Source organism: Emydura macquarii, unplaced genomic scaffold, assembly GCF_026122565.2.
Source record: "Emydura macquarii macquarii isolate MOO-44397 ecotype Brisbane River unplaced genomic scaffold, CSIRO-AGI_Emac_v2 contig_383, whole genome shotgun sequence".
Taxonomy (NCBI): Eukaryota; Metazoa; Chordata; order Testudines; family Chelidae; genus Emydura; species Emydura macquarii.
This window is the reverse complement of record NW_027130520.1, coordinates 1475825-1547913: the sequence shown is the minus strand read 5'-3', so window position 1 is coordinate 1547913 and position 72089 is coordinate 1475825. Positions and strand designations below refer to the sequence as shown.

Here is a 72089-nt window from a genome sequence, read left to right as displayed (position 1 = left end):
CCAAGAAAATACCTTAAGTCGCCAAAGCAGAACAGGAGAGCAAACAAACGGTCCAGAAGGAACAAGCGGAGTAGGCAGCAAAGGGAAAAAGGGCAAACTGCTGCAGGGAGGGGCCAGTGGGTGAAACAGGGGAGAGAAATCCACCAGTCAAACACAACTAGGAAAGGAAGGGCAAATCCAAGGAATGGGAAGGGGCAGGTGCACCCACAAGTGCTTGCTCACAAAGACCAGCAGCAGCAGCCAGCAAACAAGCCAGAAAAGGCCCCAGTAGGATGGTAGCGGCACTGAGGATCCCTCACTCTATCCCTAAAGGGTGGGCCAGGGGGGCTACCATCTAGCAACACAGGGGCAGGGGTCTGGCTGAGATGAAGATGTGGGAAACACCATGAGGCTAGTGCTTGCTCCTTGCAACTCCATATCTGCAAGAGAGGGGTGGAGTACAGGGATGTCTCAGCCCTGGAATGGTAAAGGCCCCTTGCCTCATGAGCTGAAAAGAGGTAAGTTACCTCAGGTCAACTAAGGCCATCTAAGTCCAATTAAGGTGTGCCGGTGACCTTTAAAAAAAACACAACCTTTTCTGTGAGAAGGGAAAGAAGCTGCAGCAGGAAGAAAAGGCTTCTCAGTGAAAGGTGGCTTTCCTTTCTCTCTCTCTCTCTCTAATGAGAAGCAACCAAGATGACTTTGGGAAAGGACTGGCACTCCAGAGCCAGCATAACAAGGCATCAGTCCAGAGAGAGGGCAGGGAGAGAAATTCCTTTTTTGTGCTAGGAATTTGTTTCTCTAGTTTGGCTGAAGAAGGCTGTTAGGGCTACTCTGGAGCCACCTTGTAAAATACTGGGAAAAATAACCACCCAAGTGAGGAATAAAAACTCTGGAGTGGTTTACTGATTTACTCTAGGCCCCCCTGCCAGAGAGGAAACACCAAGCCCAGTGAAGTGAAGGAGGTGCCTTTCCACACAAAGCATACTAGAGGTGAGTCAGGGCAGCCCTTCATTGAGGCAATCCTGTAGTGATGAAGGAGCCCAAAAAGTGATTGTCACCATCTCTTGGTGTAGTCTTTGGAAGGCTTTTCTCTGTTTCCCCTGACTGAGCCTCCTTAATTTGTTTCTCAGTCAGGACAGTTCCTGGACCCTCCCCTCCAATTAAGTTTATCAGCCCTTTAATTTTCGGGCTTGCTGAGTTGCCATCTTCTTGCTGTTTTCTTGGAGGCAGCCTGGTACAGGGCTGTCACCCCTTTGCTATGCTAGGCCCTTCTGCTTCCCCGTCCTTCTCTGAACTCTCCCCTTTACAGCAGGCTATGTTTTCTATATTGGTTTGCATCTGTGGCTGCCTTTTTCCATGATTGGCATCTCTGGAAGCTGTATGGGGGTATGATCAAGCTGCCTGCTTGTAAACAGAAAAGATTGCCTCTCCCCTCCTTGCCCCCACCAAAGTTCCCTCCTGATTTATGGCCAAAAGAGAGTTGGCAGGGAGGTGTTATCAAGGCCTTGGTCCCCTCTGGTGGAGTAATATGTGCCCCCTAACCAATGGTAAAGAGTGCACACGTGTGCAGCAAGCAGCCTCAGGGACGGCAGTGCCTTTCAAGACTCCATCACCCATGGAGCTCTCCTTATGTTTATTTAAACATTTAACTTTGCTAAAACTGGGGTTCACTTTATAATTTTAGGCTTTGCTTCTTGACAATCATACGGATATTAAACCTGTTGCCTTATTTCAATGTGCAAGAAAAACTGTAAAATGCTACACCCCAATGTTCTAAGCATACTTGGAAAATGGAAAACTTTGTCAAGGCATCTAGACAGCCACAGGCAAAAGAGAAGACCGAGAAGATGGAGGAAGTGGAAAATAGAAGCTCCTTTTTTGGGAGGACCAGTGGTAGATGAATGATGATCATTGTCAGCTTCAGGCTGGAGTCCTGGCTCTCTGCTTTGGTAGACTGGTTCCCATTAACTGACAAATTCCAGAAGCTTCTGGGCAGGGCCAAAACATAATTTTTTTGGGCCCAGTACAAATTTGTAACACTGGCCCCCTCCTACACACATACTATAATCCCTCATCCTATACATACAATCTCATGAGCCATGAAAAAAGTTTGAATTCTGAAATTACTGTTACATATTCTACATTTCTGAAAAATGCCCCCCCACTTTGCTATTTTCGTTTAACATAACACCCAGCCTAAGAGTCCTACAAGTTTGCTGACTATTTTGTAACTTTTTGGTCATTTTAAAGGTATTATATCCTGTCAATGTCTTGGTTTTGTTCATCTGCTTCCCTAGTTAGTATATTGCCTGACTACAGAAAGGCCTTATCTGATCTGAAAAACTGGAGGATAGATTGGTGTCCTTTAGCATCTTTTAGATCCCTTTCTTTTACCTCCTTACGTTTCTGGCTGCCTGATTTGTATTTATACCCATCACCAGACATGGCAGTATTGGGGAAGGGGGGGGAGACCGTGAGTGAATTAGACACTTACTCACATATATTTTGGGCCTGCAAATCCTACCAGAAGAAGAAGCAGCATTGGCTCCCACTGCCTTATCATGCTTTGCTTTGCTCCTCCCACCAGCTGTCCCTTCCTGTTGCCTATGCACAAGGAACCTTGGGACTGGTAGTTCTTGATCTTGATATGATAGACCATGTCACAGAGAGGAGCACAAATCTCTGTCTCTCAGTCTCAAACTACAAGTCCTAGTTTAACTGCACAAGCACACACACTATATTCTAGAGTAGAGCCTGAGCTGGGCCAGTAGGCCCAGCAACTCTCTGTTCAGAATGTTGCTTGAGACTGCACTAATGCTGTTTCTGATTGGCTCCAGCAAATCTCACAAGATCTGGACAATAAGATACAGAGAAATAAGTTTCTATAAATATCCTCAAGCATGATCTACAATTTAGCCTCAATTTTTTCCTCATGGTAATGGGGGTTGCAGCCTCGGTCGGGCCCCGGTAAAGTGTACCCTTTCCCCCCCATGCGGGGGCCCTGTTTCTGAGTCTCAGAACTCTAGGAATTATGGAAGAGAGCCAGGCACCACCCACTTTAGAGGCAATGTAGAAACAAACTAATCTTTTTGCACCCACATTAGTATGCAAACTCTATGAAGCACACAGAAAGTAGTCAAAGGAAGTCATAGTGGTCTAAAGGACTGAGCTGAGGGATGGGTGTCTTGAGTTCTAATACCCTCTTTCCCCCTGATTTCTCCTGTAACCTTTGACAAACAAATCATTTCACTTTTCCTGCTCAGTTTCTCCATCTGTAAAATGGAGCTAATATCACCCTATCTCATATAGATGTGTGAAGAATACTTAGTTAAGGGGATTAATTCTGTTTTCATTTACACTGGTGTAATTGAGGCATGAAACCCATTGAAGTCAATGGAGTTATGTTGGTATAAAACTGCTGAGGTCTGAATCAAGGCCAGTGCTTGTAAATGACTAAATAAATACCATGTGTAATAAGTGGTCCAGATTCAGCTATCCACTTCATTCCATGTAATTCAGAGTGATCTAAGTAGAGTTCCTCTGGATATACATGAGTGCAATGAAGCTCAGGATTATGCCCATATTATTGTAGCCACCACAGAAATGCAGCCACTTCTAGGATGGATTCTTTATACATTTAACTGTATGTAACAACATTATAAGATTGTTCAGGGAAAAGTGAAGATACTTTTGAAACTGAAACCACTGGGTAATTTTAGGTATTCTAGGCAGGATACAAATGCATAACTAAATTTTGCCATAGTGAGGAGGTAAGAACAGGTGGGCCAACTTCTGTTTAATTATGTCAGTGTAAATTCAGAGTAACTCCACAGAAGTCAATGGAATTATTCTGGCTTTTAACTGGTGTGTAAGAGTGTAGAATTTTTGTCCCAGTAGTTCAACATTAATTTTGCATTGTCTTATTTGAAATCATGGTTGTGACATTAAATTAATCTTGTTTATTTTTTTGTGTTTTAAAGTTAATATAATTCAAATAAATCCCCTCTTAAATCTCCTTTTTTAAATGCCACAGAGATTTAGTTTTTTAACACTGTTTTCAAGCTCATGTTTTTAGTGCTGGTGTCCCTTCCTGTACCAGTTTTATCTTTTAAACTATTATAACTTTATTATCATAACAGTACTGTGGTGACCTGAACTGAATACATAATTCTAAATTCCCTGCCAGATTCTTGCATAATAAAAGAACAATGGGTGAATGTTGTTAATTTTAAATGCAAAATTATAAATCAATTACAGTGATGGCAAAAGCCTTTCATGACATGCCACAATTTACTTTCGAAGACATTTAAACCTATCGCACATGCTCAACAATCTGTAATAAATTATGATTTTTTTCTCCTGAAATGAAACTATAATTATGACAGTTGAATTCTTGTTCTGGGAAATAAGGTGGCATTTAATTCCTTGAGAACAAATGACATTCACAAAGGAACAGTTAATTATTCTCAGCTGCAAAAAAAAAAAAAAAAAAAAAAAGAAAGAAAGAAAAAAAGAAAAAGAGGAAAAAATATGAAAGAGAACATGGTAGTACTTTATGTGAAGTGTCTATTAATGAATCTTTAACTAAGGCTGAACTACAGTTGAACTTTGCTTGGTGTCTATGTGAACAAATGACATCATTTATAAATCTAGGATTTCCCGTAAACTTCAAAACACATTGATAATAGGAGTATAATGAAAGAACGTGTGCCCAGAAAAACTTATATGCTTGAAATGGCAGTGAAAGTTTTCTATAACTATCATTCAGTAGAAAATAAAGCAGCCAGACACCAGTCAGATGGGCCATAACAAGTATTTGAATTAATCCTGCAGTTTAGGGATTGTATTAGAAAGGCAGTATTATACAATTATTCCTAATAGTTCTTAACTCCTTTGGTTATCATTGCAATAAAATTAATCATTTTGAACCCTTTTAGTATTATTTTGAAAACAAAGGTGGATTCTGAGTAATTAGGCCCCAATCCTGGAAACACCTGTGCATATATTGAACTGTAATACCATGTGTAATTCCTTTTGTGCTCAAAGGAACTACTCACAATAAAGCACATGCATAAACATATTGATCATGCCATTTTCTCCTTTTGCTTTGAGGTATTTCATCTGTAACTGACCAATGCAGAGTTGACTCTATTGTCACAGGCTCTGTTGTACCTCCCTCCTAATCTTGACATTTTTCAGATGCAATTTTAGCAGCTTCATATTAAAGATGTCACTCTTTGTGATTTGCCTTTCTTTCTTGGGAGGAATAGATGCTTTAGGGAAGGAGAAATAGAATCCCCCATATTAATTCCAATTATAGGTTGTGACTTAATTGATTTGAGGGCTCTCTGAAATGTAGTAGGATCAACACAATTGCATGTAAAACAAAACATAATATGCTGGGTTAAATTAACATTAAATCAAAAATGATTGGATTAATTGCTGTTACATTTTATCTTCCGTGCCATGTGCTGTTGGCAGAAGTTCAGAGCTTTTTAAAAATTAACTTAGAACTACATGGAAATAGTAGAGGTGCAAATTATTTTTGCAGTGGGCCTTTCTAGAATATATGTCTATATATAGTAAGTCAGTAGGCTGGCATGCTGTATTTCTTATTGTATCACTTTGTTGTTGTTTCCTACAAATATGAATAGGAAATAAAGTCAATAAACATGCTCATTATATGAATTATTGACAGCTGTAATAAACAATGAAAGCTAAGCGTTCCATAAGGTTTCCACCACAACAAAGTGCACAAGGAAAAACTCTGTTGACTTATAATAAGGAAAGGGCTGTGTTAGACTTTAAAATAAAAATATATGCATATATTTTTCATTTGGTCACCTTTATCCAGTTCAATCCCTTGACAGAATGGCATAATAGAACAGTGCTATATCCATCTGGAAAATCATAGGATTGGGTAATTCATTTTATTTGTCCACTTAGTTCAGATAGCAGACAGAAGATTTATTATGTAACGTAAAACATTAGCTGGCAGGTAAAAGTAATCCTGTTAATGAACATGATTAGAACAGCAGCTGGAATAGAGAAAATGCAGTGTTTGCAATATCCATGGAATTAATAGACCTTAAAATATTCAGAGAATCAATTAAAATACATCTTCAGGATTCAAAGGTGAGTGTGCATGTGTTTAATTTGAAAGTGAGTAATAGGAAATTAAAATACAAACTGTCTTCAAGAAGAAAACTGGAGGTTCAAAATGTCTCTTCATGATCCAATGTCAGGTTCAGCCAAGAGCTCTTGCTTAGCACAGCAACCAGGTATTTCTTGGTGCTTTTTAATTGGCAAGGCCATGATATACAATTATAGCTAGACCTTTAGACATTTCTGAAGTTCCTATTCTTTTTTTGCCCTTCCTTACTATATACTCCCATTGCCTAATGAGAGGGAGAACAGTGTACTTTCTATATTTATAAAGTTAGTAGGTCTTACTTATGGGTCTAATCCTGTTTCCATTGAAGTCAATTGCTGTTTCATCATTTATTTCAAATGACGCAGGAATGGGGACCCTTAACTGGAGATGAGACAAAATCAAAACTTTGAATCTGAAACGTTTCAACTTTCTTGAGGAGGGGTTTCAGATTTGAATCCCTGGATATAAACTTGTCCGTGTGGACTTGGTTAAGATTGGATGCAAAAAAACAGAAGGGACCTGCTTTTCAGTTCTGCTTTGAATGTGGCCAGTATCTCCTGAGATCAGTAGGTCTTGCAAAATTTCTGCCTGTCTGATTCAGGAGTTCACGGGAATAGCTTGTAAGATTTTGGTGCTGTTGAATCTACACCTAAACTCCAACCTAAGCTGGATATGGATCCAATCATATCTCCTCAGCTGGCTTCTATTTACATTACCTGATCAGGTTCTAGGAAGGTTTAGGTTATTGAAACCAACATGAATAGTTTAATGCATTAATATGACAACAGTGAGCACAAGTAACCTTACATTGCTACTATCAAGCCCTCTTTAAAACAGATTTAGAACTTTTCCCACACTTGTCTTTCCAAAAAAGAAAGATATTTACATTTGCTTTTAACAGCTTGCAGGCTTTGCTTAGGCTCCAATGAACTCACTGTGCTACGGATGTTGTTCTATTGCCCTAGTAATCCTCTCTTTTAAAAACCAGAGGGATGAGAAAGTTTAGATGCTCAAGCTGGCTCATCATGTTCCTGTGGTGTTAAAGTTATTCCAAATGAGTTATATTTTGGCGTGTCCATAGTGTTTTCCTTTGTTTTCCAGATGGTGGCTGTTGCCCCACAACTATGTGTAATGTTTCCCAGATAGTCAGATACAGTTTCTGACTAGATACAATAGCAGAGATATTTATTCGGATTTCAGTCTACTGACTCTGCTCACTGCATATATTGGTATGTAGCTATATCCCTGGGAAACAGGAAACTGGTCTGTACTGGTTTTTGTCATGCAATGTCTGCAGTTCAAATTATGAATGTGATTTTGTTTTTTACTGTATTTAGAACTGGAACAATCTAGTTAAGCCTAAGCATGACTCTCTTAAAAGTGAATTTAGTGCTTTGGAAAGGTGTCAGCCTGGAAGCCGAAATCCTTTGTGCAGTGACACAGATGTCTAATATGGGCAGCAGCAATATAAGTGTCCCCATGTCAGCCTGCTTCAATCCTCAGACAGAGGCACCTTCTCTAGGGGTGAGAACACAGGGACAAATTGCATGCCCCTTCGCACTTATTCATCTATGGACCTTGGAATATAACCTCCTCAGCTTGAGATGTGCTAGAATTTCTTTTAAAACTTGAAAAGAACATTGTTTTGTGTCAGTGACCAGAAAAGCTGCCATGAATTTAGGGTGATCATCTTCCATGTCAATATCAGCTACGATCTTTTTTATTCACTGAATTTTGGATTTGAGATTTTATGCACATAATATAGACTTCATAAATTAATCCAGACAAGTGTGCGTAAAGGCTAACTGAACAGGTCATGCTGGGGAGGAATATAAAATAAAGCATTAAAAGAAGAGTAAATGTCATCATAAGAAACATATTTACTTATGGTAAGCTCTGCATATTCACAAAAGAAATGATCACTCAGATGAATATTAATTATTCTGTTGTTTCCAGATCCACTAAGTGCTAAATCCATACCGATCACAATACGCTCTAATGGTTATGGTATGGCTCCTTCACATATGAGGTGAAGTTGATATTTAAACTGAAAGTGAGTCTGTGGCATTGATTTGTAACTGAATCCTCTTCAAATGACGGAGTTCTTACAGAAACTTCAAGAAAAAAGCCAATATTCAGGAATTGTGCTTAGTGTCACATACATTTTGTATGTATTTATCTATGGAGATTCTTTTAGAATTTCCTGAAGGATGAGAAAGACAGAACTATACAAATAATAAGGATCATTTCAGCCATAATAAAAACAGACATAGAGCAGCAGACAATTTTAAGGTTTACGTATTATTCAAAGAAAATGCATTAGAGCCAGAAAGATTATGTTTTAAGAATACCTTAGTGGTGTTTGGTATTAAATGGCATAATATCTACCTTCTGCCAAAACTTAATATGTTTAAAAAAAAAAAAGCCAAAAGGTTCTTTGTCATTTAGAAGTAAAAGTGTTATTAATATTTAGAGCATTACTTGCTCCAAAGGACCTAGAAGAATCAAATAGCTAGTTTAACAGAATCTAAAATCTACAGATACTGCTCCAATGACGTGCCAAAAATGTAGTGTTTAAACATAATTTACTCTTCTAGTGAAATCACTGTTTTGTTACCTTTCTGTGAAAGAAACTGCTGGGGCTAAGACCAATTGCAGTCCTTGAATTTCATACAATGTCTCCATCAGACTTTCTTCCAGTAGCACCTGAATTCTTCAAGTGGGTAGGAGGAACCACAGCCATAGCCCACCCCCATGCTCAGAATGGGCTTTTTGATAGGGAAGCAGATACTAAAGTGATGAGCACAATAAAATTACCTATAGAAAATACCTCCTATCAATGGTATTGCATTGGCTGCACTCCAGTTGTACTTTAGGAAGTATTGTGGCTACCTAAGGCAGGATGCCTTCAGGAATTCTGTAAAGGTACAATACAGAAACTTAATTCTCAGCCTGTAGATGCTTGATAAAATATTGTGGCACACATGCATCATCATTTGCCTTTCTGAAGATTCTGCTTTTGGTTTATGATTTCTCTTTTGGTTTATGTTCTGTTAATGTATTGGGTTGTAGATTTGAAAATGCTCAGCTCACACTCTGTTCAGCTTCAAGGCTCTGTCTTACTGTTTTAAAACCTGTATTGTGCAATATGCTAATTGTGTCTTTTTAAAGTGTTTTAACAATTGTAGTTTAGTTATTGGGGTGAGGGGTGTGAAACTGAGCAGAACACCTGTTTTCATGCCGTTAAAGCCCTACAGCATTAAAAGGGTAAATTACAGCTTGAAAACTCTGCTTTGTGGAATTTCAAGTGATTGCAGGACAAAAGGGCCTGCAAGTAGTTAGTCCCTGGGAAATACATTGGTATTGATGGAAACAGAGTGATTTGAACTATTGCCCAGGTGCAATGTATGGTGGATGTTCACTGAGTCTGAAGAAGCATAAGAGGAATTGCAGAGACAGGTGCTGCTTATGCTGAAACTTATCTGTTGTCTATGAATTAAGTAAAGCTGCTGGTGCACTGCAGTGGTTCAAACTGGGGCAATTACATGATATTATTTGTAAAAGTGATATAAATGTCATAGTCCTTCTCTCCTTTCTTGCACTGGGGTCCTTCAATAGCTTTCTGGGTGAAAGTTACTAATTTGGTATAAATCAAATACAACACAATTCTGCCTAAAGTAAACAAGATCTCAATTTATTTCTATAATCTGTCATGACCCACAGGTCTCAAACCCAGACCCAAAAGGTTCATTGGAGCAGATGCACTAATCCTCCACCTGGTAGCCTATTAACAATAACTTACCTGGGACCCACACAACCCAGCCCCAGTGGGAGGCTCCACCCATGAGGTCCAATTGGTAGAGTCCTAGAATGGCTGGCCCTACTTAAGCAGGAACAGGAAGTTCTCAGAGCATTTAGGCTTTATTCTGCTTTGAACTGTGCGCCTTGTGCTTCCTGCTCAATTTCCTGGAATCCAGTTTAGCTTGACTGCTGACATCTGACTTGTGGTTCCTGACCTGGCCAACTCTTGATTCCTGTCTTGTGACTGTAGACTCTGTCTCTGACTGCTAGGTCTGGCTGCCCAGTCAAGGTTGCCAAGAAATTATCTGTATTTTCCTCTAGCAAGCAACTGCAGTTTCCAGAGCTGTACAGCACAGAATGGTGTTTTCTTACAAAAAAAATGTCCTTACAACATGTGGGGAGAATCACCTGTAGGACACGTCATATAGTGAGATACATTCCCATGCACAGTGCTTGCACAAGGCCCAGGGCACTTATATCAGCTCTGACTTAGACACATGTCAGGCTGATGTAGGGCATGTTGCCCCTGTGCGCACTTGGTCCTGGTTTGAATTTTACTGTCAGTCCTCACACATGAAAACTCCCATTAATGTCATTGTGTGACCTGTCTGAAAAGGGAGTGAGGAGGAGCTTTAGGGGTGGGCCTTTGGGAAATAAGTGTTATGTGGGTTTGTGACACAATGTCCTCGTGTGCTGATGACACATTGGACATTGAAGTTTTAGTGACACCTCAGAGTCTTGGCTTTGGCTTCTTGATTGTAGCTACATGACATTACTTCAGGACTCCATGACAGTGATGATCTGGTGGGGATTTTCAGAGGCTCTCAGCAGCCCTTTGTTAAAATTTTGCTACTAAACTGATATTATGCTTAGGATGACTTCCTTGCCTCTTGATAGAGTTCAACCTTTCCTTGCCCACTGTTAATCATTCTTGGCAAAGATGGTTTGTCCTTTGTGACTCATAAAATATTTCTGAAGAGCAAACTTTGTGTCTTTGCATTGGAGTACATTGCACAAAATGTCAGGTGTTTGCAAAAAAATAGTCTTGGGTTGATAATCCTGCATCCCGTAGGTCTTCACTTCCTTTTCAAATGACACAAGTCAAATAGTGTGTTATGGCCTCGCTATGCTCAGCATTTTTTTTTCTGTAACAAAGTACAGTATAAACGCTTGAAGTGAAATACACTCCATATAAATTTACTGACTTGAATGATCTTGTCTCCTTCCTTGGTTATGGTTTTGTTTAAAAAGAAAACAAATAACTATATTCCCCACTCCTTCATTTCTCTCCTCTGTCAGCATATGTTCCTCTGGATCCTCACAGACTTGGTGGAGCCGTTTTTAAAGTGTGAGCAGCACATCAATGCCCCGTGAAGTTGCACTGAATTTCTTATGCTCTTAAATCTGAGGTCATGATGGTATCACTATCCGGCCTTCATTAAATTGTGTTGAACTCAAATTGTTCTGCAGCTTCCTGTAGCACAAATTATGATTGTGATTATTATGTAGTTGTATTAGTGGCTATGCTGAGAAGGTTCAGCCCCATTGTGCTGGGTGTTTTACAAACACATAGCAAAGAGACAGTCCCTGCCCCAAAGAGCTTTCAACCTAAATATAAATCAAGAGACGACAGGAGGCTAAAACAGACGGATGGAGGAGCACAAGTTAACAGAAAGATGATACTGGTCAGCATGATAAGCAGTGGTCACAGCAAAGTGGCTGACTAGCTATTGTTGAGTTGGTGTTTTTGTTGTTGTTTTTTTTTGTAGGCATCAGGGCAGAGGAGAGTTCTAAGCAAAGATCTGGAGGACAATGCTGTAGCTTTATTAACACTCTTCATTTGTCATAGTGTACTAGAGGTCTGGGTATACTACTTGTGGAAGCATTAAGGTGGGGAAAGAGGCACTAACAAGATTTTAAAAGATCTTTCATATTTACTGGCTGAACAGATTAAGAAATCTGTCTTTGATGTGTTGGTTATCTGGACCTTTTTCTACTTTTGCTATTATTTCCCCCCCCCCACTGGTGGTGGTCTCTCCTCACTCGTACTGACCAAACTACCTCTCCTCATGGTTGGCACCACTACAGAACCTACAGGCCTGGTGGTTTTTCATAGAATCTGTATAGAAGTAGCCACTTCAAGCAGTGCTGTGCTAAATGGAGCCTTTTGGGAGCTTCTTGCTACCATTCTTCTACTGCACTGAAAGGAGTGTTGGGATGATTTCCTTGCCCTGAGTGGAGTTTATCCCTGAAACAAATGCTACCTCCACAGATTACTTGTCCCTGGGGCTTAAATCTCTTCTGAAAAAACTAATGTTTTGCTGTTGGAACCAACCACATTGTATCACACATCAAGTATCTTAAAGCATCTCCCAGAGGAGGACATCCCAAATTCTCTACAAGCTTTTCACCGCATTTCTAGTGATGCAAGCTGTGAACCCTGTGTTATACTCTCACTTTCAGAAGCTAACTACAAAGATTGCCTTTAAATGAACTTGTGCGTGAGTGTTTGCCAAGTGCTACTTCTCCTTCCTTGGTTGTGATTATCAGAGAGCTTTTTTGTCTAAATGGGAAAACAATTGTGCCTGTACACCCTGAGTACAGAGATTTTTATCACAGGAGGGAATTGTTTTAGGAATCACTTATTTAGTTAGTATCAAAAATGAGTTCAAGAACTTTGCTAAACCTCTAATTCCACCAAGTTCTCTAATCCTTAGTATTTGCAGAAACAATGTGTCAGCATTAGAAATGTGGGTTGGAGTTTTGGCTAATATGTCTACATAAATATTTTATTAAAAAACACTATTTACATGTAATTGGCTCTCAAAGTGTATGAAATGCTATTCTAGTATTTATATTAAATCTAGTGAGAGCAAACAGCATTTTGAATAAGGTGATAGCACAGAAGAATGGACTGAGGGTTAGCAGCTCAGTTTATTTCAGATCTCATACTGATTCACTTGCTCTGACCTTGGCAGTTCATTTGGCTTCTTATGCTTCAGTTGCCATAGCAGTGGGTAGAGACATAATTAAGATATTGTCTCTCAAATTATAAAGATCATGGGTTGAAAAAGTGTAACGACCCCTCTGTTAAGTGGGGTGGAAGGGTCACTAACTAGATTAAGACAGAGTGAGCTCAATTCATCCCTGATGTAGCTCTGTTGTCTCTGCTGGGGTTACACCTGGGATGAATCTGCCCTAGTGTGTGTTGCTTCCACCACCTTTAATGAAGTAGAGAGATCTGTCAAGGTTTAATCCAATTACTGATGACACTGGAGAAAGCAACAGCAGCAGAAATAGATAGGACAGAAGGAACGTACCAGGAGACAGAAAGCCTCATCTTACACCAAAGAAGCTGACAGCAAACGTGTCAAATGGTCTCTTCCTAAATGGATAATATAATATCTTGATCAATCTTGTGTCTTCATTTGTGGCTAGATCCTGAGAGTCATTGAGTACCTACAGTTTGGGTGCTCAGCACAATTCAGGATGGATCATTCAGGATGGGGTAATGATACTGACTTCCTTTGTAAAGCACTTTTAAATTAAAAAAACTAAAAGCACCATTTGAGTGCTAGGTAGCATTATTATCTGAGATTATTTAAAATATAAAAGTCCAGTAAAAAGTTAATTATAGCCCATGTCAGTAATTGAAAGCAACTACTGTGCAATAAATTTGCATCTAATTTTAAATCATATTTTTGTTTTTTGTTTTTAAAAAATCAAAGTTGGGGGAAAGCAGTTCAGACAATTTAACAACATGGTAATAATGGGCCAAGTTCCCTGCTGGTGTAAATTGGCATGACTATGACTATATTGAACTCAAAAGAACTGCATCATTTTATACCAGCACAGGATTTGGCTGTACACATAGTCATTTCAGAATTTTCAATGGTTATAACGGAACAAGGCATAAATGCAACTTGGTTGGTTTTAATACTGAACACACAAAACAATAATTTTAGTTAGTCTTTTTTTCAGATTATCTTTTGACAAATTTGTTTGAAATTCTAACTTGTTCAATTAATGGTTTATTAATTACATATGAAATGTTTGCTATGTTGATTTGAGCATTTGCTGTTAATAAATTTACTTTTTGCCTTGTGTGATTGGAAGAAATGGGTGGGAAATGGTTTTCCCTTATTGTGAAACTTTGTGAGATTCCAGAAAATTTCCTGCTTTGCTTCAGGACAAAACAAAGACCTTTTTGAAGTTTTTCATGAGAAACCAGAGATAGGCCCCAGGCCAAGTGTTTAGGATACTGAACTGGGACACCAATTTTTAAGACCCTGCTCTTTTACTCTCTCTAATGACCAGGCTACTCTCAAATAGTTATTTTTAATTTGTCCTGTTCCACTTTGTATAAATCATAATTCACTGGCAGAGGGACTTGAACCTCAGTTGCCTAAAGCCCAGCTGAGTGTCCTAACTACTGGGCTATAGAGTCACTTTTTCTTGTTTTGTGGCTCAACTAATATTTAACTAATTATACAAAGTGGAACGACTCCAACAGGAGAGAGTGAGTAAGCTCTATCTTAGAATAGCCAGTTGGCTAGGGCATGCACTTGGGTAAAAGGAAAACCTAGGTTCAAATCCCTGGGCTGAATTAGCCAGAGCAGGAACTAGGATCTGGGTCTGCCCTATCCTGAATGAGTGCCCTAACCACCTGGCTATTCTGGCCTCTTGTGCTGTCATGTGTTTTGACCAGAAATTTCATCCTGGACCTGAGAAATCTTTCCCATTGAAACCATTGCACTCCCATGATAAGTTTTGGTTTTGACAAATAGCCAATTTCCAGTGGAAAAACCATTTTGTTAAAAAATTTCCAACCCGCTGTAGTCATTGATCTCCCAACATGGCTTTGTGTTTCTGCTTCTTGCTTGGGTGACTCCCAAACACATGCATAACTTTCAAGGTGGCCACATATACGTCAGGGTCAAATACTTACAACTATGTATTTGAATGAATATTTGCATGTGAATCCAGATTTGCATGAGGTTTCTCATTTCCTCTCCCTTTCCATGAATGTTCTTGTGAACAAAACTGTAGTAACACAAACTTTAGTGACAAAAACTAAAAGGGTCACAAATATTGTCAAAATGAATGTTTACAAACACTCTTGTAGTATTCACCTTGCCCTTGCTGGTCCCTCGCCTATAAGCCAGTTCCCAGTGTTTTTATACAGTCAGACCTAGCAGAAAATGGGGACCCTTTCTGTGGTCCAGGAGCACTATTTTAAAGCACTGTTTTAAAGAAAGGCAGCCCAGTGCCTCTAGGCACCAAGGAAGGATTGGGAGAGTAATGTATCCCTCAATGTCATGTGCAAGAGGCTGATTGACATGTCTCACATTCAGAGAGTGCAGTCTGTGTTTCAGCTGATTTCAGAGAAATAATGGGCTGACCTGAGCCCATGGACCTGAAACGTTTATGTGGCTGTTATTGTTCCCTTTCTAAAGTGGCTATTTTTACACTTGAAATATATTGAATTTACTTTTTCTTTAGAAAAGTGTTAAAAATGCATCTATAATTGTACTGAAGTCTATTATACTATTGTATTAAAATCTAATAGACTTTTTAAACTACAGGCTTAGCTAGTAGGATTTAACTTCATTACCTTTGAAATAAGAACAGGACATGTTAGCCACTATATAGTCTTTGATTACCAGCAGGTGAATTTACTGGGGTTAAATTAACCACAGGGGAGCTCTACTCTTGTTCTCTGAAGGCCAATGAAACATATTGGGAAGTACAAAGAAAAAATTATTTATACAAACTGAATATAAAAGCTATAAAGTTCAGGTTATATATGCCTCCTAGTGCATAGCAAGTCTTATATACATGCAACATTTAATTAACAATTACAGTTTTTACCCTATATTTTACTTTTCCTTCATGAACACAAAGTTATATTATTTTTATTTAAGATGGGATATTTTAGATGATTGTTAAATCTTAAGAATATAGTGATTCTTAGTCCAGATGCCCTAGGAGTGCCAGTGGACCCAGAGGTAATAGGAACCTTGGAAATGCTTCATAAACTCCGTAGGCCTATGTCAACAATCTTTGCTTTACTAATGAAAAGGAACTCCATTGGTCTGGAGTTCTTTCTGAAAGTGTGGGGAATTATCACAGCTCTTAAATGAACCCCAGTGGCAGAGCATATTATGAAATGTTATAAATGCTTCTGTGGATCTCAGTCTACTCTGATACAGCAAAAGATTCTATTCAAAATGGATTGTATGCCAAAGGGGTTGTGTAAGATGTGGGGTTTGGTCCTCTGATATTTATTGGCACTATAATAAAGAAAAAGGAACCCTGAAGCATATGCTGTGGGACTGTCCAATAGCCAGGCATCTGTGGAAAGTGGTGGACATGAGCGGAAATAGTGCTTGGCTTTAGCAACTAAACCTCAGCTGAAAATGATATCCTAGATTATGTATTCATTAAGCTGGGTTTAACTCTACCACAAAGACATTGGTTCTTGTGGGTCGCAATGCTAACCGATCTCATGATTTTACTAAAATGGAGGAGTAAGCTTATGCCTGGAATAGAGCAGTGGTATTCAGACCTGTCAGAATTAACAGAGAAAGAAAGACTAGCTTATTAATACAAAGAGCAATTATGTGAATTCAAAGAAATTTGGAACTTGTTTTGTGATTGCTTAAATAATTGCCAGACTTTCATTTCACCTGAACTTTCCTTCCCTTTTCCCATCCCCATTTCTTTCTTTTCTTTTCTTTTTTTTTTTTTTTTCTTTTCCTTTTTTTTTTTTTTTTTTTTTTGCCTTTCTTTGTCTTTTTTTAAAAAAATTATTGGTACTCTCACCCAACATGTTATGTTTCTGTCTGATTTTTGTATTGTCTGGTCTTGCAGTTTTGACAAGTTTGTAAAATTGCATAATTGCATAGGATATCCTATTAAATGTGTAGTATTTGACAAAGCTGTAATTCATTTATCTTTTTGTATTTTTATTTAATTTTAAAAATTAATTTTCATAAAAACAATCACAAAACAAAATAATGTAGTGATCCATTGACAGTGACAGAGTAAAAGATACAGGATCATATTCATCTTGCGGATGTAAACATCATTGATTTGGATTGTGTTACATCATGGATGGAATTTGACCACAAAACTACCATCTCACCAGAATCTGTTTAAATTCATAAGGGAGATAATTTAGTTACTAAATATCTTGCCTCATGCCCAGTCTCACTGATGAATAACCTGGATTTCTTCAATGCCTCCTACCCCATGGCTTTCAGTTCAGCAATGAAGCTCAATTAATCTGTTTGGATCTACATGCAGAAGATCAGTGTTGTTGGCTCGTGTCTAAGGTAGAATAGATAGGGTTTGTTGGTTTTTTTTCCTGAAAAAAGTTTCACATTGGAAAATGTAGTGTTATCAAAAGGCTCTATTGGGAAAACACTGATTTTTTTTTTTTTTGGACAAATAAGTGATTTTTTTTTTTTTCTGGCCAGAAAATCTGAAATGAAAGATTTTATTTGGAATCAACATTCCGAAGACTGGAAAGATTATGGGACAAAGTTAAAGGAGTGTTAAACATAAGAACAGTGAAAGCAGAGACTGAAAAAAGAGCAGACTACATTAAAATAACTGCTTCTTTTCTTTTCTTTCTTTTCTTTTCTGTTTTTTTTTTTTTTTTTTTTTTAAGTACTAAAGAGAGATGTGGTTATCTATCAAGAGAGTTTGTAGGTGGCACCTTATTGATGACAGAGGTCACCGCTCTAATAATGAATGATTAATTTGCCTCACTGTCCTTAGAGGATGGGGGATAGATGGCAGGGAGAAAGGAAAAAATACCAAAGGAAATCAGAAATACTATAGGAAATTGAGACATAGCAGCATGTGAGAGATGCTAACCTTCAAAGTGTGGTAGTATATTCTGATTGTGGAGGCTTGTGATGGGGTTTATTAACTCCATGATCACTGGGGCAGGGTTTAAGAGCTGTCGGGTTGAATAAAGACTTAAAAGCAGGAAGTTCAAGAAGCTGGACAGCTTTAGGAGAGAGCATACAGTGGTTCTACAGCTCCTGTGAGAGATTTCTGAAAGCCTTCAGGGGAACTGCCCCCAAGAAGACCATTGGCTGCCCACAACTGACCGGTATAACAGCTGGGTAGGATAGGTTCAACAAGCCCCAAGGGAGCCTTTCAGCAGTTGGCACTGCTAGCCTCTATTCCATTTAGGGTTAGGAAATCTGGGACTATACTAAAGGGACTAGGGGAGTACAAGCCAGGAGTCACAGCCCTTTCAAACACAGTTGGACTATGATTCAATTTTGTATCAGAGAGGGCTGCTTGGACAGATGTGGGCACCCTCAGGATTTTGCAGTGTCCAGATACTAGGAGGCACCAATCAGCAGCCTGAAAACTGAAAGAAGGATCTGTCCCAGATTTGTAAGGATGTGGTGCTGTCAGCAGGGGGATATTTATCCTGATAAGTTAATGAAGGCCCAAGAACTATCTTGTCTACACATTGGTATTGGCACTGATCTTTGTAATCACATGCAATCCCAAAACAGGACTTGAAAATTCCCCACCATTTTGGAGTTCCACTATGGTAGCCTCCTCAAAGTGTCTGATATGTAATCAGCATATTTCCATAAAATTTACTTTAGAAGCGTAATGTACTATATTTCTTTTAGCACCAAGGACTCTGATGACAGAACATAGCTACATTAGGAAGTTGTGCTTACCAGGCGAAGTGTGGGGTTTGGGATTTTTCTGTCAAACTGCAAAGTACTGTTCTTTTCTCCAAAGAAAGAAGGCTAAAAGTATTGTCTAAGAGCTAATAAACACGACATCATATTGTGATACAGCTTTCTGTGGAAAGCAGAATCCTTTGAAGGATTTCCAACAAAATCCTTGGAGAGGCAAACATATTTTCAAAAACATGATTCTAGGTTAAAGAACTATGTCTCCCACTTGTCTACAAAAGCAGCTCAACAGCTGTTATGAGCCATTTGCCCCCTTTGGACAGACAAGATACATTTGGATCTGTCGCACTGAGCCAGCCTGGGTCATTACTTCATTTGTCTAATAAGATATCTTCAGAGATCTGCAACTGCCAGGGCTGAAAGCATCACCAGCCTTAAGAGCAGCAGATGATTGTCTCATTTCTGTTTTGCCTTCTTTGTTTCCTAACTGTAAAATAGGGTACATATTTTTTTTCAGCAACAGTATCTAGCCTGGGAAAGTTGCACTATACTTTATATATGGAGAGTAAAATACTTATAATACACAATAGTAGTCAGTTGTTACCAGCCAAAGAAACACTTCTTCCACAAAGTGAAGACAGAAACATATCGAACACAAAATGCATGTAAACAGTCTGTGATTAAGGCAAATTCACTAAAAGTCCAACGTAAAGTTTGCAGTCTGACGTGTGTGTTTCTGTCTTTGCCATATCATTTGCCATGTTATTTTCTGCTGCAGCTACATGGGAAGTTACATGGGCCTGAGCAGAGGGGCATGTGCAGAGTTATGAAGAGTATCATTGTAAATAATAATTTTTATTAGTTAATAATTTGTATAGCAGTGTACAATCCAGTTTGGGATCCCATTGTGCTAGGCACTGTATGCACCCATAGTAAGAGACAGTCCCTGTTCTGAAGAGCTGACAGTCTAACTGGACAAAGCATGCAAAGGATGGCAGAGAGGAATTATTATTCCTGTTTTACCGATGGGGAACCAAAGCACAGAGGAGTTGATGACTTGCCCAAGGCCACACAGACACTTGGGCAGAGCTGTGACCTGAATCTAGATTTGAGTGCTCATTCCTTGCCATAACCACAAGATCAAACCATGTTATTTTAGCAATGAAATGTCATTAGGAAACTGTTCTTCTAATGAAATCAGGAACCAGTTTGCAAAGATAATTCATTCTAGAATCTTTGCTGTTGCTGTTGATTTTATATGGAAGGTGCTCAGATACTATGGTGATGGGCAGCAGCATAAAACCTAAGACAGCTAGATGTTTACAAGAAAATGGATTGGAGTCTAGAGATATTTAAGCATGTTAACTCTGGCCTTGTTGTTCTCTGAAAGTTCTCACCTTTTTTATTTATTTTGTCCATTTGGACCACATAATAATCCTCACTGTCACAAGGTACTTTTGTCTTAACTTTTTTTTATCCCCCATGTGCCAGAAGTGAGAGAAGCCAAATGTAAAGATTCTGTTAGTAAACCTCAATAATAGAAATCAAGTTTAGGGCATGGGCTGTCATGTATATTGCTGCTGACAAGTAGTGGGCTATTAGTTATGCAGCTACAGGGACTAAAATGTAAACACAATGTCAAATGTCCCTTAAAAAAGAACTGACTAATTCACAACAGACATACTGTACAAGGACAATCAAGCAGAAGCCAGGTTTTGTAAGAGTTCTGGAAATCATCTGAATTGCTGACTAGGGTCCTGATCCCTCCCACTGAAGTCTAGGTGTTTATAAACACAGACTCAGATTAGTCTGCAGTTTAGGGTCATCTACCTCATACAGTGGAGAGGTCTAAATCCATTTGTAATGACAGGGGCTGGGGATATAAATGAGGCCTGCTTACTTCCCTCAAGCCACAGCTGAATTCCCACTGATGTGCATACAGGAGGCTTTCACAAAAATTAAGGATAGAATAAGACATCTATGTAGTAATTAAACATTTAGGTTATGTCTACACTAGAGATAGCTTACAGTGGTGCAGATGCACTGATGCTGCTGCGGTGCTGTAAGATCTTTGGTATAGCTGCTGTAAGCCAACGGGAGAGAACTCTTCCATTGACATGATTAAACCACTCCCAACGAGCGGTGGTAGCTGTGTTGGCCTCTCCTGCCGACATAGCACTGTCCACACCGGCACTTATGTTGGTGTAACTTATGTTCTCAGGGGTGTGTTTTTTCACGTAAGTTATACCAACATAAGTGGTAGTGTAGACATAGCCTTAGTTACTATAATTGTTCAGTACCTTGTCACATTCAGCACCATTCAGTAGGAAAATAGGCATCTCTTTGTCCATTTTCTTTCTTCCCCATCCTTCCTTTTCCATGTGTTTGTGTATCTCCTGTATTCTGCACTCTGCATTTATTTTCAAACAGTAATGCCCATTTCTCACCTCTCTATGTCAAATCCCCTACCCTTTTCCATCCACTAAAATGATCAACAATGTAGTAGTTAATTCTGATGGTAAAAGTGTTCTCAGTGGGCTCAGAAATTAACATCCCAGTGAGATTAATAGTGGGCAGGGGAGTTCCATGCTACCTGTAGATTCGATGAGGCAATCCTGTATCAATTTACATTAGGCTCACAACTAAGAGGGCTAGAAACTCCCTTCTAAAATGGGTGCTTAGATAATCATAGCATTGTAGGACTGGAAGAGACCTTGAAAGGCCATCTAGTGCAGTCCTCTACACTTATGGCAGGACTAAGTATTATTATTATTATGCACAATCCCAACACCATTTAGGCCAGATATGTATCTATAGGACTATATTCAGCCCAGAGGCTAGGTGTTTGATAGATCCAGTTGCTGTTACTTGTGATAGTAACGGGGAGTTGTAAGGTAATTTAAGATTATGTGTACAAAAATCCATCTTGAATATATAGAATGCATTGTGTCATTAAAACTTTGCATTATATGAAGATATAGCTAAGCATCATGTGGTCCCTTGTTGTTTGTTCCCTTTCCTCCAAACTTTTGTCTGTCCTTTCTTTTTTATAATGCGAGTTGTCTTGACAGGGCATGCCTTTTGTATATGTATATGGGCTATCACTGTACTGAACATGGGGAGAGATAGGGCTGAAATCCATTATTTCAGAATACTTTGCTACCATGTCACTACACCTAATATTAGAAGTGTTAGGTTGCTTCTCTGTTTCACAGTATAGGTGTGTTTGAGGGTGATTTCATAACATACAAACAGCGGGTTGGGGAGAGGGTGATTGTAGATGCAGCTCAGTCTACACTTGTAATGTCATTTAAGAAGTCCAACATATGAAGCCCTCAAAAGGAGAGACAACAGCACTGGGGAAAATCAAATACATGATAGACGAAGGATGGCTGAGTGGTGAAGCAGGACAGGGGAGGGAGATTAAATGGGGAGGAGGGTAGGATACTGAAGGAGTACAGGATGAGGTAGTTTGGATAAGGGAACATTGCCTAGGAAAAGGGATTAGAAAAAAAACTTCTGTGCTTAATGGGGAACCTGCTTGGTAACAAGAGGAGCATACCTACTTAGAGAAATCTCAGATCTGTAATGGGATAAGTGTGGGCATGAATTGATTTCAGTAGGGCTCTGCCTGTGATGCCATTGCAGGTATGGGGCCAAGTTGTGTGACTTTATTTTCTTGAAACTCTTTTCTGCCCTTCCCTCTATTCCCCTCGCCCCCGTCCACCCACTTATTGCATCATGTTTGCCATTAGACTGCCAGCTATCTAGGCAGAGGATGTGTTTGGCTATGTTCTGTAAGGCATCTAGCATACTCTAGGTGCTAAAAATAAATAATAATAATTGAAAGGGTTCCCCTTATGACATTAGTTAAGAAACCACATGTAACACCATGCTATGAGTAGAGCCTCTTACATCTATGCAATATATTCATAGCAGCTTTTCCATAACAACATTTTTCTTCTCACTAAAGCAAATGAAAACCATGGAGACAATAAATCTCCTTTGGCGAGGGCTGTTACCAGTGCCTAACACTGTCGCTTAGTCAAAGAGGATGACAACAGAGCCAATCATCTTCGAAGTCTACAAATCAAATGTGGCTGATTCCTTGCAGTCAGCTACAATATTGTTTCCTTTGCCCTCCTTAGCAGCAAGTGGTCGTAGCAAAAATTATTACTGATGGCATGTGACAGGCCTACATCACATTTTGACATTGGCTTTTAGCTACTGGTTTTTTATAGCTGCCGGTGTGTTCAGTCAAATACCTGTCTGTCATAACAATCAGACAGGCCTTAATGTCTCTGCATTATGAAAGAGGACCTTGGCTTTTTTCCAATGCTTTATTATAGTCCCAGTACAGCATTTTATCACACATTCCTTACACATAGCCCTTCCTGCTCCACCACAGAAATCTTCCAAGTTGGCAGCTCTAGTGTCTACTGCCATTAATCTTCTCTAGGCTGCAAAGAGTAGGGCAGTGGATGATTTATTGCAATTACCTGTTCTAGTATGGCAGAGCTCAGGTGAGTTGAGCGCAGCTGTAGTTACTGGGATGGATTACATCCCCAAGCAGATAGGGAGTGTAAAATGTGTCTCTGTACATCTGCATTCACTTACCCCTCAAATATCATTCAGTTAAACAGGAAAAAATACACATTTAAATAACATTTGAAGTAGCAGTGAGGTGGTGACACAGATAAGCAAAAGGCTGTAAATTTAGAATTACTGGTAGAGCTGACACAAAATCAGAATTAAAGGCTGAAATCCCATTTCTTTATGGATCTTATGAAAGTAATATTTTTTCAGGGTGGCTATAAAATGCACATCGTTTACCTGACACTTCCCAGGCTATCCATTTATTTTAATTTTAACTTTTATTCTTTGGTTTTATTTGTGATTTCTTATTATCTGGGCTGACTGGGCCTGAAGTGATGTGGGGGAAGCATAAGTTGTGCCAAGTATAAATCAACATAGATACTTCAGGCCAATTAAGCCGTGATGCTAATGGGTTCTCAGGGAATGCTGCTAAGCCTTCCACTTCTAGAACTATGATGCCTGTAAGACAAGGCTGAAAGGGACATTTAAAACACAGAGAAATGAAGAAACCTTCAAGTCTCAGTTATTAAGGGGCTTCTTCAATGGCAGTGGTGGAGAAATTGCGTTTTATATCAGATAGATATATAAATAAGTGATTTCTCTTCTTATTCTAAGTATTTTGAAACAGCATCTAAATAGGATATCTTCTCTGGCTTTCTTTTCTTTCTCTGATGCTTTGTTTGTTTGTTTAATTTTGGTACTGAAACTTGAGGGTCAGATGCATCCTGGGGTGTAAGCAGTGCATAGACACTCACAGGAGGGAGTGGAGCTGGACTTGTGAAGAGTGTATTTGCACTGTAGGTTGTGTGCACCTGCATGGACAGGGTAGCAGAGGTGAGGTGGCCTCAGGGATAAGTTTGCACCACCTGTTTGCCCAGTTGCACAGATACAGTTTGTGCTTTCGGTAGATGCAAGCCAAATCCCCAGTGCAGATGTAGAGATTCTCCAGTTAGCCCTGCACTGGCTATTGAGCTAGCTGTTCTAGTACAAAAGAGACATCAGCTGAGGCAGGGAGCATACACACTATAAAGGCAGCCAATTGGAATCCAGAGGCACAAAAGCCAGCAAACAGAGTTGAAATCAGGGGAGTTTGACTTGAGAGCTGATGGAGAAGAGAGACAAGCTGTGATGTCTTAGTGGCAGTGAGTACTCTAGAGAGAGATCTAACTAGCTTGTTTCCAGTTTGCAAAGTCTGGTAGGGGCATTGTATTGTGAGAGAAGCAGAGCCTTTGATCACAGCTGAACCTTGATTAGGGAATGGGGCTTCCCTAATCAGCAGACCTATAAAGGCAGTCAACTGGCTTGTCAGCAGCCAGAAAACAGAGCTGAAAATAGGGGAGGGTGAGTTTGGAAGGAAAGTTTGGGAGAGAAGATGTATGGTGGTTTTGTTTTTTTGTGTGGGTGCATGCTTTTGTTTTTTATTGCCCTTTACAGGAGCCTGTGAAGGAAGGAATGCTATGATGGCCACAGAAGTAGCAGTGGTAGTGACTTGAGGAATGAAACAGACGATGCTGATGAGATATATATTATTCTGGAGAGGGTACCTGAGGAGTGCTTTGTTTGTATGAAGTGTCACCTGATATCTCTGATGGAAGAGATGATCTGAAGTTTGGAGATGCAGCTAGAAACAATGGTTGAATTTTGAAGGGGATTTGAGTGGATAATGGAGGGAAGGATAGAGGAGGCTGAAGGAAAGCCTTATGACTTGCAGAGGGAGACTGGACTAGAGAACTATGAGGGGGGACTGCTGGATGAAGAAAGTGGTCAGTGGAACTATGTGAACAAGGCAGAGGAAAAGACTGTCTAGCGAATGAGAAATATAGCGGGAGGAACTGGTTTATTGAGTTGGAAAATGGAGGAGTACAGCAGGCAGTAAAAGAAGATGGAAGAGTAAGGAAGAAAGAGTAGTATGGCTAGTCCTACAAGAAGAAAGCCAGAGTGCAGAGCCCCAGGAGGATAGAGGAAAAGTCACAGAAGACTGCCAATCAGAACAGACAACAAGAAGACTTGCAGTCAGAAAGACCAGCCTGGAGAAGGCTGGAGAATTGCATCAACACCAGGAAGAGTCAGGTCTGTCACTGAGGACTTTCTACTAACAAGAACATACAGGCCTATCACCAGAGCTGATCTGGAGAACAGAAGGATGTGCTTTCTGCCAGGAACTAAGATATGGGATGTGGACCTGAGTCTGAAGAAGAATCCATTGATTGCCCTTCATGTGGGAGTAAATGATACTGCTAGATTTTCACTGGGATTCATCAAGGAAGACTATGCCAGGCTGGGGAAGAGGCTTAAAGAAACGGAGATTCAGGTGCTCTTCAGTGGGATTCTACATTTCCCTAGAGGAGGAGAGTGAAGGCAAGACAAGATTATGATGATAAACAGATACCAGGGAGTGGTGCTATAAGGAGGTTTTTGGGATGCTCAACCACTGTGAGGCATTCACGGACAGAGGACTGTTCTCATGGGATGGACTCCCATGAGGCAGGGAAATAGACTTCTGGACTGGAGGGTGGCACAAATGATTAAAGATTTAAATTTGGGTGAGATAGTTGGGAGATGCTTATGTAATTTCCATGCCTGATTTTAATATTGGGTAGGAGGAAGATCAAGTAAAAGAGGATACAACAATGGTGAAAGGAACAACAGAGGATAGAAGAATGTAAAAAGAGGAAAGAGAGTGCCAATATGAGTGACAGTAACAGGCAATCCTGGCAGTAAAATGGTAGTACCTAATAGGGGAGGAATCTGGGTGAAGCCAAGCAGAAACAGCTAAAATGTTTGTACACCAATCCAAGGAGCCTGCGTAACAAAACAGAGGAACTGAAACTACTGGTGCAGGAAGTGAAACCAGATATTCTAGGGATAACAGAAACATAGTGGAACAGTAGTCATGACTGCAATACAGGTAATGAAGAATATGCTGTTTAGGAAAGAGAAGTAAAGGTGGTAGAGTAGCATTGTATATTAAGGATGAGATAGACAGTAAGGAAATAAGAAGTGATAGAATGGATAAAACAAAATCAGTTTTGGGCCAAAATCACTTTGGGAAAGAGAGGTAACAGAGGCTACATTAGGATAGTGCGTGGGGTCTGCTACAGACCACCAGAATCCAGTTTGGATATGGATAGACACCTCTAATATTTTAAATGAAATAAACAGTATCAGGAATTGTGTGGTTTTATGGGAGACTTTTTTTTTTTAACTTTCCAGATATAGGTTGGAGGACAAAGTGCTACTAATAGTGGTAGGGCTCATATATTCCTGGATGGAACTTTCTTCACCAAAAGGTCACTGAACCAGCAAGACTGATGCCATATTAGATCTATATTGGTAATTAGTGAGGACCTCATAGAAGAACTGGTTGTAGAGGACAGCCTTGGTTTGAGCTATCATGAGTTAATTCAGTTTAAACTAAATAGAAGGATAAACAAAAATAGGTCTGCATTTGGGTACTTGATTTTAAAGGGCAAAATTTAAAAAATTAAGGGAATTAGTTGCTAGGGATGGATTGCAGACCAAATTGGATGAACAAGCATCTAAAAAAGTTAAGAGAACGCAGAAAACCTACAAGGGATGGATCAGCAAGGAAAGCTACCTTTTTGGAAGTCAGAAAGTATACGCTTAAAACAAACAAAAGGAAGTACTTCTTCACACAATGTGCACTCAACCTGTGGAACTCATTGTCAGGGGATGTTGTGAAAGCAAAAACTAACTGGATTAAAAGTAGACTTATATACATTCATGGAGGGTAAGTCCACCAATGGCTATTAGCCAAGATGGTCAGGGATATAACCCCATGCTCTGGGTGTCCCTGAGCCTCTAAACTGCCAGATGTGGGGACTAGATGACAGGGGACAGATCACTTGATTGCCCTCTTCTGTTAATTCCTTTTGAAACATCTGCCATTGGATTGGCCACTGTTGAAAGACCAGATACTGAGCTAGATGGATCATTGGTCTGACCCAGTATGGCCTTATGAAGGAAAAAAGTGAGAACTGCCAAAAGCTAAGCAGAATTGGCCCTTGCAAAGGAAAGTAGTAATAGGTTCTTTAACCATATGCCTAAAAAGAAGTGGGACAACTAAGCACTGAGGATGGGGTAATGATTAAAGATCATCTAGATATGGCCCAACCTCTAAATGAATAGTTTGCCTCAGGTGTGTTTGTTTGTTTTTTAAATAAGGGTGATGTGGAACTTTGGGGGTGGGTAGTAGAAGGGTGGCTAATAGGAACAAGGATATGTCAGTAAAAATTACCACATCTGCGGTAGAAGCAAAATGCAAACAGTTTAAGGGGACCAAATCTGGGGGCCTGGATAATCTCTATCCAAGAATAGTAAATGAACTGGCACATAATTTAGCTGAGGTTAGTCCTTCTTTGAGCAGAGGTTTGGACTAGATGACCTCTTGACGTCCCATCCAACTCCATGATTCTATGCAATTGCAACCCCAATAAGCAAGGGTTTTTAATGAATCTGTAAACATGGGGATCATACCTTATGACTGAAGAACTGCAAATTTAGTACCTATATTAAAGAAAGGAGGTGGGAATTGATAAGGAAATTTACAGTGCTCTTAGGTTGACTTCAATTGTATGCAAGGTCTTAGAGCAAATTTTGAAAGAGAGAGTAGTTAAAGACCTGGAGGTAAATAATAACTGGGATGAAATACAATATGATTTTACAAAAGGTAGATCATGCCAGACCAGCCTGATTTCCTTCTTTCAGAAGATAACTGATTTTCTACACCTAGATTAGATCTACTGCATTTCCTGTGTGGATTTGTCAAGTATTTGATACAGTTCCACATGGGAAATTATTGGTTAAATTGGAGAAAATGGGGATTAATGAGAGAATCAAAAGTGAGTAAGGAACTGGCTTAAAGGGGGGACTACAACGGGGTTGAACTGTCAGGCAGGAGGAGATTACTAGTGCAGATCCTCAAGGATCAATCGTGGGACCAATCTTCATTAACATGTTCATTAATGATGTTGGCACAAAAAGTGAGAGTGTGCTAATAAAATCTGCAGATGATAAAAAGTTGATATTGCCGATATGGAATAGGACCAGAATATCATACAAGAAGATTTGGATGACCTTGAAGACTGAATTAATAGAAATGGGATGAAATTTCAAAGTGCAAGATCATGCACTGAAGACTAATAACAAGAATTTTTGCTGTAAGCTGGGGATGTATCAGTTGGACGGGGAGGAGGAGAAAGACCTCGCTGCATTGGTAGATCATAGGATGACTATGAACTAGCAATGTGATGTGGCTGTGAAAAACGGTAATGCAGTCCTAAGATGCATCAGGCAAGCTATTTCCATTAGAGATAGGAAAATGTTATTATCATTATACGAGGCACTGGTGAGACCTCATCTGGAATACTGTGTGCAATTCTGGTGTCCCATCTTTAAGAAAGTGAATTCAAAGTGGAACAGATGCAGAATATGGCTATAGGGCAGAGTAGGGGTTTTTCACCTTCCTCTGCAGTGTGGGCCCTGGATCATTTGCTGGTTTGAACTAGAGTAAGTAGTGGATTTGGTAGCCTGAGCAATTCTTCCAAGTTCTTCTCCTAGGCAGCAACTAAAAGTTAATGGAGAAGACTGAATTTGGTGAAATACACACAGAAACTTTAACACAGACAACTATAATTGATATTAATTGAGAAGATTAATATACACCAATTAAGAATAAGATATATACAGTAAAGTGGTTTACTGTATTATTCAGACTTACAATCCTGCAATGTGCATACTTACAATTTATGGAGATAATTAGACACAGAGATTGAAGGGAGCCCCTCAGAAGTGAGGTCCTGATTCAGTACACACCATCTGGGGTACTTAACAAACCTGAAGAAATGGGTGTGGTATTTTATGCTCTTCCTGATGGTAATAATACAGATATCTACTATATTTGATCCTTTACCCTGAGTCTAATAAAGTCAATTGTTGCCCCTATCCTTATGTGGCCTGTGGGGTGTTCATAATGAAGCAGCAAACATTAATATTCATGATTTACAGCTCTTATTTCTTAGACTGCATTTATGTATAGGAATTATCTTAAATATTGCATAGCAATCTGATTGCTAAAGCACCCCCAAATACCCTACGTGTGGAATCCTGTAGTGTACTGTACTTGTTTGTGGTCACTCATTTGTGTCTCAGAATGAGTGCAAAATATCTGACCCTAGGCCTATGCTATTCAGCTAAATCCCTGCCTTTAGTATAACTCCTTCTGCAAGGCCAGTATTAATACAACAAACCTTTAATCATAACAAGCCTAATAACAGTTATTTGTTCTCTAACTTGCTGCTACCACTTTCATAATTTCCATTAAACATTCTTAGCAAAGGAATTATATGCTACCCAAAACTATAAAACCTACAAGATCCAGTGAGGGGTCAAGAATTCTCTGTAAATTCTCTTTAAATCAAGATTTGAGGACTTCAGTAACTCAGCCAGAGGTTATAGGCCTACTATAGGAGAGGGTGGGTCAAGCTCTGTGGCCTACAATGCGCAGGATGTCAGACTAGATGTTTGTGATGGTCCCTTCTGACCTTAAAGTCTATGAGTCTATGTACAAGAAGTTAAGCCGCTGTAGTTATACCTTTACAATTCCCCATGGGGGGACACATTTTCTGGAATAAGAGTGGCTTTTTCTGGTTCATCTTAAATCACTTTAGAAGTGATTTAAGACAATGTGGAAAAAGGCCCTTTTATACTGGATAAGAGTGTCCATACAAGGAGTTATACCAATATAACTATAGCAGTTTAAATTCACTCCTTACCATATACTGGTATAACATCTTCCCATGTAGACAAGCCCAGAAACAGATAAGAAAGAAGAGGAAGGCAGGGTCATCAGTGTCACCACTGCCATTGACTGTATTTACATGCATGCAAGTGGGCAGCAGTAGTTTACATAATGCTAGGGCTAATAGTTATTATCCTAAGTCATACAGTACAGTCAAGCAGATCACGAAGGAAACAGCAGTGTCAACAATTATCAGGCACCCTCTGGCCACTGATCATGCCATTAAATTCCACCTTTGAACCCTGTTGAGACAATGTGTGGGTAAATCTACAATTACTATCTCTTCACTCTTCCATTTGCACCTTGCTAGTGAGCTGCCTTCACCCTGTTTCAGGACACCTGGCTCTCACAGCACAATTCTGGGCACAGCTCATGGGAGCAGGTGCTTTCAGAGCACAATGAAAGGTGCATTTGCTGATGTGCTACATTAGTCCCAATAGCTTAGCTCAGTGATTGATTCCTGATTGAGGATTCATGTGGGTGTCCCAAGGAGCTATACCTGCTCAAATCACCCAGTGACCATGATGGTGGAGGGAGGGTAGGAAGCTCCCTGCCTCTTCTCCTGAACATCTCAGGCCTGGAGACCAAATCTTTCCTTTTAGGAGTCCTACCATACATGGGTGGCAGTGCCCCCAGAGGCAAGAAGCTCATTTTAACTTTTTAAAATGTTTTATTCTTTTAGCTGTGTTTGGCTCACACCCAAGCCATGGTTCTGTCATAGTGGGAGCTGTATTCTGGTGCCCTGTTTACAAGATGAACTAACAGATTCATTCTCTCTCTCTCCTTCATGCTAGGAAACAGAAATGATAGATATGTGTCCCCCAAAGTCCAGAGGGATCAAACTCTCCTGGAATATACCCTCTGCCTGGGCCAGTTGCCTCTGATCCGTCTGCCTCACCTGTGGTAGTGATCCTGTAAAGGCCTGCACTGCTTCCAGGGAGACAAGCATCTCAGAAAGGTAAGAGTTTTCATTTATACATCCACAAAACCAAATCCACTGATCTAAGCACTTTCAGGTTTCGGGTTGGTTGAAATCCTGATCTGAATTTTGCATTATGAGCCCATGTCTAGTTCCTCTGAGTGATTTCCAAAAGATGATGTATTTTATTGTTTGCTAAACAGTCCAGTGAAAATGCACTAGTTTTGGCTTGTATGGGCTTTATTTAGAAATATTAATAAATTGGTAGGGCCTCTTTTTCTTTGATGAACTGAAGAGGTGTTTAGAGACTGTATTTAAAGGCCACACACAAGTGCTTTTCCTATTTGCATATCAATACCTAGCCTATTAGAAGCCAATAGAGTGAGGGTCTCACAGTACATACACTTTCACAGCTTGATGCTCAAGCTTCCTATGACATCCTTTCTTTAGCTTTCATGTCCTTGAATATAATACTGTGGTGCCTTGAAGCCTGGATAAACTCAGGCCTTTAAATGCTCAGATGTGCACTCAATCTGTGGAGCTCGCAGCTGCTCCACTCTTCTGATAACACGAGTAAGCGAAATTAGTAAATATAATAAAGACTCAAGGTTCATTTATTAAATACCCCACCCTGTGAAAATGAGTAGTGTCAGGGACAGAAAAGAAATATGAAAACAGGCTAATAATAACATGTTCACCTTACACCTCCTGCTTAACCCAAATGTTATATTAAAGGGGCAAATTAAGAGTTTGTCTGAATCATTATACACAGTTAAAAGCCAGGAATGAGACTTTAGATTACATCTTCTATTAGTAGCATCAGCATTATCTCCCTTAAGATAGAAAGTAATAAATATTTTATTACAAAAATCTGACCTGTTTAACTTATTCATTATTATTTATTATTGATTATTTTCATAGTGCAAAGAAGTCCTAGGGTGCTTTACAAACAGAGAAAGACATGTCCTCCTCTGCCTTATCTATTTTTACTTTGCATTTACAATCTATCATAGATAAGAGAAGTCCAAAAAAAAAAAAATTGACAATTCACATAAGGGAAGTGTCTGTAGAGATCATTTGTGATATATGTGATTTGGAAGGCTTCCTGAAAGAAGTGAGTTTCAAGGCGATTTAAAGAACAGAGAGAAAGCAGTAGGTGAATATGAAGTACAAAGCAGTTCTTTGTGTAGTGGGCTGCAGGAATGAAGGTGCAAGAAAGATATGAAGATGTAATGCCGACCCACACAGGGGGGTTAGCAATGGAGATCAAATCTGGGACCTCTGGAGCTTAATTCCTGAGCCTCTACTGCCTAAGCTAAAAGACACCTCTCTCTTAGCCAAGGCTGTAGCAGGCTCATCAAGCTCTACCTGTCCTAGCCACCACTAGAGGGGACAAAATGCCATTCTGAGCAGGCAGGGATTACAAAGGCAACAGTAAAGAAAGGATTGGGAGCACCATAGTGAGCAAGAGCAGTGCCAAGATGAAGTGAGAGCATAGTTGGTAAGGGGTACAGTTGTGTAGGAAATAACTTGAGGATGAAGACAAACAATTTTGACTTAATGTGGTAAGAAACAAGGTGTCACTAATTCATGGAGGAAGTTAGATGACTTCAGTAGTGATTATTTTGGATATATTGGAATGACAGAAGTGAAAGATTGGGCAGCCAGAGAGGAGAGAGCTCTGGCAATAAAGGCCCTTTGCAGTTCAGTGCATTATGTGGAGTAGTCATCGCTGCACTTGGTAGGCTGACAGCATAATGGAAGTGATCCTCTGCAGACTCCCAAAGGGACAAGCAAAGGGTATCTTTGTGAGACTGCACACACAAAGGAATGACTTAAGATGCTAAGAAAACTGAAAGGTGAATATGGATAAGTGCAATCCTAGAACCTACTCATGTTCCCGTTGAAGTTAGTGGTAAAATTCATGTTGACTTTAATGGGAGGGAGCAGTCCTGTGTTGTAATATGGTCAAACAATAAAAAGAAGCCATAACATTTTACATGAAAGAAAGTTTCTAACATCAATTACACACATCAAACTTAACAGACTGATACTTGTAGTTATTATTTATTATTATTAAATTGCAGTAACGGCTAGAGTGTGGACACTGTAGGTGTGAACTAAAAGGTATTCAGTATGTGTTAACGCAGTTCTGTTTAAAGAGGACTATGTTAATGTGAATTAGGTACCTTTTGAGTTTGTGCCTGCAGTGTCCACATGGGGCGCTACAGAGCAGCACGCTAGTATATGTTGTATTTTGCGCATCTGTAGTATGAACTGCAGGGCCTAAGAAAACAGGCTATGGACACAGTGATCTGTAAAGAGAGAGGAGAATGTGAAAAAATTTGCGGATTTAAAGAGTAAATTCATTCCCCCCCCCCCCCCCCCCCATACTTTTTTCTTATGTGTAAGTCAGTGATCAAAATGTAATTATGGTTTGGGCACAATTGAATACAGCCTTCCCAGCTCAGTAAAATTAACTGAACAGCTAATGTAATGAATATCAATTCTCCAGTGTGTCTTTGGTAAAATTAAAGATTCATAGTTAATTTGAACAGCTTTATTAATTTGCTATACATGTTATTTTGTGACTATAATAAACATTGCAGGCCAAATTCTGCTCTGTTACACTGGTGTTAATGTAGTTCCTCGTTTCACTGACTTTTGTGGAACTACTCTGGACTGACTTTGCCATACCCAGGAGCAGAATTGGGCCCCTTAGCTGCCCTTATCCTATGAATTTATTTTGGATTCAGTCCAGTCAAGTGAAGAAGCAGACTGAGGAAGTCCTGCTCTGTGAAATACGATAGGGGTTCTGGAGCTGTTCTTGAATATCAGATGCCCAAACTGTTTACCAAAATCACTGATTTGGACTACTTTCCTCTGTATCAGACTCTAAGGTCTTTTGAAGACAGGGAAGTGTGTTTAATGTAATAAGTGCAAATAAATTGTAAATAAGAGAAGCTGTATAAAGTGAACTTTTTTTTTTAACATTGATTGAAGATCACAAGAACCATCTGGTAAGTTGAATAAATCAGAGTGATTTTTATGTAGAGTATATAGAATAATAAAAAATGGAATACTGGAAAATAAATGCTTGAATTGGATTGGCTTATGTACCAGGCAGTATCCCTCAATACATGATGTAGCTTAATGTGTAATCTTACTTATGCACACTGAAACATAGCAATCTGTACTACTACTATAAAGGTAATTTAAAAAAAAAAAAAGGAAGAACTGCAGAATAGTGCTTGGGAATAATGATCAGATGAGGTGGAAACTTACAAAAGTGAAGTAATGTACAAATGTGCATCTGGAGTATAACAACATGCACTTTTGTTTAAGAATATGCTCACTTCCAAAAAAAACCTCATTGAACAAGTAAATTACATTTAGATATTTTTTTCCCCTAATTTTTTTAAAAAGGAAATTAAATTTTAAAAAGCATCACGTTATTGCATCATTAGGATTGCAAGATCACAGCCTCAAAAGTAAGGAAAACCTAAAAGTTTAAAGTTGCTTCATCAAATGTATTCAGTCACACTGTATATTTCTTTTCCCATTGTTTGACTATAAAATATAAAGTACTGCTCACTGTTATTAACATAGGCCCCCATCTGGTAAAGGTATGTGTCCATCTTTACACACTGTGAATTGTCCTATTAAAAATGTTTTGATTGGACAAATAGGTTGGAAGTCAGTTTTTCTACCTTTCTTGGATGAGTGGAACTTGTTGACTAAAATTTCCAGTGTAATTACACATCATTAGGTATTCAAAATGAGCTTTCAGAAAATATTCATCATCTATAACTTAAAATTCACCATTCTGATGAACATTCCTGCTAATAAACTTATTTGCTATAATACTGTTGGAAGTAGAGCTCAAGAGGTGTGATCAAAACTGAAACAAATTGAAGAGTTTTTTAATAAATATTCACAGATAATTTCAACATATTCAACCAGTTATAACCATAGAAACATAAGAGGAATTGCCATGCTGCTTCAGACCAGACGTCCATCTAGTATAGGGTCTGTGGCCTGTACTGGAGATTTCAGAGGCACAAGAAATCATGTAATGTAATTTTGTAATAAACTAACAATAGGGAAAGTTTCTTCCTATGCCAGAGCAGTTAGTGGCTGCCTTGTGGCCCGAAGCATGAGGGTTTGTCTCTCAGGATAAAAAAAATGTATCTAATGTAATTGAGGATATTTTCATTTTCCATAGAATTGCTTAATCTTCATTTTTGAATCCTGCTAAGCTCTTGGCCTCAGTGATAAGAAAATAATGTATAAGTATCCTAGACTATATTTTCCCCTTTCTTCTCTTCTGAGTATTATTAGTAGATCTAGCCATGGGCAGTGGTTTCTACATGTGGGCAACCCTCAAGGACAGTCCGTGTTTAACATGTTATAAATTAAAAGAATAAAGTAAAATAATACACTCATGGCTATAGTATAGGTCTCTACTTAAACATTTGTGTCTATCATGTTCGTTACAAGACTGTTCCAGAGCCCACTGAAGTCAATGGAAAGATTCTCTTTGACTACAGTGGACTTTAAAACAGGCCACAGAAGAGTAACAAACAGTAGGTTTATTCAACAATGTATACACCATTTGCTTCTAAATCTCAGATCCTTTTTCTGAGTGATGGTCACAGAATATACAATCTAGTAATAGATATCTATCTGATCAATATGTATTGTAACACGTTGCAGTAACAGCTGTAGCGTTTTCTAGCATATGGCATGCCTCTCATGCACACCACTGCAGGATGGGGGCCTGGAGGTAAAGCAAAGGTGGGAACAAGACCTGGGATATCAGTGAGGGTTTTCCCTTCGTTCTCTCCTCGTACGGTTGAATCTCTCACTTAGTTTTCAGTCAGTTTTAAGCTGGCCAGCATCACTTCCTTTTCCTCCTCATTTACAATGTCCCTTATTTGAGACTTTGATATGGACCATGGCCATTCAGGAAAGGCCTTAATGAAGCACTGCTTGGTTTAGAGAATTGGTAATAGGGCTCCCTGAGGGTTAATCATGAAAATCATCATCAAAATTGGTTCACTTTTTTGGCAGTTTCAGCAGAAAGCCCTATATCAGTGTTGAGGTGTGTTAGTGGGTTGGTGTGGGAAGTTTGCATTCAATGCCCAAGGATTTCTGTCTACAGGGCTGTGTAATCCAGAACCAAGCACTCAATACATGCAGTAGGGGAAAGATGGGCAGGGGGAGCCTGAAAGAAAAAATTAGTCACAGTATCAGAGAACTAAAATAGCGATTTAAAATGATGGAAAATGGGCTAAAAGCATTCAAGAACTATGGCTTCTCTGTGCCAATCTGATTAGCTAAAGAGAGAATATTACAAAGATTTCATATATTTTAAGACCAGAGATACACCCAACTGCAACAAACTTTGTGAGTGGGGCAACATGGAGGGTGGCAGACAAAACTCTGTAGCTCACAGCTTTTTGGCCATTATCACATAACAAACTACAAGTTAAGCAAATGCTGCCTTTATTTTATGTGTTCAAATGATAATTGTGCACATGCAAGCTTCTCTTGCTTTTGATTCCATGATGATGGGTGACTGTATAAAATCTTAAGATAGACTGTGACCACTTTTCAGCTTGTAACCTTTCTGTTCAGGATAGCTTTTGGGCTCTTTTTCTTTTCTACGGGGTAGCTGTCTTCCATTTCCTTTGATTATCTATTTTATTTGAAAAGCCAGGAGAAAAACATTTAAACACAAAATAATTGGTTATGTTGTCCCTATAACTAAACACATCTCTATGAAGCTAGATTGCTGCATGCTATTTTGGAAAGACCGGAACAGACTGTATTCCTCTAAAGAGTGACTCAGGTGGGGTGGATCAGCTCATTAGGAGCTCAGAGGAAAAAAAAACCTTAGTTCTTTTTTACTCACTTTGATTGGTTTCTCTTGTGGATATGTTCTGTTCAGGATATGAACAAATAATGAAAGGACTCATGAGTCTTACCAATATTTGCACTATATTTTGTGTGTGGACACTCTGGAAGCTTCCTTAGAGTCATGGTATTGGGCTGAATATATTCATTGTGGAACTTCACTGACTACCTACATAATCTACAAACACTTATCATATATAGTGCATTTTGCTTATTGGGCTCCTTGAGTGAGGTATTTGGTTATCTCAAGATAGCATTTAAGGGACTGAACATTTGCATGTTCTCTCAATTAATGTTTTGCACATTCTTACTAATAGAGAGGAGGTTTTTGAGTTGGAACCACATTTTATACATACCAATAACAGTTTGTCTTATATTGTACTGCATATACAAACAGCTGTTCACAAATATTGGTGAATGGATACAGTCCAGTGGGTATACTGATTATTCACTTATCCAGCAGGATTACACTGTACAGAGCAGCATTTAGACCTCAATTTTGTATTCAACCAACCAAATTATACAATTAGCTTTATGCAATAAATCAGAACAGCAACACATGCAATCAAATGGTGCCAGATGAATGACATAATTCTTATGCACTTAATAAGATTATGCAATAAAATTATATGCATTTATGTGGTGTGTACCTTTCATAATGTATACCTATAAGTTTGGGAGCTCTGTGTAACTCAAAAGCTTTGTCTCTCTCACCAGCAGAAGTTGGTCCAACAAGATATTACCTCACCCACCTTTTCTCTCTATAGTTCTGACTGTATTATAGGTTGATCTAGCAGTAATGCCTCTAGTGGAAGGTACCTAATACTTTCCCTTATATGACCTTGTTTTCAGTTGCTTCAACTTAACTTTTTAAGCTGATATTTTCCATGCCGAATGTCTGTGTCGGTCTGAATTTTTGTTTATTATTTCATGACAATGGTTCAGAGATCCTGCAGAAGATGGTTAGGGATAAATATAATATTTTGCCAGTGTTTTAAAAACTCTTACGGGTTTCCTTGGGACATTTAGCACCTCCATACTTTGGACCAGGGACTTGAAATTTGGCAATGGCAGTTACTGGGGGGCCGTGGTGGTGCTAGCCCATCAGGGGCCCTAAGCAGGAATATTTTTGGGGCCCTCTCCACACAATACTAAAACAGGCAAGTTCTTATGAAAATAATAACAATTAAAAGCTAACGGGGGCTGCCTTGAGCGCTCAGGGCCCTAAGCAATTGCTTAGTCTGTTTACGCCTAGTGCTGGTCTGCCCAGTGGCAGCCTTTTTACAGCCCCTGTGAACATCCATCCAGATCTGGCAGTTATACATCTCTGAAAATCACTTTTTGCACATCTTCGGGAGAACGTGTTATGAATTGAGCCACTGTAATCTCCAAGCATTGAGCTGCACTGAGCATGCTCCAGCCCAACCCTGCAGTGTTTTAAGCAGGAGTTTTCTTCTTCTTCTGGCTGCTAGAGCCTGCTGTGAATCAGACCCTGAACTGAGAGCAGGGAAATAATATCTCTTCTGCTCTGAATGCGCCCCCCCCCCCCCCCCATACCCCTTCTTGCTGGTATGAAGGAAAAGGAGGAAGTATAGAGCCATAGATTTTTTTGAGATGTGCTGAGCCCTCATAGTGCTGAAGCTGGGGCGTGGACAGGAATACAAATTTGGCTGCTTTTGGAGGGCAACTTTCTATTGTCTCCTTAGCTGAAGGAGCTGGCTTCCCACCCCTTACCACGGCCCTGGGCCTGGAGGATCTGGCTCTCACCTCATGGCCAATGATGTGGTTCTCTCACCTCACCCCCCCCCCCGCCCCCCCGGGGCTAGAGGAGCTGTCATCTCCCATCCTGGCCCAGGGCAGGAGGAGCTTGTTCTCCTCACCCTAGTACTGGAGAAGTTCTGTGCCTCTGCTGATTGAGGGGGCCGTGCCGCTGCTGGCCGCCCCTTGGGCACGCCCCTGAGCTGAAATTACTGGGAGCTGTGCTTTAAATATATAAAGATTAAGATTTATTAAGATTACAACCAGTTCTTCTGAGAAAATGAGTCAAAATAACTTCTTCCTGGTCATGTGAAGTAGACTCTAACTCAGGGAACCAGTGTCAATACTATGTGACTTGTGTAATAGATCATATTTAACCATGATGGTGCAACATTTTAAAAAATAATGCAAACATTTGCCACAAATTTTTTGCAGCCATCATAACCATGAAAAAATTGTGCAAAATTTTGTTGAACAGCTTAAAATTTTCTACAATTGTCTTGTATCACAAATTTAAAACCAGCACAGTTTTTACTGGAAAAACAATTGGCTTACAAATATTTTGCCCAGTTTAGTTTTTAATTTTGAAATGTATATTCACATTGACCTCTCAGATCAGTAGGATATATGTAGCCTGTTCTGGATCTAGTTTTTATTTATTTCCCTTTTGCTATACCTTTGCATCCTCCAATACTTTCAATAGCTTTTTTCCCCCTAAGATGAGAGTGGGGAGAGATGGACATACATGGACTACATGTTACTAAGGATTCACTTCAAAATCTGTTAATCTTAGTACAAGCATGACATTAATAGCTTTAGCTATCTCAGCACTGTATTGGTTCACCTTATGGAAATATATGAAATGAGACATAGCACACCAAGGTCACATCAGGGGCAATCAGTGAGTGAAAACAGATGCTAATATTTTCAGATTCAACATGGATAAACTAGTCAGAATCAATAGTTTGGTTCTGGATTCTAAAATGCCCTCAGTGAAAGTAATGCAACATGGATGGTCAGTGAGATGGAATTATTAAAAGATAGGGTGGAGCCAAGCTTAGCCATATGGTGAATGCCATAACCGGGGCAGACCTGTCACGGCCAGGCAAGCTGGGAAAGCAGGCGAAAAGAAATTGTCCTGAAAGAACAACATGCATCCCGCCATGAAGAAATGAGGACAGAGGGCTGTGGGCAATGCATTGTCCAGTGACTGACACTTGCACTGATAAGAGACAACATTGGAAGTTGAGCTATGGCTATGCAAAGTTGATTAGGGTGGATGGGACCCTTCATCATGCCTGAAAAAATCACCACAATGTAAAACACTCACTTCCAATATGCCTAATAAAACAGTATGTTATGCATGCAAGTGAGATGAGTAATATCTATCAGCAAAATAGCTGCATAACCAGCCACAATCAAAGTCCCTCCTACTGACAAAAGATGTTAAGATATTCAGGTAGCTACAAGCACAACGGGGCATCGAGTCTCAGTATGGAACTTAACTCATCTTTTTTGGTTAGACTTTCAATAAGAAAATTGACCTTAAGAAATTCAATAACTTTTAAAAAACACAAAAATAAAATGATTTATACTTGCAGTTTAAGTACTATAGCCAACAAAATTATTCAGCTGAAATTTCATCAGCTAACAAAACTAAACCTCAATAGTGAAAACACTTAAGTGCCTTTGTTGGGATTATTTACGTGAACAAAATCAGTTGAGTACGTGCATCACCAGGCCCTCAATCAGCACAATTAATCAGTTATAGCCAGTTTTAACCCTCTTAAACATTTTCCATTTCACTTTGTGATACTATATTACAATACTATATGCTAATTTAGTTGCTTCATTTTCTTTGTTAGTAACCAGTAATATTCTTGAATTTTGTTCTGAATTTTTGAAAGCACAGTGACACACGTACAATGAGTCTGGTAGACTTAGTCTAGTTCCTAGAGAACAGATGTCCATGTCAAAAGACAGACAAACAAAACTGGCAATTTTGGCACCACTGAACAGTCTCAGCAGAAAGGCCAAGAATTGAATATTATGTCTCTTAAATTTTATTGTAAATCAAATATGCCTTCATAATGAACTTCAGTGACTTTAATTGTATCAGGATAATAACAAGAAAGTACAATAAAAATTAAGCAAATTAGCCCAGTGGGAAAGATCTCATGCTGAAAAGCTACATCCAACAGGACCTCACTTTCAGCTTCAGTTTCTGGCAGGCAGCTGACAAGTCTTCTTTTTTAGGTCAGTCAGCCCAGGATGATCTTAAAGGTGCAGTAGCCCCTCACAACTTCCACACTTCTTGAACCTGCAAATCCCACAAATGTGTAGCAGGGAATGAATCCCCTTTTCATATGGTTCTTCTAGAACTGGGCACACTAGTGGACAATCTTGTACTTCTCCAGACTGCGTTCTGTGGATAGAGAACTAAATAAGGGATGTCAATTTTTGTTATATGTAATCATGCTGCTTATCAATTTTTCTGAGAATATAAATTGAATAGTCCAATAGGTACCATTTGACCCAACACGAGACCTTTGATAAATTAATATTTTTGTTCAGAATCTCACATGAAAATGTTCACTATTTAATTGTGTGTGTGGTTTTTTTTTTTTTTTTGGGGGGGGGGGGGGGTTTGCAGCTTTATTTTAACTTAATTTGTGATTTTGGTAAAATGATTATTTTCTTCATGAAAAATGTTTAAGGTGAATATTTTTTTTGGTGAAACTCTTATTGCTCAAAAATGGACCATCTATCACCTATTTTTGATAGCAAATGCAGTTTTCCTTTCAAACTGGAAAACTGAAACAGATTTAGTTTATTGTTAGGTCCAAAATGAAACATGAAAAACATTGAATTTCCAAGGGCACAAGTGGGGTAGGGTAATATTTTTAATTGGGCTAACTTCTGTTGGTGGAAGAGACATGCTTTCATACTTCACAGATCTTGTCTTCAGGGCTGGCAAACCTGAAGCTTGTTTCTTCCATCAAAAGAAGCTGGTCAAATTAAAGATAGACAAGGTGGGTGAGGTACTTTCTCATAGCCTGTGACCAATATAGCTTCAAAAACACTGCAAACAACAATTGAATTTCCAGTCATAGGAAATTTTACACATCCTCAACTCAAGACCTCAAAACAAAAAAATAAAAAAAAAAGTGAGGGTAGCCCAGAGAGAGAGAGAGAGAGATAAGCCCCAACTCAAATAACCATAGAAAAGTGAAGAGGTTTTCTAAGAAGCGAGAAATAATGTCATGGCAATAAGGGCTTGTGCTGTGAACACCAGTGAATTGTAGAATTCCATTTTTTGTTATGTACCCTGAGAAAAGAAATAAACTTTGGCAGTTGCTACCTTTTTCTCCATCTCCTGTATGTTTTTATAAAATAAAGATCACACTTTCCTGAATCCTTTTATCTACTTTGAAGTCCAGGAATAACTTTTTTGAAATGCCATTTTCATATGAGTGAAGTTCTTCTCTAATGTGTCTCACTTATCAGTATGGACTATGCTGTGCAAGAAGCAGCTGAGGGAAAGAGCCTTTGTATTCTGACTTCTTAAAAATGGCTAAAAGACAGGAAGGTGCAAAATTCCTATCACATCGATTACAGTTCTATTTTGACCAACTCTGATGCATGATTTCTGGATTCTGCCTTTTCAATTGCAAGTGAAGCCTGTAATGCACTACCATTGTAACGCAAATTCCTTATCTCATTATGCTTTTTACACTCCCTCCTCCCCCATCAGGTAGACACAGAATGGCAAATATCAAGAAAAACTTAACATTTTACTTTTGCTCAGGTTTTTTGTATATCAGTCTGAAACACTGATGCAGCAAAGTTGCCTTGTTGACTGAATTCACAGCTGTTGTGAGATAACCATCTCTTTGTGTACATAGAGTGTATGTATGATATTATTCCTGAACATATTTACAGTAGGAGAGAATTTATTTTCCAGTGCTTCTGGGTTAATTAGTTTCTAGTTAATTACATTTTAACATCCATAGTGCATATGCTCTAGCTATTCTTGATGCCAGTTAACACTTAGTAGCCAATATAATCAAGGGGTCTAAACACTGATATAAAATATATCCTTTAATGATAATTATTAATAAGAGTAATAAACTAGAATTATGAATTTTGTCTTCTTGACCATAAAATGACTTTGAACATGTAAATAAACAGGTCCAATTTGCTTTGAGTATCATTTTGCTATTCTTTCTGTTTCCTTCCCAGAATCTACTACTTTGCCTAAGGAGACTTGGAGTTGCAAATACAACAGAATGTGTGTGGAAGGGGTTGGGTGGTGGTCACAGTTTTGGAAGGACAAATGAAGGCTTTCAGACTCAGAGGTGCTGTTCAGGGTAGGGTGACCAGATGTCCCAATTTTATAGGAACAGTCCTGATATTTGGGGCGTTGTCTTATATGGGCTCCTATTACCCCCCACTACACTCCCATCCCAATTTTTCACAACTGCTATCTGGTCACCCTAGTTCAGAGATGGGGAAATACATAGAGAAATCCGAGCACATTTCCTGGGATACTGGTCTATCCCTAAACAAAATTATTTTTGTGTGGCTTTGGAAGTGAGACTAAACTGAATTAAGAAATGCCAGGGGAATTTCACAAGTGTAGTAGGCAGGTTTGTTTCTTGTTGATAGCAATAATTAATGCAGTTTAGGTTATTAAAGCAATGGAAATCCTTTTATGTAGAGTTTTAAGTCTATTAAAAATAAGTTGCATGAAATTACAAAACTGATGAGTGATAGATTTGTGAGTGTTTTACCTACTGACTATAATACTTTCATTTTTAGACACTCCCTCCATATACTTTAAACACTGTTTTCTTTGTAAAATAGACCAAATGTCAGGAACCATATGCACCTATACTGTGCATGTAATGGCCAAATCCTGTCCTGTGCCAGATAGGTACAGTAGGGAAGCCGTGTTACAAAGGCACATCAGGAAAGGGTTAGCTTTTCTGAGCTGTAAGCTGGCAGTGTCATTAATGTGCTTGTTGGTGCCCTAAGGTGGTGAGGTGTATTACTTTGTGTGTGGTTATTCCCCTTTCTCTTTCTGAATGTATGTTGTCATCAGTGACTGGTGCACGATGTTCCTTTTTAAAGTATAGTAAAGGTCCTCTCAGAGCACGTGATCCCCTAAAGTGCCATTAGCTGCCATGGTCTGCACTGGCATTTTTCTCCTATCTAGTGGATTAAGGGATGTTCCTCTTTTGTACTTGTGCCAAGAAATGGATGGCTAGCAGAGAGATGCTAACTGCTTCAAAGGCTGATAGTGCACTGCTCAAAGTCTGCTTGACTCTGCAGTGGTAAGCAACTGATCAAAAACTAGTTTGATTTGAGATGATCTTTCACTGACAGTGTCGTGCTTTCACAGAGATGGCAATGGTGTTGAAACCTCCAAAATACACATGGTTGCTTTTCATATATGATATCCCATGATGTGTGTGTATATAATCTGCTTATACAACACCAGAAAACTGATAGATATTATGTGGAAAAATATCTGTCTAACAGATGTAAAACTGCATTGTGTGGGTATATTTTTAACGGGGAAAAATTACAAACTGGCAGCAATGAAGTGCTTAGTGCAAGATTTCACTTCTCAGCTATACAGTTATTACATTTCAGTCTGAGGCAGTAGGAAGATTCTACTGATCCTAAGCTAACAAATGTTGAAAAGGAAATGGCTCTCATTTTCTTTAAAGCAGGTGGTTATTGTTTTAAATTATGAGGGATTCAAACCTGACCATGATCCAAGATGTATCATATAGCCCAGGTCCCCAGCTCCACAGTAAGAAGCCAGACACCCAAATATTTGATCAGAACATATATAAATCTTCCAGTTTTTCTGGCATAGGCTGAATTGGGGATGACAATATGGATTACAATGTTCTTTCAAAATCAAAGAGGTCCTTTTTTTCTGGAGGAAGAAAAACCTATTCAATCAGAAAGATCCAACCTGTCTCTGGCAAAACAGAAAAATTCCACTGAGATCCAAATTAAAAATAAAACAAACAAAGAAGAGGGCAATTCACAGGAGTGTAGGGACCCTGCCTCTTGTACAGTTTTACTGTTTGTGTCTATATGAGTCTTGTATCTTGTCTGTTATTGTTCATCAAAATCAACCAGCAACAGGGAATATTAAAGGGGAGAAAGAAGGGAGAAGAAAGAGTGGGGGGAAGCTCTTATGCATATAGGAAAAGGGAGGCTGAGGAATATTGCTATTTAGGGCACACTTAGTACTATTTTTAATTATTATAGTCCTTAAGTGTGATGGTGATGGTACCATAATTAGAATTTTAGGGCCATTGACTTCAGCGGAGCTATATTGATTTGCACCAGCTAAGGTTCTGAGCCTTCTAAAATAACACTTCTAGGAATTGTCTTCCTTTTTAGTGTGATTTCCATTTAATAATAATCCTGTAAGGGGGGAAACTTCCTATATAACAGGAAGAATTTTAAAAGGGACAAAATTGTATGTAGGGGATTTTTTTTGGTTGATTCTTTGTCTAGTTCAGCCGCTGATGTCAATATAGAATGTTTGTAGTTCACCTTTACTATTGTTTAATATGGAAACTGGAGTATCTATTCTTTACTGTTTGATGTTCAAATCACCACTTTAAGAATAGTCCTGATTTATGATATAGGGTAAAGCTACACACAGTGATCTTTGAACTTGAAGTGTGAGATGGGCCCAAATTGCAAAGTCAGGGCTCAGTTTTACCACTCAAAGCTTTGAGCAGGTGCGGAAGCAGAGTTTTTGCTGGTGAACAACCATCTGAAATAAATGTTTTTATATTTTAATAATACATCTTTTACTACAAAATTAAATACAAAACCAGAAGTTAATACCATTGTTAACAACAATGTATGCACAAGCTACTATATCTGAGCATGACTATCAGTGTTTTCATTACTGACTCTGAATGGTCACTTGAAAAACTAGGTTTCAGCTTCAGGACACATTTAAAACCAATTTTAGTTACTTAACTTTAAAATGGAGGCACTACATTTTTTTATGTAACTTAAAAAAAATCACTAGTCATGTGTTGGTTTATGATCTTTTTAGGAATGCGTATTACTCAGAAATGGTGATTGTTATTATAGTTTTGAAAAAAGGAAAAAGGAGTTAAGGGCCATGTTCTTGCCCCTCAGCCATTGGATGCGTTAGAGTGATGCACAGGAGCACCCTTAGGGTGGGCTTCCAGTGGCTTTTTGTGTGAAGAAGGTACAGTGCACACAGAGACACAGGTCCTCACTGCTGCCATGTGTGAGTGTCTCCCTCACCTCCAGCAGTTCTCAGGTCTGGTCTACACTGCCAGTGAAATTCGGTGGCAGTCGACAGGAATTATGCGAGCTATGCAGAGTAGCTTGCGTAACTCCCGTCAACTTCATAACTTCCGTTTAGTGCACCGTCTCCTCTGCACAGCGCAGATGAGAAATGCGTACCCATTAATGCAGTGCTACGCTTTTTGGGGAGGTGGTTTTGTTAGATTGACCTCCAGATCAGAAACAGAAGACTGAGTCAAATTGAAATTAAAGTAGAAACAACAATCTTATATCCCTTTTTTCTCTCTGTTGAGTGTTGGACTTTGTCCCTTATTTACTGTAGCCCTGCATGTTGTCCTGCCTGGACCATGGGTAAAATGGCACTGGTTTCATCACTTCTAAATAGAAGAGATACTAGTTAATCTCTGGTAGCGTGCATGTTCCACTATAATGCATGGCGTGCATTATTAATTATTTTAGCACACGTAAAAGTTAGATAGAAGGATGTGACCCCTGCGCTAAACAGGGATGAGTATAACGTAGTGTATGAGCATTTTAATGTATCCATGTCAATATGAGATGGACAGGTGAGCAATTGCTCAATGTGCATGAACAAGTGTGGGGTTTTGTACACTCAAATGAAAATACCTGAAGATTCTGTGGATACATTAATGGAGACCAGTTGAAAATTAGCCTATGCTATGTAATATCTACCAGTCGCCCACTGAGCTAATAATCTTAATGTAATGATAGCAATGACTTAAAACCCCTACTGTAGGGCAAGTTAATCAAAGACAAGCAGTCCTCAGATTGACTTGCCCTATTTTTGTGCATTTGTCAGAACCCTAACATTTTTCAAGATACTGATTTGTGTCATTCTTCTTGATCTTTTGATGACAATAGTGTATAAAATATTTAAAAAGAAAAATTCTAATATTATAGTGGATCAAATTGTGTCAAAGTAGTAAGAGTTCACCACGAAACTCACCCTTAATATGCCAATTTCTGCAGAGACATTTACAATTTCTCTGGAAGAGCTATAGCAATTCTATTCATTGTCTTGTGTCTAATACACAGCATGTTATAAAAAAGTGTTATGAAAATTAGCTAGTGCACACACTGCAGCTCCTTTCCCAATGTAAATAACTAAGCCATTTAAATTACACACACACACACAAACCAAAAAAGATCTAATACCCAATAAGCTGTATTTTAATTAGAAGAGTGCTAACAAGCCTCTAAAACCAGCCAATACTGTAGTTTGGTTTTAACTCAGAAATTCTAGGCTTTTATGAATTCATGTCAGACCCTTAGGGGTACATTTTCAAAGCAGAGCACAGGATTTTAGCCATGCAAATCCCATTAAAGTCAGTGGGAGATATGGTTAAAACCCACGCAAATGCTTTGGAAATGACATACCCCTTAATATTCTCTAAACACAGTTTTGGCCTGTGAATTTCCTTGCTTTCAGTTTTTACAACTGCATTCAAAAGGAAACAAATTGTGCCATGGAAATGTGGGAATCTCAACAGCATAGAGACTTATGGCTCCAAAGGAGCAGTTCTGGTCTATCATATGTTAGTATGAGCTAAATATGTATTCTTGTTGGGTTTTTTTTTTAAATTCTTGTATTTATTCAACAGATCACATGAACTCTGAACAGTGATCTAATGATCTTACTACATATTTAGGTATGCTAACTGATTTTGAAAATGTACATTCCAATTCTCCAGCAGATTATAATGTCTCAGGTCTAGTCATTGTAGTGAGTATTGCGAAGAAAGGGCCATAATGATTCTTTTAAGACTTGTGTTTTAAGACTTGAAGGTTGTAAATAGCAACTAATAAAGGACATATTTAATGCAGCGTCATCTTCTTTAGATTCAGTATCTTGCTTTGGAGTAGTGCAAAGGATATACGTCAACTATCAGGTGGAAGATCCTCACAAACAATGTTAAAATCTGACCATAAAGCCGCTAAGTGACACTTGCTGGGAGAGTCGCATTGACAGTGTAAGGCCAAGGTACCAAGTGACTGAGGTTTATGATGTTCTGATGGAACTGGTGCAGTTGAATAAAGAGGAGGCTGGAATCCGACACAAGGTGCAAAGTGTGGCAAACCAGATCACTGACTTCAAATTTCTGATTTCAGTTGTGGTTTGGCACGATATCCTGTTCCAGGTAAACATTGTAAGCAATGCATTACAAACTCAGTCAGTGGACATCATGACCTCTACTATTTTGGTGAGAAGCTGCCTTGATTTCATTGTGGCCTACCGAGTTAACAGATTTGATGATGCCATCACTGCTGCTAAAGAAATGGTGGAAAACTTAGGAGTTGAGCTTGTCTTCGAGGAAACTTATTCATCAGAAGAAGAGACAGTTTTGTTACGAGGGCAGAGATGAGGTGATGGGAAACTTGGAAGAAAAATTCAAGAGGGAGGTGGGTTTTTTTTTTTTTTGATAGCTAGTTGACATTGCTCATGTGTCCATCAAAAAACAGTTTGGACAAATGAAGCACCATGAAAAGACCTGTTTTTTTTGTATGACCTTAGTAAGCTGCTGGAGGACAGAAAAATACTCTTGAACAATTGTATGGACCTTCACCAGATGCTGACATATGGGGAATGTTCAGACATCAATGATAAAGACCTCTGTGTTGAATTGGACAATATCAGTAACATTTTGCCACATGGGAAGCACTTTCCACTCCATGTTCTTGAATTCATTCATGATGCAGAGCTGAAGGACACTTTTCCTAATGTGTGGATAGCATTTAGGATTCTTCTCACTCTGCCCATCACAGTCGTGAGCAGTGACCACAGCTTTTTGAAGCTCAGGCTCATTAAAACATCTCTTCAATCGACAATGGCTAACAAGCGACTGACATTGCTTGCTATTTTATCATTTGAAGATGCCATTGGCTAATCTTTGGATCTCTGATGCTGTGCTTCAGTTCACGAAGGGCAAAGGTGAGAAGTGATATTTTGAACTAAAGAACTAGGGTTAACATTTTAAGGCTTTCACCTACTGTAACACTATTTAATACTGGTCCACCCAATGTTGGTGCACAGTTCAATTTCTTGATGCTAGTAAATTTCAATTATTCTTAAAATTAAAAATTTCTAAGCTTAGAGGAAACACATTTTTTTTAATTTGCTTATATATGGCATGAATAAATACATATTTACAGATCCTAGTGTGTGAAATTATTATCTTATATGACAGGGATAAATCATGCATGCAAATTGTGCATCAAAGTCGTGAAGTGGGCTACAAATGAAAAAAACCAAGGTATTCAAAAGTTTAACAAATGGAGGGTGAGTGCTCAAGATGCTCCTTGACTGGGGAGCCATTTGGTTTAAGGCAGCGCTGACAGTGAGAATACATGACAGAGAGCAGGGGCTCCCACTGTTGGCTGCCTGGGGCTGAGAGTGGATTGACAGTGGCCACCCGGGGCTGACACCAGGGGCTTCCGTTCTGTCTCGAGGCAGCCAGGGCTCCCACTGTCAGCCCTGTGCACGGCGGGGCTTCCGCTGTCAAAATTGCAGTGGAAGCCTAATATTGAGGAATCTGCAATATTGCAAGTTAAGCAGGTCCTTAGTCACAACAGTTTTTCATATCAATCCAGTGCTTCCCTGGGTGATATGCTACCCTCTTCCATGTAGTGTGAAAGGTACCAAATATACTAGAAAAGTCCCAAATCCACAGTGGGGTAAGAGTAGCAGTTGGTCAGCAAGGATTTTAGCCATGCAAATACTCCCTGGCCTTCAGACTCTGCATTGTAGGGAGTCCATGAAATCCTAATTGTGTTATATGGACTTTGTTCTTCAAATGCATGGCAAAGGCACAGACAAGGAAAGAAGGAGCCAGGGATCATTTGCTCTCCACCTGTACTTCCTGCTCTTAAACAGGAATCAACAATGTAGTCTGACTATGACAACAAGAGGGGGTTAATCCACTAATGTAGCATATTTCCTAAGAATGTACTGTAAATATGGGAATTCAAGAAAATATTGTATATGGTGTGTTTTTTTTAAAAGGTTATTTAAACTAGTGATGAGCATATCTGGTCCTTTATGTATATTCAGTGTGCAGTCAGTCAAACATACACTTTTGGTTCTGAAGGCAATTCAGTACTAAAAGTAATAGGGGAGATGTGAATTTGCTAGCTCTCTGTTCCAGCGCCTGTAGGACACAAAACACAGATGAATTGTACTGAGTGTGTGTGTGTATCTCAAGTCTAAACTTGCAGCCCAAATCTGACCACTATCAAACTTTAAGGGGTGGCTGTATGTTTAAAATCTGAATTCCCCATTCAAATATTGTGATTATAACATATTTCTATAAGAGCTGAGTTGGAACCTTTCTTCATAGGTAACTGAGTCTTGGTAGTGTCCAAAATCTGGACCCAAACCTGTGTCCAAATTTAATATTTCTGGACACACTCTAATTTGCCTCTATATCTCTAATTTGTTTTTTATTTGACATTACTATTATTGCCCTTAATAGAACAAACACATCCCAGTCTTATAAGAATCAAGGTGGCTGTTAATTTATAATTTAAAGCAGGGTCCTAATAATGAGCATTCATATCAAGATCCAGATTGGATTTAGGCAAGGACATCAGGCCAGAATAGGGCTAAGGTTCCAGTTCAGATTTCATGATGCTGAAATCTCCCAAGTTGTTCTTACAGGATTTTGGCCCAAAACTGAGAAAGTCTCATCAGATCAACCACTATTCAGAGACTTCAGTTTAAATCAAGCCAGAACTGAAAATAGTCCCCATCTGGTTAAGGATCCTGAAACTATATAGGGAGGGCTTATATTCAGGGATTCAAATGCACCCTCCCTACCCAAATTTCAAAGTTTTGAGAAATCTGGTTTTGGCCCATCTCTAATTATATCCCAACACAAAATACCAAATTCTTATACAATAAGAGCATTACTAACTCTGAATATTGCTTACTCTGACCTGGATTAAGTTTTATAATCAATACATAACATAATGGGACATTCTGTGGATGATCTCAAAAGAAAAAGGGGAGTTATTATTGACAGACATCATTCTAATAATGAATGAGGGCTCATAATGGTGTGTTTGTATCTTCACTAGGTGGAGCTCTAGGATGGCTGTTCAAAGCATCGTATTCAGTCTCTTGCCATTGTCTGATGAAGACAAATTTTCTTTGTTTGAAAATTTACAAATCATCAATGAAAATGCTACTTGTAAAAGTTTAAGGAATTAGCAAAGGGTTGGCACAATAACTCTGTTTTCAGACTGGCGACTGTGTGGGCATCCACATTGTTCCATGCTCAGTCCTACCAATTACTTTCCTACATACTAATAATTTGATTATTTGTGAGTTAAATGATGCCCTCCTTCCAATGATATAGCAGCTTACAAGACTTGGCTGTGTTAACTGCAAATCATTCCTTCTACAATTGTCTTAATCAGGGGTTGTTTTCAATATTGAATCTTTCACTTCTGCTGATGTATTAAAATCCTTTCCTTGTGGGATTTTTGTTGTGGTTTTGGCAATGCTTATAAATAAATATTTCTAATTATTTTACCTAATACTGTAATTTGGTATTTAGTCTTAAAAAATATTTAAAAAAAAAAAAAAATAACTGTACGGCAATATAATTTGCTGTGCAATTGTTGGGAAATGTCTCAGCAACTGAGAGAACACATTGATTTATTTTTCTGATTTACTTAATTCTGGAAGGAAGTTATGTTTCTCCAAATCACCAGGCAATTCCATCATACTGATTTTAGATTTTCAATTTTTTTCCAGTTTGTTCTTACTAAATCAGTTAGGGAAAGAATAAATAAAATGAGTGCTTTTTCCCCCCCTAGCATGTTCCTTTACTTTTTTCTACACTCTAATGACATTTGGCAGGCTCAACTGTGTAATGCTTGACTGGTTTTATTGTTGTCTGCTCCCAGTGGGGAATAGTTGACACTGCTCTCTGTTTTCAATTGATATCCATTTTCAACAACATTGCTTTCTATTAGATTCCTGCACAGTTTGTGCCAGCCAAACCGAATATTTACCATGTTGACCTCAAAGACTCAAATCAACAAACACTAAAATAAGTAAAATATGCTTTTACTATCTAATGTTTTCAAATGTCCCTTTTAAATTATTATTTTTATTATTTTTACAATGGATTAATTTCAGATTAAGGAATATGGTGTTGCTACTTTTGGCAATCTACATTTATTTTGTGAGCCTTAAAGATAACTGCATTAGGTGTTTGCTGTATCTGCATTTCAATAGCTTACTATTTAAGTGATCACTTTTCAGAAATACGATACATGTGTTCATAATGATTCTGATTCTCGCACCCTTAGGTTGAGTAGTACCTTATTCCTTGACTAGAACGATTAGTTTCAGATGGATTGCTTATGGAAGAAAGTACTTTGGTTTGATCATATAATTCCCCATTTTGAGTTGCATCAGTGGCTTCCTATCTAATAGTATATTGGATTTAAACTTCTACATAGTTTAAATCATTTTTACATTTTAAAGCTCTATATAATTCTGTCCTTCCCGCCCTCCTCTGTCAAGTTTTGTGTTTCACTGAAGGGCCATTTGTGCAGTGCAGCATCCCAGGGCTAGGCATAGGGGAATCTGGGGAGAGTAGGGGGACCTAGACCCTCCTACACCATCAGTTCCCAGCCTAGGGCTCTGGAAGTGGGATAGCATGAGATGATGCTCACCTTCCCCTGGGCCACTTCCTACCATGCCTGATGCCTCAGTTTGCGGTGTGGATGTCATTGTTATAGCCCCTTTGCTTCAAGCCCCAGAGTCTCAGGACTGATGCAGGCACACTGATATCCTGCACAGAGTTGTTCCTACCTCTTGGGTAATGTATAAAAGGTGATGGGGTGGAGGGGGAGACTCACAACTGGACCTCTTCAATAAGGGCTGCTTCTTCTGTTGTTGTAGGGCACTGTTTCTGTCCTCCCACTTGCATGGGCTGCTGGAGCTCTTTTATACTGATCCTTTTCCCAGGAGCATGCTTGGCAGGACTTGAATGGTTGAGCTTTCTTGTCCCAGTACTGCTCAAATCCTTCCCTGCCCCTTCTTTAGCGTGGGGTGTGTAAATCTCATCACACAGAATCATAGAAATGTAGGACTGGAAAGGACCTCATTAGGTCTTCTAGTCCACTCCCCTGTGCTTGAACAGGACTAAGAATTATCTAGACCACCCCTGGCAGGTATTTGTCCAACCTGTTCTTAAAAATATGCAATAATGGCGATTCCACATCTTCCTTAAGTTATTTGTTCTAGTGTTTAATTACCCTTTCCTAATGTCTAACCTAAATCTCCCTTGCTGCAATTTAAACACATTACTTCTTGTCCCATCCTCATTGGTTAAGAAGAACAATTTATCACCCTTCTCTTTATAACAACCTTTTACGTACTTGAAGGCTGTTATGTCCTCACTTCTCTTCACCATATTAAAGAAATCCAATTTTTTCAATCTTTAATCACAAATCATGTTTTCTAGGCCTTTAATCATTTTTGTGGTTCTCAGTGGGACCTTTTTCATTTTGTCTACATCTCTCCTGAAGTGAGGTACCCACTACTGGACACAATACTTCAGTTAAGGCCTTATCAGCGTTGAGTTGAGTGTAAGAATTACTACTGGTGTCTTGCTTACAACATTCCTGCAAATACATCCCAGAATGATGTTCGCTTTTTCTGCAGCCACATTACATTATTGACTCATTTAATTTGTGATCCATTATAATGCCCAGCCCCTTTTCTTCAGTGCTCTGCCCTAGGCAGTCATTTCCCATTTGTATAATTGATTATTCCTTCCTAAGCATAGTATTTCACATTTGTCCATATTGAATTTCATCCTATTTATTTCAGACCCTTTCCCCAGTTTGTCAAGATCATTTTGAATTCTAATCCTGTCCTCTAAAGTGCTTGCAACCACTGTCAGTTGGGTATCATCTGCAAACTTTTAAAGTTACTCTTTCCGCCATTATCCAAATAATTCACAAAGATATTGAATAGAATTGGACCCAGGACAGATCCCTGCATGACCCCACTTGACAGCTTGATTGTGAACCATCAACTACTCTGAGTATGGTTTTCCAAGCACTTGTGCATTTACCTTTATTGTAGGTTTCTCTGGGCTGTATATCTCTAGTTTATTTATGAGAAGGTCATGTGAGGAAAGTATAAAAAGCCTTAATAAGTTGAGATATATCACATCTACTGCTTCCCCTTCATCCCAGGCCTTGTTTTTTTGTCAAAGAAGAGTGTTAGTGACATTATGCTGCAATTTCTTTCTACTCTATCAATTATCCTAACCTTGTCTACCCATTTGTCAGATTTTCAGTCAATTCCATGCCTTCTTTCTCACTGTCCCCTGTGTATGGTACATTCTTCCTGAACTCATCCACAAATCTTTGTCCCTATTTAAGTTCCTCTTAAAGATCCAATTGTACAGTGTTACCTATGGTGAATCTTGTTGTTTTGTAAATACTGTGGTGAGGGCAGCCTGTTCTGCCCTTCCGTGGGTCCTGCGCCCTTTTAGGCTATGCTGGTAGTATGGCCGGGTGGGAGGAGGGGGCAGGGGTGTGAGGAGTAGCCTCAAACTGCTTAGTCCATGAGCTACTACCTTCCCTGGGTCACCTGTCCTTGGCCCCACTGCTCGTGGTCCCCTTCCTGGAACTGGAGCAAGAGCCCTCCCTCAGACCTCTGATTCCTGGCTGTGCCAGGACGGGCTTCCCCTTGACTCTTGTACCTTCTGGGTTGTGGTAGTAACAGCAACCGCTCCAAGCACTGTAGCTTAGCTTAGCTTAGCTTAGCTTAGCTTAGCTTAGTTTAGCTTAGCTTAGCCGCGCCACTCCTTCTCTTAACCCCTTTCAGCTACTCCCATCAGCCTGACAGGGAGGCTTTTAACTGCTGGGGCAAACTCCTTAAATTAGCCTCAGCTGGCCTAATTGGCCTAACTGCCCTGGAGTAACCCCAGCTGAATCACCCAGGGAACAAGGATTTGTAGATCCTGGGGCTAATATATATACTCTCCACTACTCTTCTATAGCTATCAAGTCTGGCCCTGTCACAATACATTATAGGGGGTGTTGGTAGCAACCCCTATATTTGGGTAGCCTAATGCTTTCCATTATAAAAGATGTCTTCTTTTGAGAAGCTCTAACATTTCTGTTGTTTGCAGCAGGACTTTGAAATGCATTTTGAAGCACTTGGAGGAGAGGAAGATGATCAGGAACAGTCAGCATGGATTCACCAAGGGCAAGTCATGTCTGACCAACCTGATTGTCTTCTATGATGAGATCACAGGCTCTGTGGATGTGGGGAAAGCGGTGGTCATGGTATACCTTGACTTTAGCAAAGCTTTTGATATGGTCTCCCACAGTATTCTTGCCAGCAAGTTAAAGAAGTATGGGTTGGATGAATGGACTATAAGATGGACAGAAAGCTGGCTAGATCACTGGGCTGAATGGGTAGTGATCAATGACTCAATGTCTAGTTGGCAAACAGGAACAAGCAGAGTGCTCCAGGGATGGTGCTGGGGCTGGTTTTGTTCAACATCTTCTTTAATGATCTGGAGGATGGTGTGGATCGCATCCTTGGCAGGTTTGCAGATATAACTAAGCTGGGGGGAGTGGAAGTTACACTGGAAGGTAGGGATAGGATACAGAGTGACCTAGACAAATTGGAGGATTGGGCTAAAAGAAATCTGATGAGGTTCAGCAAGGACAAATGCAGAGTCCTGTACTTGGGACAGAAGAATCCCATACGCTGCTACAGACTAGGGACCGACTGGCTAAGCAGCAGTTCTGCAGAAAAGGACCTGGGAGTTACAGTGGACAAGAAGTTGGTTATGAGTCAACAGTGTGCCCTTGTTGTCAAGAAAGCTAATGGCATATTGGGCTACATTAGTAAGAGCATTACCAGCAGATTGAGGGAAGTGATTATCCTTCTCTATTCGACACTAGTGAGATCACATTGTGGAATACTGTGTCCAGTTTTGAGCCCCCCACTACAGAGAGAATGTGGATAATTTGGAGAGAGTCCAACAGAGAGCAACGAAAATGATTAGGGGGGATGTGGCACATGACTTATGAGGAGAGGCTGAGAGAACTGTGCTCATTTAATCTGCAGAAGAGAAGGGTGAGGGGGGGATTTGATAGCAGCCTTCAACTACCCAAAGGGGGTGGTTCCAGGGAGAATGGAATTAGGCTGTTCTCAGTAGTGACAGATGACAAAACAAAGATAAATGGTCTCAAGTTGCAGTAGAGGAGGTCTAGGTTGGATATTAGAAAAATATTTTTCAATAGGAGGGTGGTGAAGCACTGGAATGCGTTACCTAGTGAAGTTATAGAATCTCCATCCTTAGAGGTTTTTAAGGCCTGGCTTGACAAAGCCCTGGCTGGTATAATTTAATTGGGGTTGGCCCTTCTATCAGTGGGGGATTGGACTAAATGACCTCCTGAGATTCCTATCAACCCTAATTTTCTATGATTCTATGAAATTCAGCAGGGAGAAAGCCCTCAGACTATGTAAGTGTCTCTTTTTTTTCCTTTTTTTTTTCTTTTTTTTCTTGTCCTATGAAATGCCATACAGGTTTGACTGAGATATAAACGTTAAAAATCACTATTTCTTGTCTCTTACTAAGGTTCATATAAAAATTGGCCAAAATAACTGAACATGAACATTCTGAAAGGCCATGTTTGTGTCACCACCAAAGCAGCAGCATATACTGTACTGGGTGCCCAAGAAGCAGACAACTTCTATGAGAGGGAAGGGAGGGAGAACTGGGCTGGGCTTCCCTGCTAACTGCCCCTGGACTAAGGAGATGACCCCAATAACCTATCCTCTGGGGGCACCACATGGAGAAGTCATTTGCCTCCACTTCCTCTCCAGGAGCAAGAGGGGAAAGAGTGAGAGCTGGGTGGGGTTCCCCTGAAGACTTTCCAAACCCATGACTTGACCATGGGGACCCATTTCCCTGCCTGGGATAAGAACCTTTTCCTGCTGCCAGATGATGCAGGCAGTCCTTCAAGCTGGGCTGCAGCACTGAAGGTTAAGGATTCAGATTTCGCCAATGATGCATGACGGGGATTATGTTATAGATGCACGTAATAGAATTTGTTTTTAACCTTCCTTCTTTAAAAAAGCAATATCTCTAGGAAATTACATGCAAAACACCTATTTTAAATGAATGTTACTTAAGTTATGAATTCAAGCTCTCAAAAGTTAGGAAATTACAGAATTTAGGTTACCAGTGCAAAGTTAATTTGTCCCCCTTTGTGTGTATGCATTAGGGTGTGTATGGTCTTCAATTATTTGATCACATACTATTTGTTTCATAGGACCTCCATCTCATTCAGTGCGCAGGATGCTCACTGAATTGGTTGTTAATCAATATTTTGTTTTTCCTCATCAGTCAATGTGTGGCCCCAGGCCTTTTTTTACCAAATGCCACCCAAAACCTGAACTTAATACAGAAATATTAATTTCCTCATCGGCTTTTCTTTTGCTCACATCACCTTGAGTGTTTTACTGTTGTTAAAGGATTTTTTAAATATTTGATTCTTCTCAAGCCAGATGCATGCTATCTTTTCCTTCTGTGATATTTTTTAACCACTTCCACAGATAGGCCTGGCCTTCTGCATATTGCCTGGGATTTGTGTGGATCCCTGGGATCCACATTCTGGGAGCAGATTCTGTTCTGAAGACGCAAAGCCAACTCTTTCACAACAGAATGGTAAGGAAGGAACTCTGGGAGGGAATTCTACCGTTACCCAGGGTTTTCAGAACTCAAAGGAGTGGTAATTTAACTGTTTCTCTCCAGATGGTGTTGGGAATAAGTCAATGGGAACACATCACTTCTGTCTGATAAATAATTGATAGAAATAAGTGCTCTTATCTAAAACTACTATTTATTAGACTTAAGCACACACAGACATGAACAATAGATTTAGAACATCACAAATAATTACCTAAAATTGGAGATGGTATTGAGTAATTAACAGCAGGTCAATGGCGGTCGCTTCCCCACCGGGGAGTAAGGTGTCAGGAAAAAGTCTCTCAGGATAGCTTCAGAGAACTGCTCCAAAGTACACTCTGTTATCTAGTCCTTTTATAACTAGCTTTTATAAAACACATAGTTCATATTGACTTTTGCTGGATTATCACTTCTCCTAATTTCAATAAACTACTTACCAATAAAACATTCCTAACAATCTTAGCCTAAAAATCTTAAAATAAGCTTCTGTATTAAAGGCGCCCAAACTCAAGGTCTCCATCCACTTATTTTCATTCAGTCTCATAATTTGTTGACTCTTTTCTCCCCTCCTCCCATTTTGATTAGCAGAAACTGCAAACCTGCAGCTAGTATTTTAACTTTCCTCCAAAAGCCCTGCTTGTACAAATTAACCCCTAACTGTGTTGTTCTATTTTATTAATTAATGACTGCTGAATGCACACAATATGGCTGCAATTAGCTTGATCAAATTCTGGGGTAACACACCCCTCATTTCCGCAGTAACACTACTGGGAATGTCTTCTGCCAGACCCTGTCCTGCATGTTTTACCATGATTTGGGATGAGCCAAGTCATTCATTGTTATTTGTATTTATGGTTTGTATTACTATAGCTCCCACAGTGTTCTAGGCACTTTCTTGATGTGACACAATCTCTACCTCAAAAAGCTCACTATCTAAGAAGACAAACAACATACAAAAGGTGAGGAAAAGGGATAAAGCATACAGGGTAAAAATTTCAAAAACATCTATGTCACTTAGGTGTGTTTGAAAATTTTACCTACAATCCTTTTTAAATTTTAAAAAAAGATTAGTTATCCCCAATGGCCCAGCACAAATCAAATACTGGTTGCAAGTTTCTTGTAGGATAGCACCCCTGTAGACTGGTGTGTACATGTCTAAGTGGTGTGGTGGAAGAAAGAATAAAGGTGGTTGTGAGAGAAAAGCAGACTTATAGATTGTCGAGGCTGGTGTTTTTAGTGTAACATAGTGGGTGACAGAATGAGAGAAGAAGGGATATGTAAAGAGGAGCGGAGTTGTAAAGCATCTTGAATGTGCAAACAAGAAGCTGAATAGGGTGAAAAACAGGGAACCAATGGAAGAATTCAAAGGGGAGGGAGTGACATAGCCACTGAGGTGTGCAAGGAACATGGTGTTAGAGGACCCCAGAGAAGAGAAATCTGAAGTAGTCAAGATGGGAGATAATTAGGGCCTAGAATTTTTATATATATATATATATATATATATATATATATATAAATCCTAGAAATTGCCAAGGGGAAGGAGAGAAAAAGAAAAATCTCCAATCCCAATCACCATGTTGGCTTGTTTGGGAAATAATACAGTATTTATGAATCCAGTTCATCCCATTTTGACATTCTCAGAACTACACTTTTCAATTTTCCATTTTTAGATGATATTTTGTTTTGATTTTTTTATTTTGTATTATATTATTAATATAAAAATGTCAATATCAAAATGAAATGTTTCAGCATTGTCAAAACAAAATATTTCAATCAATTCATGGAGAATTTCAAAATTTTGAGGGTTTTCATTCCAATTCAAAACCAAACGAAATCTCAAAAGTCATAGTGAAAAGGATTTTTTGTCCACTGGCCATCTCTGTAATTCATCATTAGCAATGAAATTCATCCCTGTGTGAATGGGCCAGCAAAAGACCTATGTACCCCTTAAATTCCAGTCTTTTCAGGGCTTAAGTGGGAATTAAATGGTATATCAGTCTTGGGCTGGGCCTTGGCATAGAGGTGATTTTTTCTTTACCATGAGACCCTTCAAAAGGAAATGGTTTATCAGAGCAACAAATATTCCAAGGAGCCCTCCACCACCTGTGAAATACAGAATACCTTGTAAAAGAAAGAGAGACAGACACATATTACAAGGATAAGCTAATGTTGCCTGGGAGTTGGTCATATTTGGTGGGATATGATTGCCCAGAAGATAATTATGTTTGAAATTTTTTTGTTGTCTTTGTTTTGAGAGAGAATCCAGAATAATGGAGATTTGTTTTTGTTTTTTCTAGATTAGTCTGATAACTGGACAATGTTGAGTTACCAAAGCAGAAAGAACTAACTATAAAATGACTCCACAAAAATAACTAAATACTTAAAATATCATATAAGTAGCATGAAAATAGCTATAAGGGGAGATTTTTAATTACCAGTGTAGATTTCATTATATGAAGTGGGGAAGAAAATAAAGTTAGCGGCATGTTTGTGGATCTGGTGCAAGATTGCTTTTTAGTTTTCTTAACTAAATACATGCATCAATTGAAAGAAACCAGAACATAGTAGATTAGACAAAGTATGATTGAAGACATGTAGGCAGGGGGTAAGTTGGGAAGCATTGATCACAATCTCATTAGGTCTGAGATTGCAGCAAAAATGAATTCTAAATGAGGAAACGGAGAAGAAAAAAGATGTTGGAGTCAGAATGTGTTTCTCCTGAGAATGTGCTATATGCAACGTAAAAGTCAAGTGGAGTAAGGAGCTGGGAGTGAGGGAGTAGAAAATGCAAAGAACTGAACCCCAGAGAAAGAGGAGTGTGTGTGGAAGGCTTTTCTCTTAGTGAGTAATGCACTCAGAAAAGAAAAGGCCTCTGCATTATATGCATAAATAATGACTTTCATAGAGTGGATGAAGAAAAAGAAAAAAGCAATTTGATGGACAAGTAAAATATCAGAAAAGGAAAAAAAATTATACAAAGAGCTATAATTTAAAACGAAAGGAGGGTGAACAATAACTAAAGCAGTAAGTTAAATAAAAATAGCAAGGGAAATCAAAGAGACTAGGAATATGCAAACAAGCTGATAGTACAGACAATTCGAGGCTAATAAGAGAGTGGGGAGGAGAGTGGCAGGTAAGGGGTTGAATGAGTTTTTTGCTACAGTATTCATTTAACAAGATGAAGGTCACATCCTAGAAAGTGGGATGCGTTTTTCTAGATGGGGAAAGTGAAATGTCATCAGACTTTATGGTTATGCCACAGCAGATAGTAGAACTCTTACAAATTCTGACAAGTCACCGGGCCTTGATGATTTAGGAGGACTCATAATTCTGAAGGAGCAAATGGAATAGGAAAAATCAGTGGTAGAGATTTAGGAATTCTACAAAGAAGCATGACATTTTCTTAACTGTATCCTTCCATACCTAGTGCGCCAGCTATGAAATTTTAAATTTTCTTCTGAAAAGGCTGGTGGGTGGAAGAAAAGAGATGAGGATATTAAACCTACACCATCTAGATGCTACAGTGACTTGCTGTATTAAGGCCACAATCCAGCAAAACACTTACAGACATGCTTAACTTTAAACATGTGAGTAACCCCATTGAAGTCAATAAGACTGCTCGTGCTTAAAATTAAGCACTGTTGCAAGGATCATGCTGGATCAGGGCATAACTGCAAAATAGTTATTCTTAGTAAATTATAAATTACAATTCTTTGCTAGGTCTGCAAGTGTTGTGTGACTGAGTTGTAGCGTTATAACATAATGGTGTGGTGAGACTACAACCAAAATAATCACAGATGTTATAGTTAGTCTTGGCAGAATTCAATTTTTATTTTTTATAATTTCAATGGATATCAATGTTTGTTTTAAGCATTTTTTTTTTTTACATTTTTATCAATTTAAATTTTCATAGATGCAGGAAATTATGGAGGTGGTCAGAGAATAGGGAGGGTCAGACAGTTATTTAATGACAATATATGTTGAGATTCAAAAAGTGAAAGCTTTACAACTGTTAAAACACAATTGTCAAATTTGTCACATGTCAAAATATACAAAGTAAATATCTTTAAATCAGATTCTAATAAGTGTTCAAGTAACATGCTTTTCACTTTTCCTATCTGTAAATTTTTATCATCATCGATGGAAATATCGTAGGTTTGTGTGTGTACATTGAAATCAACATTTAGTGACACAAATCTAAGCCTGGTTACAGTATTTTAGAGTTGGTCAGAAAGGCCTGAAAATGAAACAAAATTTTGTAAAAAATTGGAAAATTTCAACCAGCTCTATAGTCCATCCTTCCCTCCCCAAAAGTAAAAAGTTATTGAAATGGAAGTAACATCATCAGATAAGATTAGCTCGAGCTGACAGGTATATTTTAGAATAATTTAAGACTAAGAATAAATCTCGCAACAAAATATATAGGCTTGGCAGAATTAGATTCTTTTTTAAAATAATTTTGATGGACAATATCAGTTGATTTTTAAGCAGTTTTTTATTTTTATCTGTTTAAATGTTCACAGATGCACGAAATTTTATGTTTTTTTGGATTTTTTTTAGATTTGTATTGGTTTAGATTTATACAGTTTATGGGAAATTGAAGGTGGAGTCAGACACAAGGGGGTATCAGACAATACTTATTTAATACAGTAAATGTAGGGATTCAAAAAGTTAAAGCTTTATAAGTTAAAACACAAATTGTCAAAATTGTCACGTCAACATATACAAAGTAAATATCCTTAAATCAAATGTTAATAAGTTCTCAAGCAGCATTTTTCTTAGTATACTATCTGTAAATTTGGTTTATTACTGATGGAAATATTTTTTTTCCTTGATTTGTATGGGTACAGTGAAATCACTGTTTACTAACATTTAACCTTTGAAGCCTAAAAATATAAAATCCTGAAAGGGAAAAGGTGGTACACAGTCATAATTCATACATAAATGCTCTGGTTCTTCAGTTTTAGAGCAGAAACCACATTATATAAGCCCAACAATTGACATTTGCCCTTTAAAAAACAAAAGAAGACTGTAAATATTTTGACTAAAAGCTGTATCATTTGATTAAAAGGATTTGGACTATTTAAGTTGGAGAGGGGATTTGATAGAGGTTTGGCTTTACCGCTACCATTCATTATTTTACAATCAGGCACTCATACTATAACAGGGGAAATCTGATAAAATTGAAAAGCAACAAATGTAAAATGAATGGGGATTTTTTTTAATGCAAAATGTAACTGGAACTCAAAGTTACAGGATTTTACTGAGCCCCGAATTGCTTAATATAAATTCTTTTAAAAAATGTAATTTAACATCTACCTAAATAAGAAAAATATCTTCAGGTATATTAGTGCAGGTTTGAAATGACAATGGCTGTCAATCTTCTTGCATTTATCTGGCTATAAAATGATCACCAAGTGCAGTCAAAAGCTCCTAGTATAGTGTTGCACAGGTAGAAGAATCACATCATTCTCTAAAGCATTCCAGGCTGGCTATTCTTAAAGTCAGAATATTGGTCTAGATCAGTGATTCTGAACCTATTTGCCATTGTGGGCCACAAAATCATATGCAGCCCACAGTGTGTTATGTGGGCGACATCCAATGTTACCTGTGTGGCCCTGAGGATGTCACATGGGCTGCAGCTGTGTGTGGCCAGTGGACTGCAGATTGAGAACTATTAGTCTAGATGAATCATTGTTCTGTTCAATTCTGGCCTGGTCTACACTGTGAAGTTAGGTCAACTGAAGCTGCCTTCCATTGACCACATTAATATCTGTGTCTCCACTGCCAGGTCCGTTCTGCTGACCTAACTCACTGGAAACATTGATTTAATAAATCCACCTCTGCGAAAGGCATAACACTAAAATTGAAGTGGATGGGTCGAATGAGAGGCAGCGTAAGCGGAGCATTGCGTAAATCGACATAATTGATCTCCAGGAGGTGTCCCACAATGATCTGCTATGACTGCTCTGGATATTGTTTTTAACTCTGGTGCACCGCGGCAACATGCATAGAAAAAAGACCCTCCCCTGGTCAAGCCCTGCGAAATTTTGAATTCCCATTTTCTGTTTGGTCAGCATGGAGAGCTCGCCAGCACAACTGATCATGGTGACTGAATGTCCCAAATGTGCTCCAGCTTGGAGTAGACCTGAGGTGTTGGATCTCATAGGTCTGTGGGGAGAAGAGTCTGTTCAGACACAGCTCTGATCCAGCAGAAGAAATGTTGATATCTATGAAAAGATATCGTGGGGCATGTTGGAGAAGGGGAACAACATACCTCGGGGGAATCTGAGTCCCGAGACAATGGTGATGAGACTGTGGATGAGGAAGAGGAGAATGAGGGGCAGGCGAGTGAGGTATCCATTCTCCCTGGCAGCCAGCAGTTGTTTTTAACCCTGGAGCAGTCCACATCATTTCTGTAGCGGGAGAGGGGGGGAGTCGGGTCCAAAACTGGACACAGTACTCCAAATGAGGCCTCACCTGTGCTGAATAGAGGTGAATAATTACTTCCCTTGATCTGCTGGCAATGCTCCTACTAATGCAGCCCAATATACTGTTAGTCTTCTTGGCAATAAGGGCACACTGTTGACTCATAACCAGCTTCTTGTCCACTGTAATGCTCAGGTCCTTTTCTGCAGAACAGTTGCTTAGGCAGTCAGTCCCCAGTCTGTAGTAGTGCATGGGATTCTTCAGCTAAGTGCAGGACTCTGCACTTCTTCTTGTTGAACCTCATCTGATTTCTTTTGGCCCAATCCTCTAATTTGTCTAGGTCACTCTGTATCTTATCCCTGCCGTCTAACACATCTACCACTCTCCCTTGCTTAGTTTCATCTGCAAACTAGGTGAGGGTGCAATCTACCCCATCCTCCAGATCATTGATGAAGATGTTGAACAAAACTGGCCCCAGCACCGACCCCTGGGGCACTCCGCTTGTTACCAGCAGCCAACTAGACATCAAGCCGTTGATCACTACCCATTGAGCCCGATGATCTAGCTAGCTTTATATCCATCATATAGTCCATTCATCCAACCCATTCTTCTTTAACTTGCTGATAACTGTACTGTGGGAGACCACATCAAAAACTTTGTTAAAGTCAAGGTATATCACGTCCACCGCTTTCCCACATCCACAGAGCCAATCAGGTTGGTCAGACGTGACTTGCCCTTGGTGAGTCCATGCTGACTGTTCCTGATCACCTTCCTCTCTTCCAAGTGCCTCAAAATGGATTCCTTGAGGACCTGCTCCATGATTTTTCTGGAGACTGAGGTGAGGCTGACCGGTCTGTAGTTCTCTGGATCCTACTTCTTCCCTTTTTTTGTCTTTTTCCAATCATCTGGGACCTCCCCCAATCACCATGAGTTTTCAAATGTAATGGCCAATGTCTCTAATCATGCACGGATGCATTGGATCTGGCCCCATGGACTTGTGCATGTCCAGCCTTTCTAAATGGTCCTGAAACCATTCTTTCAGCACTGAGGGCTGCTCACCACCTCCCCATTCTGTTCTGACTAGTGCAGTAGTCTGGGAGCTGACCTTGTCTGTGAGGACAGGTAAAAAAAAAAAGTATTATTGAGTACTTCAGCTTTTTCCACATAGTTTGTCACTAGGTTGCCTTTCCCATTCTGTAAGGGACCCACACTTTCCATGACCTCCTTCTTGTTACTAACATACCTGTGGAAACTCTTCTTGTTACCCTTTACGTCCCTTGCTAGATGCAACTCCAATTGTGCTTTGGCTTTCCTGATTTCACTCCTGTATGCTCAAGCAGTATTTTTATACTCCTTCTTAGTCATTCAACCAAGCTTCCACTTGTAAGCTTCCTTTTTGTGTTTAAGTTTACCAAAGACTTCTTTGCTAGGCCAAACTGGTCGCCTACCATATTTGCAATTCTTTCTGCACATCAAGATGGTTTGTTCCTGTACCCTCAGGAAGGTTTCTTGGACTCCTTTCCCTCACATATTAGTCTCCCAGGGGATCCTGCCCATCAGCTCCCTGAGGGAGTCAATCTGCTTTTCTGAAGTCCAGGGTCCATATTTTGCTGTTCTCCTTTCTTCCTTTAGTCACGATCCTGAACTCAACCATCTGACCATGCCAATGTAGGCCTGGTAGTTATCCTGCTGACAGGAGAGGCTTTGAACTGGGCCTCTTTCCTGTTGGAAGCCAGCAGTCTGGTCCTGTCCAACTGGCTGATATCACTTGCAGGAAAGTATCCCATCTTTGATGACCCCACCTGTGCCCGCTCTTCTGTGGCTGCCCTGCAGAAACTCCAAAAGGGATTGGGCACAGTTGCTTCCCATATAGCTCACTTCCACCATCTCCTATAAAATTGGGACATCTGGTCACCCTAGGAGCAGGAGACAACTTTATCGATGCAAAAGCAGCCCAGGCACTACAGATTCCCTTGTGGCCTGAGCTGTTCCAGACTTGGTAGAAATGATCAGTGGGTCTCTAACCTTCTGGGCCCAAGGCTGTGGAAACTGTTCCTCTGAAGGTTACTATTCAAGTGCATTGAGAGACTCTACAGTTCAGTACCATCCATTTCCCTGCACTCCTGGGTATCTTGTGGCTGGACCTCCACAACCCCCTTATCAGCTGGTGCAAACTAAAAGTTGAATTTCTCTCAGAATTCTGACAGCAGCACTGCTTGACCCCAGGAAATCGGCAGCACGCAATAGCTCTGCAGGGGTTACACACTGTAGTAGCTGGTCTGGCAGAGCTGCCTGCTGATTCTGGTCCTCAACTTCTGTCCAAATACAGCAACTACAAAGATATCTTTAGGGAAAAAAAGCAGATACCTAGCTCCTGAACAGGGACTATAATTGTCCTATAATTGAGCTACAATCCGGAGCAACAGTCTATTTGCACATCTACCTTCAGGAGAAACTAGCCCAAGGCTTTATTCATAAATTCACTTTGCCTGCCTGGACTCCAGTCCTCTACATTTAAAAAAAAAAAAAAAATACACACACAATTGGAGGCTTCCATCCTATCAGGTCCTGAATCAGATCACCATTAGAAACTGGTATCAGTTACCACTAATCCCTGAGGTAATGGACCTGGGTAGATTTTGGGGGGCATACAACCTAATATGTGTTAGAGATGGGGATGAATGGAAGACCGCATTTCAAATGTGTTACAGTCACTTCAAATATCACATGATGCCTTTGGTCTGATAAACTCACCCACGGCCTTCCAACATTTTATTAATGATGTACTCTGGGACATTCTGGAACAATACATACTAGCATACCTGGATGACATACTTATTTTTTTTGGACAACATCAACTACACCAAGCATGTCTGTTCCGTCCTGAAGCAGCTACGCCAATACGGCCTCTGTGCTAAGCTAGAAAAATGAGCCTTTGCCTAGTCCTCTGTAGAATTACTAGGGTTCATCCTATCTCCTGCTGATATCGAAAAGGATTCATGCAAGCTAAAGGAAGTCATCAAGTGGGCAGTATCACGGGATGTTCATGAACTACATTTCATGGGGTTTGCAAACTTCTATCAGTGGTTTACCCTAAGGTTTTACAGAGTGGATTACCCTATTCACTGCTATACTCTGCAAAAATACCAGATTCCCCAGGACTACTAAAGCCTAGCAGGCCTTTGAGCAAGTAAAACTCACATTTATCCCTGCTCCCTTATTGGTCCACTCCAACACCAGGCAAGCCTTCATCATTGACATGGTGAATGGAGTATTGCTATCCAAAAGGCACAGTCCTCCACAATTGCTATATCTGTGTGCCTTTTATTTTAGGAAACTCACATCCACAGAGCAAAATTACAGCATTTTGGACAAAGAATTCTTGGCAATTAAGACAGTCTTTAAAGTGCATTGCCACTCTCTAGAAGGCACTCTGTACCCTGTCCAGCTGTACACCAATCATAAGAACCTTGAATATCTGCATAGGCCCTTAAACAATGACAACTTTGGTGATCCTTATTTTTTTCAAACTTTAATTTCATAATCTCCTATTGTACAGTAATCAAAAAGAGCAAGGACAACACTTTGTGATGGAAAGGCAAATATTACACTGACCTAAAGGATTCAAACTCTAAAACCTCCTGCATCTTCAAGCCTCATAATTTTCCTGGGTGCAGCTCCACCAAGATCTGCTCACCCTCATATGAGCAGCCATAGCCCCTGGGATCCCTCCTGATGAGCAGCAAGCCATAAGTAAGGAACCCCATGACATCCAAGATGGGTAACCTATGTAAAAGAGCATATATGTGATCTCCCGGGCCTCCAAGGACAACAACCCTCCCAGCAGGACATTTTGGTTGCTTTAAAACTCAGTGCCTAGTCTCTCATGTCTGCTGGTGCAGTAGTCTACAGGCACCCAACTTGGGATACCATAAAGGGACCTGACTTTGAGGACAGGTGCTCAGCACTTCGGGGGAGTTATAAAGGAATTCTTCTCTTTCCAGTTTCTCAAAGTGGGTGCCAAAATCACTAGTCACATCTGAAAATGTAGGTCTATATCTATAGTAGTGAACAATGTAGTTTTTTGCCACTAATTAGGAGACAGCAAAATGATTGTAACTTGTAGTAAATAAGGCATCCTGACTAGTTCATTGTGTAGTAATAAATGAACGGTCACCTCTACATCATGGTCTCACTTAAAGTTCCAAGTCTGCATGAGCTTTTACAGCCTCAAGCCACATACCACCACCACCACACAAGAATTTTTTTCTTTGTGATTAAGCACATTAACACATACCAATTCTTACATAAAACTTCCTGGAGAAAGTTGTAGAACATCTGCATCCTAATCTTTTTTTTAAATTGTTATTATATTAAATTACAAAAACCTGCCACAATATCCTTGAAATTTGAGCTTGTTTTACTCTAAGTACAGACACTGAACTTGAACGTCTAAGATTGTTGATATTTTATTTTTTACAATTAAACCTTTATTCTGTTACACCACTCATTGACTTCAGCAGGCAGAGTAATAATATGGAAGAATCTGCAGGACAGTAGTGGTGTACTCAGTAATGGGATATTTTTACTCACCATTCTAGGCATGAAATATACAAACATGCAGTACTTTTTAACCACTGTTTTCAGTAGAAAGGCAAAGGGAACATGTACACTTTAAACTGGAATAATTCCTTTTTTTCCAGGCTAGCTGCAATTCAGAAAACAACACTCTAACCTTCCCCCCTACTGCTGCTCCAATGCACACAAACCTGAACTGAAGAAACAACCCCTTCCTGCTGGTGTGAGATAATTCAGTCTCCATGATGTCTTAATCTTGGGTCTCCGTTAATCGACTTCTAACTGTGCTGAACTGTGACTGCTAGAGGTTGTGATGTGGATTACAATTTACAAGGTATGGGAATCATTTCACTTAGGTCTTCAAATTAGTCTCGAGCCATGTCTCAGAAATAAAAGGGTTTCTGCGCTTGGCCGACATGACTCCTCGTGCAGATCTTTATTACGGTGTGTCAGAGAAGTCTGTTATTTAGAAACGTACCTGAGGAGATGATGATGTCTTCCTAAGTCATATCCTTCTGGTCTTGCTGTGTCTATCTGCACAGTGCTTAGCTGAAGCGTGATCCTCCCCCTTGGGTCTTGAGGCAGGGTGAGTTCCTTTCCAATGGAAGCAGTAATTGTTCAGATATTGTAGGTCTCCAAGGAAATCTCTTTCTTTGCCTCTATTGTCATTGACAAGCCCGTCATTCATATTATATAGCTACACGGCTTTCACATCAAACAAGGAAGTGAAAACGAAGTCCATTTCTCCTCTGGCAAACTGGTGGAAGTTGTCAGTTTAAAGTATGACAAGAAATATTCAATGATCTTTTCATAGTGAGGTGACTTTAGGGTCATTCCGAAGAGCTATTCAGGTCTTCCGCTCTCTTTACCTTTTGTCTCAGTCATGGGTTTCATTCTATGGAAACTCCAGGAAAAACTGGGCCAGTTTTTGAGCAAAAATGGGCCCATATTTTGAGTGATGCTTTTTGAAGTGTAAGCCATTTGAGAATGTTAATCTTCATAGGTTTTTGATCAGGTAATAGCAATTCTGTTGAGTCTGAAAATAAATCAAAGGTGTGTGAGAGGTGGTAGTAGAGTGGGGATTTATACAAAGGATATTTATTGAGTAAAATGGCAAAAAAAATCACTTCCAATAATATTTACGCCAAAGCAATATGTATCCCAGTGTTATCAAACTTGCACTATAACACAAAACCTTAGCATTTATCTCAGCAGTGTTAGGGTAGAATAACTTCCTAAATGCGCGGAAGGTGTGGGCCAGATGTGCTACTCTGTTACTACAAAGCTGTCTATGGTCACTCTTAGAGTACAAGTTTGATTGAAGGTGGTTATGTATAGATTTTTGGTATCTGTTGGAGATGTAATTAAAAGCCTTATGAAGTTCTGGACTGTATTCTTGACAGTGTTGTGGGTAATGTGAAAGTGGCAAGGAATGGAGGATACTTTTCCATTAACTTATTCCCATGCTTTTCAGGTTTCAGGGTGGGGTGTGTTCTGATTCAACCTGAACTGTCACTAATCTAAGCTGTGTGTGTTTATTTAGAACAAAGACCTCAAAGAAACAGAGTCCAAAAAACTATACTGTCTTCTGACTGCATAGAGTGACATTAGGGACCTTGGTGGATGCAGGTGAACTTCTTGGAGCTCTTTCCCACTGCAAAGAGTAAATGAAGAAAGGAGAAGACTGACACTGGAAGGTTTTGGAATCAGAGTATTGGGATTCCTGTTTGGTGAAAGAAAACTATTTGGATTAGGCAGCTTCCAATTAAGATGACAGGATAGCAACTCCCTAGGTGCAAAACTGGCAAATCTTATTTAAGTCAGTTATAGAGCCATGGAATATGTCGTCCCTCCCTGTCAGTCTGGGAAGGAGGCCACACCCTCTCGCTATGGAGCTTTTTGTGGGGACAAAAGCTCACAAAGGGGGAAATTAGCATTCAAGGGCTCTGGCCCCTCAGGCAGGGAGCTGAGCAGGCAAGCAGCCAATGGGCTTTGGCTCCTCTGGCAGGGATAGAGCAAACAAGCAGTCGATGGCCTCAGGTCAGGCTGGGCAATTACGCAGTCTTGGGGCTCACAAGCAGCGGGCAAGCACCATCCAGTCTCTTGACCTATGATGAGATAGCTGCCACCCCAATGATGGGTTTGGTAGCAGGGGAGGGTTTAGGGGTACCCGGCCCTGGGTTCCAGCCCAGGGCTTTCACAATGGTGGAGTGTTCCACAACTGGGTCAGTGGGGCTCCAACTGAAACGTGCCAATGTAGTATCAGACCATAGCACAATCGGACTATTATCTAGTTCCCTTGGGCTACTTCCTACCTCCCCTCCCTGGAGCACCTGGGCATTGGGATCGTTGTTCATCTCTCCAGGGTAAACAGCAAGGTGTAACCCCAACAGTTCCTCGCTCTCACAGGCAGCAGGTAACTCTGACAGCTACTCCAGATCCTCAGAGCTGCATTGGTCAGGCTTGGGCACCAATGATGGGGGAAGGACGTCCTTCTCCTGGCAGTTCCACCTCAACTGAGCTAGAGGGCTCGCTTTTTATACTTCCTGTGCCTCCTCCCCAGTAGCCTGGCTTCAGTGAGGCAGTGATATCAGGGACTTCTCTGGCTGTGTTGGCTCCTCAGGAACCTGCGGAGATAAGCAGCAACATACAATGCAGCCTGGGGTGTTGCTAATGTTTAAAAGGAAGTTCGACTGGAGTGGGATGTGCTCCGACCCAGCCTGCCGCCACCACCTCTTTCCATGAGCGCCAGCCTGCATGAAATGTACTCAGGAGTGTCAGTCACTTCCTACGCAGATAAGGAAAGATCACACACACGTGGCTTTCAGGGGATATGGTCTGGCCCTCTGTTCAGAGTAGGATGGGAATACCATCAGCTTAAAGAGGCTTTACATTTTTGTACTGTTTTCTGATTATAGTGAATTTACAGTACATCCATCTGATGTCTCCTTGGGTGGCCTCTGTGAAATTAAGATGGCCTCTGTTGAACAGTTAATGGAAAGGTGCCCATATCAAACCACCACTACAATTGGCTTGGGAGCGTTGTTGCCAGTCTCAGAAGAAAGTCTAAGCAGAAAGTCCTGAATGATCTTAGCCCTTGGCACCAAGAGGCAGCCCCTCTAGAAAGGGATTGAGGTATATTAATAAATTAGTGTGGGGGTAGCTTGTGCTGCTGTTGTCTGTGCTGTACTTGTGTATTGAAACAGAGCACTTGAGTCTCCAAGGCTGTTAATCCAGCACCTTTTACAAAAACTAATTTCACTTTAAAATTATTTAAAAAAAAAAAAAAAAAGGGAAAAAAAAAAAGAAATTAAACTATAGCCCATTAAAGCTGTTTATTCTCTGCTGCAAATATTTTTACCACATAGTTTGTTTG

The 72089-nt window shown here is 39.6% G+C and overlaps 1 long non-coding RNA gene across 2 annotated transcripts; it reads left to right on the top strand.

The window, feature by feature from the left end:
- The first annotated feature begins 24299 nt into the window (after window positions 1-24299).
- On the top strand, window positions 24300-69123 carry LOC137145137 (uncharacterized). 2 transcript variants are annotated; one of them, XR_010917578.1, is made up of 3 exons: window positions 24300-24353; window positions 30826-30989; window positions 68839-69123. It is a non-coding gene; the product is annotated as an uncharacterized lncRNA (long non-coding RNA). The 2 variants fall into 2 exon arrangements; XR_010917577.1 differs by lacking the exon at window positions 24300-24353 and adding an exon at window positions 30538-30669.
- Window positions 69124-72089: the final 2966 nt, after the last annotated feature.